Source organism: Theropithecus gelada, chromosome 11 (assembly GCF_003255815.1).
Source record: "Theropithecus gelada isolate Dixy chromosome 11, Tgel_1.0, whole genome shotgun sequence".
In the NCBI taxonomy this organism is placed as follows: domain Eukaryota; kingdom Metazoa; phylum Chordata; class Mammalia; order Primates; family Cercopithecidae; genus Theropithecus; species Theropithecus gelada.
Genome location: NC_037679.1, coordinates 15949605 through 16020536, shown reverse-complemented (window position 1 = coordinate 16020536; position 70932 = coordinate 15949605). Strand labels below are relative to the sequence as shown.

The following is a 70932-nucleotide window of genomic DNA, read 5'->3' as shown; positions in this document are numbered from 1 at the left end:
TGATGCTGAGAGCCTGGGTTAGAGATCTGGAGACTTGCTGGAGCATGGTTGAGAAGGGAGCACGGGGCTGCAAGGGTGCACGGAGGCTGTAGCTGTGCTGGAGCCAGGCTTGTGTTCCCAGCACTTTACCTTGTTCTTGCTAGGGCCTATCAGCATCCGCCAAGAGCTACGACCATCTCCATCTTCAGAGGAGGGTATCAGCATAAAGACTGCTTAAGGAAGGCAGAACTAGTAAGGGGTTACTTTTTCTTTCTTTCTTCTTTTCACTACACTAATTCATCTGTCTTATTACAGAGGAAGAAAGAAACATGGATTTATTTTATGTAACAATAAATGCAGAACATGATTTTTGTAGAAAATACTGAAAAGAATAAAAATGAAAACAAAAGTTTCCCTGAAATTGTCATCCACATGGAATTCCTTTTTACAATTATATATATTTAGGATTTTATATTTTGTTCTTAGTTCTCTGGAGAAGATGAACATTTTCTGACCATAATGACCGTTTTTATAAAATTATATTTAATTATTTAGAGTACTGTATCCTTCCAATAGCCTTACCTATGTAATCCATACTGAGTGGTTGAATATGAAATTCCTTCCTGCTTTTCATCATCATAAATGTCATCTTGGTGGACTTTTATTGGCCAGCATCTCTGTAAGTGTGAGTATTGATTGGATTCTTAAAACTGAGATGTCTGGGTGGAGGAATCTGCATTTGCATCAGGGCAGGGCCTGTTATTGAGCAGGGGATGGATTCATATGCCTAGGCCAACCCTTCCAGATCAACAACTGTCACCCCTGCCCAGACTCAAGGGACCCTGTGCTCATGCCCCCTGGTTCTGGGGGTTGAAAACTCTATTGACTTGAAGTCTTGGGGATTGTGTATTTGCGTCTTCCAGAGAGATTTTCCCAGAGCTGAGTGAACTTGGGACTGATGGAAGGATGAAGAGTGGGCTTCTGATGCAGTAGGCGGAGAGGGTGACATTTTCTGGGGCAGAGGGTGGAGTCTGTGTACTGAGTGGGGTGATGCAACCTCGCCCTCTTCCCAAAGCCTGTGCATTGGAATTCCCCAGTGCTTTCTATAAAAATGTTACTGGATATTGATGCAGGATGTTTCAAGACCAGAGATCAAACACAGGATGTTCTCCAAGTTCCCCCAAGCCTAGGATTTCAGGTCTGTCTTTTTCTGTCTTTCTTCTCTCCCTCACTCTCCCCCTCTCATGTCTCTTATTCCATGAACAGATGGTTGCGGAACACTCACTATATAAGGTGTTAGCATACCTGAAAATGCAGGTGAATGTCTGTAACATCGACAGCATTCATGTTTAACTAACCAAACATTGGTCTTCATGTTTCCAGACATGGACAATAGTTCTTTAACATGATTTCATACAATCCTTACATAGGGGTAATAGCTTATTGTCTTTCAGGCAGTGGACTGGGCCCTGAAGAGTAAATGAAGAAAGAACTGGGTTCTGTGGCTCACCAGCTGCTGAATGTCCAGCCCCCACCCCTGCAGATACTGTGGTGCTTGTTTTACCCTCCTTCCCATCCCACACCTGTCATTCTGCCTTCACTTTATTGGGATGTGAGCTGCATCCTAACTCTGTCCACCTGCACAGGCATAACACAGTGATGCTCTCTCATCTTCCCACTGTCCCAGGACTCTGGGGCCTGGTGAATAATGCTGGCATCTCCTTGCCCATGGCCCCCAATGAGTTGCTGACCAAGCAGGACTTTGTGACCATATTGGACGTGAACTTGTTGGGGGTGATAGACGTGACTCTGAGCCTGCTGCCCTTAGTGAGGAAGGCCAGGGGCCGTGTGGTCAACGTCTCCAGCATCACGGGCCAGGTGTCACTTTTTGGTGGAGGCTATTGCATCTCCAAGTACGGCATGGAAGCCTTCTCCGACTCCCTCAGGTATGGGTCTGGGACGGGGCCCGCCCTAGTCTTCCTGCTCCTGTGTTTGTGGGGAAGTCTTTTCCAGGGAGTTCCTTGAATCCCAGCCTGTAATGCCCTTTCATGAGATCCCTCTCTGTCTTCATGTGCGGCACCCTCATCTTCCGCTTTCTGGATTGGGCTGGCCATTCACTGGGAAGCACCTTCCTGAGTGCTGGGTGGCAGGAGGGGCCTCAGGTCAGAGAGTTTCTTGAATGATACCTCTTCCCTGGATGGATCTCCTGGTCAGAAACTGCCAGAGGCAGAATTGGACCTGGACCTTTGGCTTCTGATCCTGCCAAGAGGAACACAGTACTGAGGTGCCCAAGCCCAGGATGGGGAATACTGTGTATCAATGACTAATCCCAGGGAAGGACCCTAAACACTTCTTCCCATTGCACCTTGGTATTGGAGCCACAAAGGCAGGCCAGGCAGTCAGCACTGGATGGAAGAATGCTTTGCACCCTAGAGAAGGAGCAGAGAAAGATCAGTACAACAGTGTGTGTTGGTCCCCTGGCCAGGGAGGCTTTCCCGGCAGCTGACAATGGGCATGTGGCTTGCTCACACGCCTCTCTTGCTGTAGTAGATGGACCCCGACCCCTCCTACCTGGAATCTGAAATACTTGTAAAGCTGGGGCATGCCTTAGTGCCACAGAGACACACATGCTCATGCAGATGCAGGAGCACTCACTGAGTCAGAAACAGGGAAAGATATTTCCACACCAGGAGATGGGTGCCTGGCTTTGGGGCTCTTCCTCTCTAGGGAGAGAAATGCTTCAAGCACTGAGGCCATTCCTTCGTGGCTCTCTGGAGCCCAAAGACAGCATGCAGAAGATGGTCTTTCCCAGCAGAATTCATGTCCAGAGCCCCTTTGACAATGGGTAGAGCATCTGAGTCCACACAACAGACGCTTTAAGCCCTCGTCTAAGTGGACAAAAATTCGTCCTTAATCAACAACAAGGTTTTGTCTGTGACCTGAAACTTGATACCTGAGAGAGGGACAAGAGATATAGAATCAACTGCCAACGCTTATAAGGTTGGTTACCAAGTCAACCTTGCTGGCCATGGTACCCACCTGAGTTGGGGAGAGTCGTGGAGATTCTGTCTGAGCTGGGGATTGAGAACTCCACCTGGCAGCCTGGTAAGGAAGGCTGTGAAGGGATCCTGGATGAAGGAATGCCATCAGCCCAGGCCCAGGGTGAGCATTAGTGACCTGCATGTACTGCAGAGTCCTCTTGTGGTGAAGGTCAAGGCCAGGCCTGGTGGGGGATGCTGGGCAGGTGGGCATAGGTGGGCTCCTTGATGGCCTGTGGGTCCTGAACAGGAGCTGTGCTTTATGCTGTTGGGAGTGGAACCTCCCAAAAAAGGGATTTGCTCCTTGGTCTAATCAGCTTCTAGACACCCACTGACTGCAGGAAGTCCAGTGGCTGAAAGTGGGGAGCCAGACTGAAGACAGATGTTTCTTAGAGGACAGCTGCCATCACCCAGCTCAGAGGCCAGAGAGATTCCTGGGGCAGGAAGAGGAGGGAGGGGACTGAGGACTGGAGAGGAGGCAAAATGTGGGAATTCTGGTGATCCATTGTATGTGAAGGACATAGGAGGAGACAGCACTAAGGTGCTGCCTTGCTTTGGAATTGGTAGGATTTAGAGCTAGTAAGCTCAGGTATGTGAAATATCGAACCCCCATACAAAGGCAGCACCACCATCATCATTATGACCCCTTGATTGCTGGAAATTAAATATTCCAAGCTTTCTATCTCACCCGTTGTCCTCATATGTTGTGCTGTCATAGTTTTACTTTTATTGTTTGTGTTTTACCTTCCATAACCCCTGAAGTCTTTCCCCTCTGCTTCTCTTTCTTGCAGGAGGGAACTCTCCTACTTTGGGGTGAAGGTGGCTATGATTGAGCCTGGCTATTTCAAGACTGCTTTGACCAGTAAGGAGAGATTCTTAAAGAGCTTCCTGGAGATTTGGGACCAGTCCAGTCCAGAAGTCAAGGAGGTCTGCAGCGAGAAGATTCTTGCAGTCTGTGAGTAAACTGTGGACAGTAGGGAGAGAAGCAAACCCTCGTGTGGAATCCCTGGTCTACCGTTGGTGTCTGAAGGGCATTAGAGTTTGATCTCCAGGCTCTCCCTTCCCCACAAAGTGGAGACCTTTAGCCCCATTTCCATGATGGGTGCTGTGTGGTCAACTGGTCATAAAAGCAAGTGTCCAGGCTTCTCAGAACTTGGGACCAGTGTCTATCTGAACCCATCATTATTGAGGAGCAAAGTGAAGCCAGAAAGGGAAGACATTGGTGACTGATAACAAGCTGGCATGAGAGACAGCTCGTTTTTATGTGTTGAGACTTCTACTGTGGGTGGAGACCATCATTTATGCAGTTCAGATATTCCCGAAGAGAGACAAACATGACTTAGTGTGGAACACTTGTTACTTTCCCATGGATGGGCTCCAACTCAGGGAATTTGGATAAAAGAGACTTGGGGCATTGCTTGACTGGGGGTTGTGGGGTGGCATGAGTTTTTAGACCCTTTCCACTCTAAGTTGAATCCAAAGCAGGAGCGGTTACAGGTGGAAATATAAATGGATCATTTCTCATGTTTAACAGATAAGAAATTTGCTGAACAATTGGAACAGAAGTGCACACAGGATCTCTCCTTGGTGACCAACTGCATGGAGCATGCGCTGATTGCCTGCCACCCCCGCACTCACTACTCAGCCGGCTGGGATGCTAAGCTTCTCTACCTCCCCATGAGCTACATGCCCACCTTCCTGGTGGATGCCATTATCTACTGGGATTCTGCAAGCCCAGCCAAGGCTCTATGAAGCCAAGCCTCGGGTGCATGGTTGCATGGATTTGGGGTGTGCTATGAGGGGTGGTGTATCCTTGGGAGAGAAATAAAGTGGAGGGAGGGAGATGTCAGGTCAGTAGGGCACCGATCTCACCTCCTTCATTACCTCCTGGCCATGATTCTTCTAGGAGATAATTCTGCTCTCTAGAGATGTTGGTAGGAAAGTTCAAGTTATGCAGCTGAGAAGCAGGGACCAAGTAAGGCTCCTGGGTGCATTGTCACCTTGGGTGTCCACTCCAATGTACAAGTCTCTTGTGCCATCCTTAGGCAACAACTGGGGTGGGTGTGAGCAGGTGGAAGGAGCCTCAGCCTATGCCATTACCTCCTGCTTCCTTATCAGGCTGTGTGTTAATTCTGGGCCAGTCTGGGCCACGGGGTGGAAATGGCCTGGGGGACATGAGAGCACCCCTTCGTTGAAGATCCCTGTACATGGGGTGTTGGAACCTGGAGCGCAACCATTATGCAGCCCTTTAGGCCTCAGTAGTCATCCCAGCAGCAGTGGCTGAGAGGTGGTGGTCTCAGTAGGGATCTGTACAGAGGGCAAATAAACAAGTTTTCTATTTATCTGGAAAGCATGGACTTCCTTTGACTCTTTTGATGTTGAAAAGTTGATAGTTTCACCCATGTGCAGTGATTTGAATGTTCTTATGAAGCTCCTCTTGGATACCAGACACACGAGATTGCAATCCCTCTCTGAGCCTGCGTTCCCTCCTTTGCTCAGTACCTAGAATCACTCCATCCAGAAAACCAGGTCACTGTCAGCATCTCTAGGACTATAAGTCAAAGGCAGAAAAGAGCGAGCAGGATTAGATCTCCTCCTAATATTGGAATTCTCTGCTAGAAGGAGAACAAGATCCCAACGGGGAAGTCTGATCTTAGAGGCAAGGAAAGGGGACAGAGGGAAATGGGGATGGGAACCCCCAAGCTGCTGGGAGGGAGGAATGGAGTGACTTACACAAGTGGATATCAGAGTTTTTACACTTTCACTCCTGAAGATGCCCGTTCCCTAGATTTGTATGACCTTGGGGAGCAGTGGCAGGAAGAGGCAGGTGCGTTCCTGAACATCAGGGGATGAGAGGCTGACCTGAGAATGAATTTGAAGAGAGAAGTTGGACTATCCCTGCCCTCTCCCGTCCCTTCTTGCCACCAAGGTGAGGGGCAATTGTTTTCTTTCCAGGAGTTCTGTAGTAGCCTGGGGTCACAGAAACAGACCCAAGGACAAGCCAGCAAGGTGACCTCAACAGCTGTATTGACAGGCAGGCCCCAGATCCCCTCCCTGGGGCAACTGAAGCTTCCTCCCCTCACTTGTGCACTCTCTGTGGCCCTTGGTGCCTGACCCTCACTTTAAAGTCATTGCACTTTCCCTGTGCCATCCCTCAGGCCCCCCACCATGTCCCATCACACCCACTACTCCAGTGACAGGGAGTGAGAGTCACTGCTGGACTCATCTTTCATATTTTCACTACCTTTTTTGAGCCCTGCTGTGTGCCGGACAGAAATTCCCTTGAATGAGCTGGTCCTCATCCTCAGTGTCTTCAGTTTTCTGATGATGTCACAAGTGTGGACTCAACACAGAAAGCATTAGGGGAAGGGGGAACAGATTTTTGAACTCAGCACAAATTGTAGTTGGGAGGTAACTCCCCAGGTTTCTCGTTTTTCTTTCCTCAGGATAAAAATCTAGGATATGGAGCCTTTAAGAAGCCCCATGTTGTTTAACAAACCAGTGTTTATTGTAGAAGCAGAGACTGAGGTCAGATGTTGCTGGGCCACTGAATTCAAAACACGCAATGAGGCCTGGCATGTTGGCTGATGCCTGTAATCCTAGCACTTTTGCAGGCTGAGGTGGATGGATCACCTGAGCTCAGGAGTTAGGGACCAGCCTGGGCAACATGGTGAAACCTGGTCTCTATTAAAAATAAAAAAAAATTAGCTGAGTGTGTTGGTGTATGCCTGTGGTACAGATACCTGAGAGGCTGAGGTAGGTGGATGGCTTGAGCCTGGGAGATGAAGGTTGCAGTGAGCTGAGATGTGCCACTGCACTCCAACCTGGGTGATAGAGTGAGACCCCATCTCAAAAAAACAAAACAAAGCAAAATGAACAAACAAATGAAACACACACAGTGAGAAGTGTGTGGAGATAAATGTTGGAATAGAAGGTTTCACGGATCGTTCTCTCTTCCCCATCTCACACCAGGACACCAAGTTAACAACTATCTCCACATCAAAAAACACCTTCAGAAGAACCAACAGTCAGGTGATAACTCTTTAACCTGGTTTCAACCTCATATTGCTGAAAGAGGTACTGTAAAGGTAGAAAAAAGAGTCGTGAATCAGACACTACGGATCCCCAAACCCTGGCAGTGGAGGCATGGTGCTGAAAGCCTCTCTGGGTGCTGCGGGAGGGAGAACACAGCAATTTTGAGGCACTGAACTCAGTGCTATCCTGTTAGAGCAGAAAGAAAACCCAGACCAAACTCAGCTGATGCCCGTCCATAGAGGGAGCATTTAAACCAGCCCTAGCCACAGGGGAATCACCGATCCTAGCAGTCGTGATTTGAGTGCCTACGAACCTCGATACCAAGGGCTACAATGCTCCATATCCCCCAAGTAAACTTAAATGGCAGTCTAGGCCATAAGAACTGCAACTCATAGGCGAGGTCTAGTGCCACAGGGGAATCTCTGATCACAGCAGACCTGACTTGAGTGCCCGCAAAGCTTGCCACCAAGGACTACAATGCTCTGTGTCTCCAAGTAAACTTGAAAGGCAGTCTAAGCCACAAGGACTGCCCCTCATAGTCTAGGGGTATTGCAGAACTAGGCCCAGAGGCACTGGATTACGGGGTCAGGTGACCTACTGAGACACAAGCTGGGGCGGCCAAGGGGAATGTTGGCATTACCCCTCCCCTAATCCCAGGCTGTACAGCTTGAGATTCCCAAGGAGACCCCATTCTTCCACTTGAGGAGAGGAGAGGGAAGAAGAGTGGGGAGGATTTCATCATGCATCTTGAATACCAGCTCAGCCACAGCAAGATAGGGCAATGATCAGAGTCAGGAGGCCTCCATTTCAATCCCTAGCTCCCATACGGCATTTCTGGATGGACCCTGGGCCAGAAGGCAACCCAGTGCTTTCAAAGAAAGGACCCAGTGCTGGCAGCATTCAACACCTGCCATCTGAAGAGACCTTGGGCCCCAAATAACCAGCATTGATAGCCAGGTACTACATCGAGAGCCTTGGGTGAGCCTCTGAGACTTGCTGGCTTCAGATGAGACTTGGGACATTCCCAGCTGTGGTGGCTATGGAGAGAGACACCTCCTGTTTGAGATAAGTGGAAGGAAAAGTAAAGGAGACTTTGCCTTGCACGTTAGGTGCCAGCACAACCACAGTGGAGTGGAGCACCAAGTGGACTATTGTGGTTTGTGATTCTGGGACTTGACTCTTGGGTGGTATGTTCTGGACCCGCCCTGGGCCAATTGAGAGCCCATAACATGAATGGTGTGTCCCAGGCCAGGCAGCATTCACCACAAGATGACTTAAGAGACTTTAGGCTTTAAGGGAATATAGATGGGAGTCTAGCAGTACTCCATGTGGCCTGGGGTGGTGGTGGCTATGAGGTCAGGCTCCTCTGCCTTTGGACAAGGAAGAGAAGAGTGGGAAGGATTTGTTGGGTGGTGTGAGTGCCAGCTCAGCTGCAATCCAGTAGAATACCAGGTACATTTCTAAGGTTTTTGACTGTAGCCCTTGATTCCTGCACAGCACTTCTGGAACCACACGGAGACTGGGGGACCAGAAGTCCCACTGTGGGACCTCACTGCTCTAACAGAAGGACACAGGCGTAACTATCTTTGCTACCTGCTGATTGTAAATCCCTTGGGCCTTCAGCAAACATAGGCAGTAGCCAGGGACTGGTTACAACAGGCCTTGGGTGAGACCCAGCACTGTGGTGGCTTCAAGTCTGACCCAATGCAGTCATGGTGGTGACACATGGGTGCTTGTGTCACTCCACCCTGAGCTTTCAATATCTCAGAACAAACACACACAGAGTTACTCTGTACATATGGGAGAAAGTAAGGGAAGAGAACAAGGGTCTCTGTGTGATAATCCAGAGAATTCTCTCAGATCTTGTCCCAAACATCAGGGTGGTACCTCTGTGAGGTTCTGCAAGAACCATAATATTACTGGGTGTGGGGTGCCCCCTAGAGCAGATGCAGCTTAGATCACAACACTCATGTCTTTCCAAATATTTGGTAAGCCTTACAAGAAGGATGGCTAACAAATAAGCCCAGAGAGTGAAGACTACAATAAATACATAACTCTTCAATGCCCAGATACCAAAGAACATCTACTAGCATCAACACCATACAGGAAAACACAACCTCTCCAAATGAACTAAATAAGTGACCAGGGACCAATCCTGGAGAAACAGATATGTGACCTCACAGACAGAAAATTTTAAATAGCTGTGTTGAGGAAACTCAAGGAAATTCAAGGTAATGTAGAGAAGAAACCTAGAATTCTATCAGAAAATTCTAACAAAGAGATTGAAATAATTAAAAAGAATCCCCCGGAAATTCTGGAGCTGAAAAATGCAACTAGCATACTCAAGAATGCACCAGAGTCTCTTAACAGCAGAAGTGATAAAGCAGAAGAAAGAATTAGTCAACTTGAAGACAGGCTAGTTGAAAACACATCGAGGAGATAAAAGAAAAAATAATAAAAAACAATGAGGCATGCCTTCGGGATCTAGAAAATAGACTTAAACGGGCAATTCTAAGAGTTATTGGCCTTAATGAGGAGGTAGAGAAAGAGAATAGGGGTAGAAAGTTTATTCAAAGGGATAATAACAGAGGACTTCCCAAACCTAGACAAAGATATCAATATGCAAGTACAGGAAGGTAATAGAACACCAAGCAGATTTAACCCAAAGAAGATAATAATCAAACTCCCAAAGGCCAAGGGTAGAGAAAGGACCCTAAAACAGCAAGAGGAAAGAAATGACTAACATACAATGGAGCCCCAATACATCTGGCAGCAGATTTTCACTGGAAACCTTACAGGCCAGGAGACAGTGGCATAACAATTTAAAGTGCTAAAGAAAAAAGCTTTTACCCTATAATGCTATAATAGTATATGTGGTGAAAATATCGTTCAAGCATAAAGGAGAAAGAAAGACATTCCTGGACAAACAAAAATTGAGGGAGTTCATCAATACCAGACCTGCTGTACAAGAAATGCTAAAGGGAGTACTTTAGTAAGAAAGAAAAGGACATGAATGACCAATACATAGTACCTGAAGGTACAAACCTTACTGGTAATAGCAAGTACACAGAAAAACACAGAATATTATAACATTGTAACTGTGGTGTGTAAACTACTCTTATGCTAAGTAGAAAGAGTAAATGATGAATGAATCACAAAAAGTAACTAAAACAACTTTTCAAGACATAGTCAGTACAATAAGCTATAAACAGGAACAATAAAAAGTTAAAAAGTTGGGGAACAAAGTTAAAGTGTAGAGTTTTTATTAATTTTCTTTGTGCTTGTTTGTTTGCTTATGCAAATAGTGTTAAGTTGTTATCAGGTTAAAATAATGGGTTATAAGATAGTATTTGCAAGCCTCATGGTAACCTCAAGCCAAAGAACACAATGGATACACAAAAAATAAAAAGCAAGAAACTAAGTCATATCTCCAGAGCAGAGTATCTTCACTAGAAAAAGACAAGAAGGAAAGAAAGAAGGGAAAGAAGTTCATAAAACAACCAGAAAACAAATAACAAAATGACAGAAGTCCTTACCCATCAATAACAACATGCAATGTAAATATCCTAAACTGACCAATCGAAAGACATAGACTGGCTGAATGGATGAAAAATCAAGATCCATTGATCTGTTGCCTACAGAAGAAACACTTCACCTATGAAGACAAACATAGACTGAAAATAAAGGGATAGAAAAAGATATTTCTTGCCAATGGAAACCAAAAAGAGCAGGAGTTTTATCTCAGATAAAATAGATTTCAAAGAAGGTCACTATATAATGGTAAAGGGCTCAATTCAGCAAGAGGATAGAAGAATAATTTTAAATATGTAACATATGCACCCAACACAGAAGCACCCAGATATATAAAGGGAATATTATTAGAGCTAAAGAGAGAGATAGGTCCCAATACAATAATAGTTGGAGACTCCAACACTCCACTTTCAGCATTGGACAGAACTTCCAGACAGAAGAATCAACAGGGAAACATCAGAATTAATCTGCACTGTAGGCCAAATGAATCCAATAGATATTTACAGAACATCTCTTCCAATGGCTGCAGAACACACATTCTTTTCCTCAGCACATGGATCATTCTCAAAGATAGACCCCATGTTAGATCACAAAACAAGTCTTAAATCACTGAAAAAATTGAAATAATATCAAGCATCTTCTCTGATCACAATAGAATGAAACTGGAAATAAGAAGAAGAATTTTGGAAACTACACAAATATGTAGAAATTTTAAAATATGCTCCTGAGAGACCAGTGGGTCAATGAAGAAATTAAGAAGAAAATGGAAAAATGTCTAAAAACAAATGATAATAGAAACCCCATATATGAAAACCTATGTGATATAACAAAAGCAGAACTAAGAGGGAAATTTATAGCTATGAGTGCCTACATCAAAAAAAAAAAAAAAAAGAAGAAAAAAAAAGAAAAAAGAAAGGAAAACTTCAAACGAATAACCTAACAATGTATCTTAAAGAACTAGAAAAGCAAGAGCAAACCGAACTCAAAATTAGTAGAAGAAAAGAAATAAAGATCAGAGCAGAAACAAATGAAATTGAAATTTTAAAAACTATAAAAAGGATCAATGAAACAAAAACTTGCTATTTTAAAGTTAAACAAAATTGACAAATCTTTTGTCAGACTAAGCAAAAGTAAAAAAAAAAAAGAAGAATATTCAAATAAATAAAGTCAGAAATGAAAAAGGAGACATTACAACTGGTACTGCAGAAATTCAAAGGATCATTAGTGGCTACTAGGAGCAATTATATGTGAATGAATTGGAAAATCTAGAAGAGACACAAAATTTTGTAGGACACAAAATCAACATACAAAAATCAGTAGTATTTCTATATACCAACAATGAACAACATGAAAAAGAAATTTAAAAAGTAATCCCATTTACAATAGCCACAAATAAAATTGAATACATATGAATTAACTTAATCAAAGAAGTGAAAGATCTCTATAACGAAAACTATAAAACACTGAGGCAAAACATTGAACAGGACACCAAAAAATGGAAAAATAGCCTACATTCATGAATGGGAAGAATCAATACAATATTATTAAAATGGCCATACTACCCAAAGCAATGTACAGATTCAATGAAATCATCATCAAAATACCAACGACATTTTTCACAAACATAGAAAAGCAATCTAGGCTGGTGTTGAGCATCTGTGGCTTTTCCAGGTGCACACTGCAAGCTCTCAGTGGATCTACCATTCTGGGTCTGGAGGATGATGGCCCTCTTCTCACAGCTCTGCTAGGCAGTGCCCCAGCACCCCACATGTCCCTTCCACACTGTCTTAGCAGAAATTCTCCATGAGAGACATGCCTCTGCAGCAAACTTCTGCCTGGACATCCAGGTGTTTGCATACATGCTTTGAAATCTAGCCAGTGGTTCCCAAACCCCAATTCTTGACTTCTGTGCACTGGCAGTCTCAACACCATGGTGAAGCTGCCAAGGCTTGAGGCTTGCACCCTCTGAAACCATGGACAAAGCTCTACATTGGCCCCTTTCAGCCATGGCTGGAGCAACTGGGATGCAGGGCACCAAGTCCCTAGGCTGCATACAGCACAGGGACCCTGGACTTGGCCCATGAGATCACTTTTTCCTCCTAGGCCTCTGGCCTATGATGGGAGGGACTTCCATGAAGACCTCTGACATGCCCTGGAGACATTTTCCCCATTATCTTGGAGATTAATATTTGGCTTCTTTTTCCTTGTGCAAATTTCTGTAGCCAGCTTGGATTTTTCCTCAGAAAATGAGATTTTCTCTTCTATTGCATTGTCAGCCTGCACATTTTCTGAACTTTTATGATCTTTTTGGCTTTTAAAACTGAATGCTGGGGATCCAAGATGGCCAAATAGGAACAGCTCCAGTCCACAGCTCCCAGCATGAGTGAAGCAGAAGAGGTGATTTCCTCATTTCCCACTGAGGTACCGGGTTCATCTCACTGGGGCATGTCAGACAGTGGGTCCAGGACTGTGGGTGCAGCCCACCGAGTGAGAACCAAAGCAGGGCAAGGCATCACCTCACCCGGGAATTGCAAGGGGCCAGGGAATTCCCTTTCCTAGCCAAGGGAAGCCGTGACAGACAGCACTTGGAAAATTGGGTCACTCCCACCCTAATACTGCACTTTTCCAAGGGTTTTAGCAAACGGCACACCAGGAGATTATATCCTTTGCCTGGTTCAGAGGGTTCCACACCCACGGAGCCTCACTCAATGTGGCAGCGAGGTTAGGAGAGGGGCGCCCGCCATTGCTGAGGCTTGAGTAGGTAAACAAAGCAGCCAGCAAGCTCGAACTGGGTGGAGCCCACCACACCTCAAGGAGGGCTGCCTGCCTCTGTAGACTCCACCTCTGGGGGCAGGGCATAGCTGAACAGAAGGATGCAGAAACCTCTGCCGATTTAAATGTCCCTGTCTGACAGCTTTGAAGAGAGTAGTGGTTCTCCCAGTACAGAGTGTGAGATCTGAGAACAGACAGACTGCCTCCTAAAGTGGGTCCCTGACCCCTGAGTAGGGTAACTGGGAGGCACCCCCCAGTAGGGACAGACTGACACCTCACATGGCCGGTTACCCCTTTGAGATGAAGCTTCCAGAGGAACGATCTGTCAGCAACATTTGCTGTTCAGCAATATTTGCTGTTCTGCAGCCTCTGCTGCTGATACCCAGACAAACAGGGTCTGCAGTGGACCTCCAGCAAACTCCAACAGACCTGCAGCTGAGGTTCCTGACTGTTACAAGGAAAACTAACAAACAGAAAGGACATCCATACCAAAACCCCATCTGTACATCACCATCATCAAAGACCAAAGGTAGACAAAACCACAAAGATGGGGGAAAAAACAGAGCAGAAAAGCTGAAAATTCTATAAATCAGAGCATCTCTCCCCCTCCAAAGGAACGCAGCTCCTCACCAGCAATGGAACAAAGCTGGGCGGAGAATGACTTTGATGAGTTGAGAGAAGGCGGCTTCAGATGATCAAACTTCTCCGAGCTAAAGGAGGAAGTTAGAACCCATCGCAAAGAAGTTAAAACCTTGAAAAGAGACTAGACAAATGGTTAACTAGAATAACCAGTGTAGAGAAGTCCTTAAATGACCTGATGGAGCTGAAAACCATGGCACATCAACTATGTGATGAATGCACAAGCTTCAGTAACCAATTCGATCAACTGGAAGAAAGGGTATCAGTGATTGAAGATGAAATGAATGAAATGAAGCAAGAAGAGAAGTGTAGAGAAAAAAGAGTAAAAAGAAACGAACAAAGCCTCCAAGAAATATGGGAGTATGTGAAAAGGCCAAATCTACACCTCATTGGTGTACCTGAAAGTGACGGGCAGAATGGAACCAAATTGGAAAACACTGCAGGATATTGTCCAGGAGAACTTCCCCAACCTAGCAAGGCAGGCCAACATTCAAATTCAGGAAATACAGATAACGCCACAAAGATATCTCTCTAGAAGAGCAACTCCAAGACACATAATTGTCAGATTCACCAAAGTTGAAATGAAGGAAAAAAAGGGCAGCCAGAGAGAAAGGTCAGGTTACACACAAAGGGAAGCCCATCAGACTAACAGCAGATCTCTTGGCAGAAATTCTACAAGCCAGAAGAGAGTGTGGGCCAATATTCAACATTCTTAAAGAAAAGAATTTTCAATCCAGAATTTCATATCCAGCCAAATTAAGCTTCATAAATGAAGGAGAAATAAAATCCTGTACAGACACGTAATGCTGAGAGATTTTGTCACCACCAGGCCTTACAAGAGCTCCTGAAGGAAGCACTAAACATGGAAAGGAACAACCAGTACAAGCCACTGCAAAAACATGCCAAAATGCAAAGACCATCGAAGCTAGGAAGAAACTGCATCAACTAATGAGCAAAATAACCAGCTAACATCATAATGACAGGATCAAATTCACACACAACAATATTAACCTTAAATGTAAATGGGCTAAATCCTCCAATTAAAAGACACAGACTGGCAAACTGGACAAAGAGTCAAGACCCATCAGTGTGCTGCATTCAGGAGATCCAGCTCACATGCAGAGACACACAAAGGCTCAAAATAAAGGGATGGAGGAAGATCTACCAAGCAAATGGAGAACAAAAAAAAGGCAGGGGTTGCAATCCTAGTCTCTGATAAAACAGACTTTAAACCACCAAAGATCAAAGGAGACAAAGAAGGCCATTACGTAATGGTAAAGGGATGAATTCAACAAGAAGAGCTAACTATCCTAAGTATATATGCACCCAATACAGGAGCACCCAGATTCATAAAGCAAGTCCTTAGAGACTTACAAAGAGACTTAGACTCCCACACAATAATAATGGGAGACATTAACACCCCACTGTCAACACTAGACAGATCAATGAGACAGCAAGTTAACAAGGATATCCAGGAAGTGAACACAGTTCTGCACCAAGTGGACCTAATAGACATCTACAGAACTCTCCATCCCAAATCAACAGACTATACATTCTTCTTAGCACCATATCACACTTATTCCAAAATTGACCACATAGTTGGAAGTAAAGCACTCCTCAGCAAATGTAAAAGAACAGAAATTATAACAAACTGTGTCTCAGACCACAGTACAATCAAACTAGAACTCAGGACTAAGAAACTCACTCAAAACCACTCAACTACATGGAAACTGAACAACCTGCTCCTGAAGAACTCCTGGGTACATAACGAAATGAAGGCAGAAATAAAGATGTTCCTTGAAACCAGTGAGAACAAAGATACAACATAGTAGAATTGCTGTGACACATTTAAAGCAGTGTGTAGAGGGAAATTTATAGCACTAAATGCCCCCACAAAAGAAAGCAGGAAAGATCTAAAATCAACACCCTAACATCACAATTAAAAGAACTAGGGAAGCAAGAGCAAACACATTCAAAAGTTAGCAGAAAGCAAGAAATAACTAAGATCAGAACAGAACTGAAGGAGATAGAGACACAAAAACCCTTCAAAAAATCAATGAATCCAGGAGCTGAGTTTGTGAAAAATCAACAAAATTGATAGACCACTAGCAAGACTAATAAAGAAGAAAACAGAGAAGAATCCAATAGACACAATAAAAAATGATGAAGGGGGCCGGGTGTGGTGGCTCATGCCTGTAATCCCAGCACTTTGGGAGACCAAGGCGGGCAGATCACAAGGTCAGGAGATCAAGACTATCCTGGCTAACATGGTGAAACCCCATCTCTACTAAAAATACAAAAAATTAGCCAAACATGGTGACGGGCATCTGTAGTCCCAGCTACTCGGGAGGCTGAGGCAGGAGAATGGAGTGAACCCGGGAGGCAGAGCTTGCAGTGAGCTGATATCGCGCCACTGCACTCCAGCCTGGGCAACAAAGCAAGACTCCATCTCAAAAAAAAAAAGATAAAGAGGATATCAACACCGATCCCACAGAAATACAAACTACCATCAGAGAATACTGTAAACCCCTCTATACATATAAACTAGAAAATCTAGAAGAAATGGATAAATTCCTGGACACATACACCCTTCCAAGACTAAACCAGGAAGAAGTTGAATCCCTGAATAGATCAATAACAGGCTCTGAAATTGAGGCAATAATCAATAGCCTATCAACAAAAAAGGGTCCAGGACCAGACAGATTCATAGCCGAATTCTACCAGAGGTACAAGGAGTAGCTGGTACCATTCCTTCTAAAACTATTCCAATCAATAGAAAAAGAGGGAATCCTCCCTAATTCATTTTATGAGGCCAGCATCATCCTGATACCAAAGCCTGGCAGACACATAATAAAAAAAGAGAGAATTTTAGACCAATATTCCTGATGAACATCCATGCAAAAATCCTCAATAAAATACTGACAAACCAAATCCAGCAGCACATCAAAAAGCTCATCCACCATGATCAAGTGGGCTTCAACCCTAGGATGCAAGGCTGGTTCAACATACGCAAATCAATAAACATAATCTATCATATAAACAGAACCAAATACAAAAACCACATGACTATCTCAACAGATGCAGAAAAGGCCTTTGACAAAATTCAACAGCCCTTCATGCTAAAAACTCTCAATAAATTCAGTATTGATGGGATGTATCTCAAAATAATTACAGGTATTTATGACAAACCCACAGTCAATATCATACTGAATGGGCAAAAACTGGAAGCATTCCCGTTGAAAACTAGCACAAGACAGGGATGCCCTCTCTCACCACTCCTTTTCGACATAGTGTTGGAAGTTCTGGCCAGGGCAATCAGGCAAGAGAAAGAAATAAAGTGTATTCGATTAGGGAAAGAGGAAGTCAAATTGTCCCTGTTTGCAGATGACACGATTGTATACTTAGAAAACCCCATGGTCTCAGCCCCAAACCTCCTTAAGCTGATAAGCAACTTCAGCAAAGTCTTAGGAGACAAAATCAATGTGCAAAAATCACAAGCATTCCTATACACCAATAATAGACAGACAGCCAAATCATGAGTGAACTTCCATTCACAATTGCTTCAAAGAGAATAAAATACCTAGGAATCCAACTTACAAGGGATGTGAAGGACCTCTTCAAGGAGAGCTACAAACCACTGCTCAATGAAATAAAAGAGGACACAAACAATGGAAGAACATTCCATGCTCATGGATAGGAAGATTCAATATCGTGAAAATGGCCATACTGCCTAAGGTAATTAATACATTCAATGCCATCCCCGTCAAGCTACCAATGACTTTCCTCACAGAATTGGAAAAAACTGCTTTAAAGTTCATATGGAACCAAAAAAGAGCCTGCATTGTCATGACAATCCTAAGCCAAAAGAACAAAGCTGGAGGCATCATGCTACCTGACTTCAAACTCTACTACAAAGCTACAGTATCAAAAACAGCATGTGGTACTCATACCAAAACAGGTATGTATACCAATGGAACAGAACAGAGGCCTCAGAAATAACACCACACATCTACAACCGTCTGATCTTTGACAAACCTGAAAAAAAACAAGAAATGGGGAAAGGTTCCCTATTTAATAAATGGTACTGGGAAAACTGGCTAGCTATATGTGGAAAGCTGAAACTGGATCTCTTCCTTATACCTTATACAAAAATTAATTCAAGATGTATTAAAGACTTAAATGTTAAACCTGAAACCATGAAAACCCTACAAGAAAATCTAGGCAATACCATTCAGGACATAGGCATGGGCAAGGACTTCATGACTAAAACACCAAAAGCAATGGCAATGAAAGCCAAAATTGACAAATGGGATCAAATTAAATTGAAGAGCTTCTGCACAACAAAAGAGTCTACCATCAGAGTGAACAGCAACTTACAGAATGGGAGAAAATTTTTACAATCTACCCATCTGACAAAGGGCTAATATCCAGAATCTACAAAGAATTCCAATAAAATTACAAGAAAAAAACAAACAACCCCATCAAAAAGTGGGCAAAGGATATGAACAGACACTTCTCAAAAGAAGACATTTATGCAGCCAACAGACACATGAAAAAATGCTCATCATCACTGGCCATCAGAGAAATGCAAATCAAAACCACAATGAGATACCATCTCACACCAATTAGAATGGCAATCATTAAAAAGTCAGGAAACAACAGGTGGTGGAGAGGATGTGGAGAAACAGGAACACTTTTACACTGTTGGTGGGAGTGAAAATTAATTAAACCATTGTGGAAGACAGTGTGGCAATTCCTCAAGGATCTAGAACTAGAAATACCATTTGACCCAGTGATCCCATTACTGGGTACATACCCAAAGGATTATAAATCAGTCTACTATAAAGACACACGCACATGCATGTTTATTGCGGCACTACTCACAATAGCAAAGACTTGGAAGCAACCCAAATGTCCATCAATAACAGACTGAATTAAGAAAATGTGGCACATATACACCATGGAATACTATGTAGCCATAAAAAGGATGAGTTTATGTCCTTTGTAGGGACATGGATGAAGCTGGAAACCATCATTCTGAGCAAACTATCACAAGGACAGAAAACGAAACACCGCATGTTCTCACTCATAGGTGGGAATTGAACAATGAGAGCACTTGCACACAGGGAGGGGAACATCACACACCAGGGCCTGTCATGGCGTGGGACACTGGGGGAGGGATAGCATTAGGAGAAATACCCAATGTAAATGATGACTTAGTGGGTGCAGAAAACCAACATGGCACATGTATACCTATGTAACAAACCTGCACATTGTGCATATGTACCCAAGAATCTAAAGTATAATAATAAAAATAATAAATAAATAAATGAATAAGCGGAGAGAAGGGAATGGAGACTTGGAACCCACAGGAAGGAAACACCCAGGGCTGCTGGGAAGGTGAATGGAAGGACTTCCACATGGAAGAGTCCCACGGCTCACCCGCTCACCTCTGGATATGCCCTGTGCCCAGCCCTGGGTGTTGGCTGCACTGCCCTCTGCCCTCTCCTGCCAAGGCCCACATCCAGAATCTTCTCAGTGACCAGGGTTTCCTTCAACTGTATGTTGTCAAGGGCCATGCACAGAGATATTTCCCAACCTTCACACCCACTGCTCCACTCTTACTCCTCCTGAGAGTAACAGGACCCTTGCCTGGGGTGACAGCTGCTCCCCAGACACTCTAGTTGGGAGCAATCCCTGGAAGTCCCAGAGGGGGCATTCAGAGGGAAGAGGCGTCTGGGAGACACCCCCTCACCCCGAATATGAAATCCCTCAGATTTGCCTCTGGCTTGCAGATTTCTTCCCCGCTACCTAAGTCCTTCGACAACCAAAATGAGTGACTGAGGCTTAAGTCTGAATCATCCAGGGTTACTAGAGCAGCATCAGGGTGTCTTGGAACTGCACCGAGGTTCTCTCGCCCTGCACAGCAAAGCCAAACACTGACATCGGGATAGCGGCAAGGGAAAGTGAGCTATTTATTGCAGGGCACCAAACAAGGAGAACTGGGCAGCTCAAACATAAGACCCTATGTCCCCTATGGTGCACAGGTAAGGGCCAAGATCAGGGGCCAGAAGGGAAGACTCTTGATGTTGGGACTCAAAGACCCCATGCTCCTGAGAGAGGACCAGGACAGCAAAGAGAAGGAGTGAGGCAACTTCTGTGGCTCCCCTGGCCTCTGTGGGATTGGGCCCCAGTCCCTGCACAGGTCCCTCAGACTGGACCTGGCTCCCTGTCTGAGGAAAGAGGCCTGGAAGGAGGAGAAAAGGAGAGACCCTTATTTTGCTAAGGGTCAGAAATAGGGGCCTTGGACTGGTTTTCACTAGACTTTTCATGGCCATTATTGCTCTGTGGTGTCAATGCTCCACCTATGGCTCACAGGAGATGATGTGGGCCGTGGGTCCAGTTTCGGTGCAGCTTCACCTTCAGGGGAGCCCAGGCCAAGGTTTGTGCCCTCACCATGATCTGCCTCTCGGGAGAGGACTCCTGGGGTGAGTCACACCTCCTGCACACCTACCCAGTGAGTGATGAATTAAATCAGCAATCATTTATTCATTTTTGTTTTGTGTGTGTGGTTGGCTTTGTGTATGTGTGTCTGTGCACAGGCAAGTGTATGTCAAGAGGGTAAAATAATCAAAGCTTCCACACTATGGAGGCTTCAGATTAAATATCAAGCTTTTGCTTTGCTTTGGGGGAGACAACATAGCTTGACCTTAATTGATCTGGCACAAGAGCATTGAGGGACTTGGAGCCTCCTGAGGACCCTCCCTGGTCATATTTGTATTGTTGTCAGAAAAGACGGTGTTGATCCAGACCCCAGGAGCAGGTTCTTGGATCTCACATAGGAATGAATTCAAGGCGAGTCACAGAGCACAGTGACATAAGCAAGTTTATTGGAAACTACTCTGTTAGAGAGTAGGGCATCCTCAGAAAGCAGGAGGAGGAGGTGCTGGCCTTTGTTAGTGCCTTCCTTAAGACTGGGCACTAGCAACCAGCAGGAACTATATATATTCTGTATAGCCATACATATTCTGTAATTATAATTGGTGGTCAGTTTGACATGTGCCTATTTTCAGACTGTAAGTATTAACCTTAGAGGTGCCTTGTGAGTGCCTATCTATTCGCCTCAAGATGGAGTCACGCTATCATGTTTTATTAAGCCAGAGACCTGGTAAGCAGGTGTTCCTCTGACAGTATCTTCAACATTCACATGCCTGACACCAATGTTCATTACATGTTCTAAATTGAATGGCCCTGCAACATCTGACCTCACTGTCGGTTTTACAATGAACACCAATTTGTTCAACAACATAGGGTTCCCTAAAGGCTCCATATGCTGGATTTTCATCCTGAAGAAAGAAAACTGATATGCCTGGGAAGGTACCTACAAAATAAAATTTATACTGAGACCAGGAATCTGTACCCCTCTCTCCTAATGCTTCCTGTGTTGAGTCCACACTTGCAAGATCATCAGAACACTGAAGACATTGACAGCTGGGGTCCCTGGAAACAATGGCAATTCAAGGAAATTTCTGTCCAGCACACAGCAGGGACTCAACAAAGGGTAGCATAAAGTAAAAGGTGAGCCCAGAAGTGACTTTCATTCCCTGCCACTGGAGGAGTTGGTGTGTTGGAATATGGTGGAGGACCTGAGAGATGGCACAGGGAAAGTGACTTTTACGTGAGGGCCAGTCACTGAGGGCCACAGAAGGCACAGGTGAGGGGCAGAGGCCTCAGTTACCCCAGAGAAGGGACATGGGGCCTGTCAGTGCCTACTGACATCTCCTTGCTGGCTCATCCTTAGGTCTATTTCTGTGACCTGAGGATATTCCAACATCCACAGAAAGAAAACAATTGCTCCTTATCTCGGTGGCAAGAATGGCTGGGAGAGGGCAGGGTAACTTTCCTCTTCAAATCCACTCTCAGGTCATGCCTCTCATCCCCGGCCTCCAGGAAGGCGCCTGCCTCTTCCTGCCACTGTTCTCTAAGGCCACCCAAAATGTGGAAGCTACTTTGGAACTAGGAAACAGGCAGAGGTTGGAACAGTTCTGAGGGCTCAGAAGAAGACAGGAAAATGTGGGAAAGTCTGGTACTTTCTAAAGACTTGTTGAATGCCTTTGACCAAAATGCTGATAATGACATGGACAATGAAATCCAGGCTGAGGTTCTCTCAGATGGAGATGAGGAACTTGTTGGAAACTGGAGCAAAGATGATTCACTACGTTTTAGCAAAGAGACTGGCGGCATTTTGTCCCTGCCCTAGAGATCTGTGGAACTCTGAACTTGAGAGGGATGATTTAGAGTATCTGGCAGAAGAAATTTCTAAGCAGCAAAGCATTCAAGAGGTGATTTGGGTGTGTTAAAGGCATTCAGATTTAAAAGCAAAAAAGATGGTAAACCTTCAGAAAATGTGCAGCCTGACAATGCAACAGAAAAGAAAATCTCATTTTCTGAGGAGAAATCCAAGCTGGCTACAGAAATTTGCATAAGGAACAGAAGCCAAATGTTAATCCCCAAGGCAATGGGGAAAATGTCTCCAGGGCATGTCAGAGGTCTTCTGAATGGTATTGCCTAGGTTTTCTTGTGGGGTTTTTATGGTTTTAGTTCTAACATTTAAGTCTTTAATCCATCTTGAATTAATTTTTGTATAAGGTGTAAGGAAGGGATCCAGTTTCAGCTTTCTACATATGACTGGCCAGTTTTCCCAGCACCATTTATTAAATAGGGAATCCTTTCCCCATTTCTTGTTTTTCTCAGGTTTGTCAAATATCAGATGGTTGTAGATGTGTAGTATTATTATCTGAGGGCTCTGTTATGTTCCATTGGTCTATATATCTGTTTTGGTGCCAGTACCATGGTGTTTTGGTTACTGTAGGCTTGTAGCATAGTTTGAAGTCAGGTAGCGTGATGCCTCCACCTTTGTTCTTTTGGCTTAGGATTGTCTTGGCAAGGCGGGTTTTTGTTTGGTTCCATATGAACTTTAAAGTAATTTTTTCCAATTCTGTGAAGAAAGTCATTGGTAGCTTGATGGGGATGGCATTGAATCTACAAATTACTTTGGGCAGTAAGGCCATTTTCACGATATTGATTCCTCCTATCCATGAGAATGTTCTTCCATTGTTTGTGTCCTCTTTTATTTCATTGAGCAGTGGTTTGTAGTTCTCCTTGAAGAGGTCCTTCACATCCCTTGTAAGTTGGATTCCTAGGTATTTTATTCTCTTTGAAGCAACTGTGAATGGGAGTTCTCTCATGATTTGGCTCTCTGTTTGTCTGTTATTGGTGTATAAGAATGCTTGTGATTTTTGCACATCAATTTTGTATCCTGAGACTTTGCTGAAGTTGCTTATCAGTTTAAGGAGATTTTGGACTGAGACAATGGGGTAACTAAGATCAGAGCAGAAATGAAGGAGATAGAGACACAAATAATCCTTCAAAATATCAATGAATCCAGGAGCTGGTTTTTTGAAAAGATTAACAAAATTGATAGACTGCTAGCAAGACTAATAAAGAAGAAAAGAGAGAAGAATCAAATAGATGCAATAAAAAATGATAAAGGGGATATCACAACTGATCCCACAGAAATGGAAATACAAGCTACCATCAGAAAATACTATAAACACCTCTACCCAAATGAACTACAAAATCTAGAAGAAATGGATAAATTCCTGGACACATACACCCTTCCAAGACTAAATCATGGAAAAGTGGAATCTCTGAATAGACCAATTGAACAGGCTCTGAAATTGAGGCAGTAATTAATAGCCTATCAACCAAAAAAGTCCAGGACTAGACGGATTCACAGCCAAATTCTACCAGAGGTACAAAGAGGAGCTGGTACCATTCCTTCTGAAACTATTCCAATCAATAGAAAAAGAGGGAATCCTCCCTAATTCATTTTATGAGGCCAGCATCATCCTGATACCAAAGCCTGGCAGAGACATAATAAAAAAAGAGAGAATTTTAGACCAATATCCCTGATGAATATCCATGCAAAAATCCTCAGTAAAATACTGACAAACCGAATCCAGCAGCACATCAAAAAGCTCATCCACCATGATCAAGTGGGCTTCATCCCTGGGATGCAAAGCTGGTTCAACATACACACATCAATAAATATAATCCATCATATAAACAGAACCAAAGACAAAAACCACATGATTATCTCAATAGATGCAGAAAAGGCCTTTGACAAAATTCAACAGCTCTTCATGCTAAAAACTCTCAATAAACTAGGTATTGATGGGACGTATCTCAAAATAATTACAGGTATTTATGACAAACCCACAGCCAATATCATACTGAATGGCTAACACTGGAAGCATTCCCTTTGAAAACTGGCACAAGACAGCGATGCCCTCTCTCACCACTCCTATTTAACATAGTGTTGGAAGTTCTGGCCAGGGCAATTGGGCAATAGAAGGAAACAAAGTGTATTCAATCAGGAAAAGAGGAAGTCAAATTGTCCCTGTTTGCAGATGACATGATTGTATATTTAGAAGATCCCATTGTCTCAGCCCAAAATCTCCTTAAACTGATAAGCAACTTCAGCAAAGTCTCAGGATACAAAATTGATGTGCAAAAATCACAAGAATTCCTATACACCAATAACAGACAAACAGAAAGCCAAATCATGAGTGAACTCCCATTCACAATTGCTTCAAAGAGAATAAAATACCTAGGAATCCAACTTACAAGGGATGTGAAAGACCTCTTCAAGGAGAACTACAAACCACTGCTCTATGAAATAAAAGAGGACACAAACAAATGGAAGAAAATTCTGTGCTCACAGATAAGAACAATCAATATTGTGATAATGGTCATACTGCCCAAAGTAATTTATAGATTCAATGCCATTCCCATCAAGCTACCAATGACTTTCTTCACAGAATTGGAAAAAATTACTTTAATGTTCATATGGAACCAAAAAAAGCCCGTATTGCCAAGACAATCCTAAGCCAAAAGAACAATGTCGGAGGCATCACGCTACCTGACTTCAAACTATACTACAAGGCTACAGTAACCAAAACACCATGGTACTGGTACCAAAGCAGAGATGTAGACCAATGGAACAGAATAGAGCCTTCATAAATAATATGACACATCTACAACCATCTGATCTTTGACAAGCCTGACAAAAACAAGAAATGGGGAAAGGATTCTCTATTTAATAAATGGTGCTGGGAAAACTGGCTAGCCACATTTAAAAAGCTGAAACTGGATCCCTTCCTACACCTTATACAAAAATTAATTCAAGATGGATTAAAGAGTTAAATGTTAGACCTAAAACCATAAAAACCCCACAAGAAAACCTAGGCAATACCATTCAGGACATAGGCAGCGACAAGGACTTCATGACTAAAACACCAAAAGCAATGGCAACAAAAGCCAAAATTGACAAATGGGATCTAATTAAACTAAAGAGCTTTTGCACAACAAAAGAAACTACTATCACAGTGAATAGGCAACCTACAGAATGGGAGAAAATTTTTACAATCCACCCATCTGACAATGGGCTAATATCCAGAATCTACAAAGAATTCCAACACATTTACAAGAAAAAAAAAAAAAATAAACAACCCCATCCAAAAGTGGGTAAAGGATATGAACAGACACTTCTCAAAAGAAGACACTTATGCAGCCAACAGACATACGAAAAAATGCTCATCATAACTGGCCATCAGAGAAATGCAAATCAAAACCACAATGAGATACCATCTCACACCAGTTAGAATGGCAATCATTAAAAAGCCAGGAAACAACAGTGCTGGTGAGGATGTGGAGAAACAGGAACACTTTTACACTGTTGGTGGGACTGTAAACTAGTTCAACCATTATGGAAGACAGTGTAGCGATTCCTCAAGGATCTAGAACTAGAAATACCATTTGACCCAGCCATCCCATTATTGGGCATATATCCAAAGGATTATAAATCATGCTGCTATAAAGACACATGCAGATGTATGTTTATTGCGGTAGTATTCACCATAGCAAAGACTTGGAACCAACCAAAATGTCCATCAATGATAGACTGGATTAAGAAAATGTGGCACGTATACACCATGGAATACTATGCAGCCATAAAAAAGAATGAGTTCATGTCCTTTGTAGGGACATGGATGAAGCTAGAAACCATCATTTGAGCAAACTATTGCAAGGACAGAAAACCAAGCACTGCGTGTTCTCACTCATAGGTGGGAAATGAACAATGAGAACACTTGGACACAGGGTGGGGAACATCACACTGGGGCCTGTCATGGGGTGGGAGACTGGGGGAGGGATAGCATTAGAAGATATACCTAATGTAAATGACAAATTAACTGGTGTAGCACACCAACATGGCATATGTATATATATGTAACAAACCTGCATGTTATACACATGTACCCTAGCTCTTAAAGTATAATTTTAAAAAATGATGTTGTAGAAGACAATGTAGTAGTAGTTACAGTGGCTTTAGCTAGCCCCATGAAGCCCACACTACTTGCCAGCATTGTTCTAAGTATTTGGCAAATGTTGACTCACTTAAATATTGACAACACTTTGTGAAGTAGGAACCATTATTATCTGTTGCGGGAAGTTAGGGACCCCGAACAGAGGGACTGGCTGAAGCCGTGGCAGAAGAACCTAAATTGTGAAGATTTCATGGGCATTTATTACTTCCCCAAATTAATACTTTTATAATTTCTTATGCCTGTATTTACTGCAATCTCTGAACATAAATTGTGAAGATTTCATGGACACTTATCAGTTCCCCAATCAATACCCTTGTGATTTCCTATGCCTGTCTTTACTTTAATATCTTAATCCCATCATCTTCTTCATAAACTGAGGAGGATGAATGTTGCCTCAGGACCCTCCGATGATTGTGTCAACTGCACAAATTGTTTGTAGAGCATGTGCATTTGAACAATATGAAATCTGGGCATCTTGAAAGAAGAACAGGATAACAGCAATGTTCAGGGAACATCAGAGATAAGACTTCTGGCCACCAGTGAGCCAGATAGAACAGAGCCATATTTCTCCTCTTTCAAAAGCAAATAGGAGAAATATTGCTGAATTCTTTTTCTCAGTAAGGAACATCCCTGAGAAAGAGAATGTGCCCTGAGGGTAGGCCTATGAATGGCCCCCTCAAGGCAAGCTGTCTTTTATGGTCGAAGTCAAAGGGATGAAATAAGCCCCGGTCTCCTGTAGCGCTCCCAGGCTTATTAGGATGAGGAAAATTCCTGCCTAATAAATTTTGGTCAGACAGGTTGTCTGCTCTCAAACCCTGTTTCCTGATAAGATGTTATCAATGACAATGTGTACCTGAAACTTCATTAGCAATTTTAATTTCACCTCATCCAGTGGTCCTGTGATCTCACCCTGTCTCCATTTGCCTTGTGATATTTTATTACCTTGTGAAGTATGTGATCTCTGTGACCCACACCCTATTCGTGCACTCCCTCCCCTTTTGAAAATCACTGATAAAAACTTGCTGGTTTTACGGCTGGGGAACATCACGGATCCTGCCGACATGTGATGTCTCCCCCGGAAACCCAGCTTTAAATTTCTCTCTCTTGTGTTCTTTCCCTTTATTTCTCAAACCAGCTGAGACACCTAGGAAATAGAAAAGAACCCATGATAAATATCGGGGGTGGGGTTCCCCCCGATATCTGGCATGCCAACGTGGTCTTTGTTTTTTCCTAAGTGCATGTGGGAACCTGATTCCCTTTGGCAGATGCAGTGAAACAACATCAGCTTGGTTCACAGAAATATGTGTTCGACTCCCTGACGACTGATGAGTAGTCTGTATATGGTCTGGGTTAACTATGGGCCATGCAGAGTCCAAACATCATGCTTATCTCTGCTATATTAAACTCCTGTTAAAACAGGGTGGTGTTCGAGTGCCCATGGAAAATATGGTCACTCTATTCAGGACAGTGGAACAATACTGTCCTTGGTTTCCTGAAAAAGGAACCTTAGATGTAGAAGTATGGGATTGTGTTGCTGCAACATTCAGGGAACCGGTCTCCACAGGGAATTATGTTCCTGTCACCATTTGGGGTGATTGGGCCTTGGTACGAGCCATCTTGATGACATATCAATCCAGTGACCCCCTATAGTTACCACAGTTTTCTGAACTGACAACCCTCCACCTCCTCCTCAACCTTCTTCTCCCACACAGCCTTCGTAATCTGATCAGCCTCTCCTTTCAGCTACTCCTCCCCCACCTGAAAATGGTGAAAATTCAATGTCTAACACTGGGGACTTCAGATTATGGTCACCTGCTGATGATCTTATTTCTTTTCTCCAAGAGCCAGTACTTGCAGCAGCTGTGGCCCCAACTCACACAGCCCAGGACGATATATACGCTAATTCTTCTCTTTTCAAACCTCTGGAGTCACCTAATGGCTCCGGGACCAAGCTACCATTTACCTATAATTCTTCAGGCCCTCCCCCTTCCACTTCAGCCCCTTACCCTCCTGTCATTTCAGGTCCTCAGCTGGTCACATTGCCATCCACTCAGACTGCTGCTTCATATCCTTCTTCACACATGAATGCCAGTTATCACCAGTATACTTGTGCTCCTCCTGCTCCCCCAATCCCCCTTTCTCACTCTCATTCCAGTCCAACCCTCTCAGCCTCAGTTTCCCTTATCTATGCATGCTTTTCCTGTCACTTCTATGCCAACTCCATCTCAGATGCCTACTCTTGAAACTTCAATGCAACACTTACTATGCCAAAACAAAGAAACAAGTGGATTAGATGCGTGGACTTGTCTGGTTGCACTAGACCCACATAACTTCCAAGGGGTACAAATGCGTCATTGTGTACCTCTTAATCTTACCTTTTTAAAAGAATTTAAGGATGCTTGTACTCAGTATGGCCCTACTTCTCCTTATGTTAAAATGGTATTACAAGCTCTTTGTACAGTGGTCACTTTACTTCCTTTAGACTGGGACCTTTTGGCAAAAGCTGTTCTGACCCCATCTCAGCATTTACAATTTCGTACTTGGTGGTCAGAAGAGGCTGGTTTGCAGGCTCAACTAAATTGGACTAATGGCATTCTAGTTACACAAGCTCAGTTCACAGGCTCTGATAGTTCCTCTGATACTTATGCCCAATTGAACTTTTATACTTTTACCACGAAACAAGTAACAAAGCTGTGTATGAGAGCTTGGGATAAATTACGCAAATCAAAACTTGCTGGTTTTACAGATTGGGGAACATCACAGATCCTGCCAACATGTGATGTCTCCCCCGGACATCCAGCTTTAAATATCTCTCTCTTGTGCTCTTTCCCTTTATTTCTCAAACCAGCCGAGACACCTAGGAAATAGAAAAGAACCATTATTATCCCTATGTTAAAGATGAGGAATTTGCAGAAACTATTTCAGTTAAAGGACATGCCCAAGGGTCACACAGTAAGTGAGAGCCAAGATTCAAATTCAGATAGGCTAGATCCAGAGTCCACTCTATGAACTGTTGCATAAAGACAAATGAAATGTTAATCATTTATAATTACAGGACAAAAGCAGGCTAAAAAACAGTTTGAAAAGTGTGATTCTAATTCTATATCAAACACTTAAAAAATCATATGATTATACACAAAGAAAAATTGTTGTGTTGCATGCCATGTGTTAATAGTATTACCTCTCAGAAGTTGCATTTAAGTGATTCCTATTTCCTTTTAAATAATTTTCTGTAATGTCTATATTTTCTATAATAAACCTTCATGATTTCTTCTTTTGAAAAAAATAAAAAGCATATAAAGATGGAGCAAAAATTCCAGTCTTGATTTGGTCAATGTGGGTGCTAGTAAAAGCAGCTCTTGAGCCATTTCAAACAGATGATGAGGCAGATTCAGATGAGGAAGAGGAGGACAAGTGTAAAGAATTAAATTCAGATTCTGAATGTGGGGAACAGAAAACGGAGGAAATTAAAGAAAAGAAAGGGAAACTGAAAAAAGTGTGTTTTACTAACCCATCAACACCACTTGCTGAATTAAGTGAAAGACCATCTCCTCTCTCTCCCCTTAATGGGCAAGAAGATGAATTAGCTACAAACCTTACTGCTCCTGTAGTTGCAACATTAAAACCTGGAGACATTGGTGGCACTATACAAAATTCTATTCAAAAGGCTAGAGCCAAGGGAGACCTTAAAGCATGGCAATTTCCCATAACTATAATCCAGCAGGGAGGACAGAATATAGCTAATTGGACTACCTTTCCTTTTAAGCTGTTAAAGGAATTCAAGCAAGCCATTAGTCAATATGGGCCAAACTCTCCTTTTTTGCAAACTTTATTTAAAAATCTTTCTCTTGATAATAGATTAATACCATATGATTGGGATACTTTAACAAAATCTGTTCTCACTCCATCTCAGTACTTTCAGTTTAAAGCCTGGTGGGTTGATGAAGCTCAAACTCAGGCAAGGGAAAATACATGAACACAACCACCTGTGACTGTTTTCTTTGAACAGTTAATGGGAGTCAGACCTGATTGGGGTTGACTAGAAAATCAAGCAGTAATGGAGGATATTGCTGTTGCTCAACTGTGCTCTGTATGCTTATGAGCATGGGAAAGGATAAATGTTTTAGGGTGAAAATATCCTTCCTTCAGTTCTGTCTGACAGGGACCTAAAGAATCATATATTGAGTCTACTGCTCGGCTCCAAGAGGCTGTGTATAAAGCCATAACTGAAAAAGCAGCTCAAGCAGCTCAAGCCTTATTGTATGCAAGAACAGGACACTCCTACACAAATACTGTGCTTTTCCAACTGTCCTAGCAAACAGCACAGCAGAAGATTGTATCCCATGCCTGGTTCAGCATGTCCCACACCCGTGGAGTCTTGCTCACTGCTAGTATGGCAGTCTGAGATTGATCTGTGAGGCAGCAGCCCAGCAGGAGGACGGTTGTCCACCGTTGCTGAGGCTTGCATACAATAAGGCTAATGCAGAGTGTAAAACTTCTATTAGACCCCTGAGACGGAAGGCTCAGTTAGCTGAATATATTAAGGCTTGCAATGGCATTGGAGGTAACTTAACATAAGGCTACTCTTTTAGCTCAAGCTATGGCTGGATTAAAAGTCAGAAAGAATATGCCCCATTTCTCAGGCTCTTGTTTCAATTGTGTGCAATTTGGACACACAAAAAAAGAATGTAGAAAAGGAAGCCAAAAGGTAAGAGCTACTACCATCAAACAACAGAAAAGCCCCAGTGTATGCCTCCATTGTGAAAAAGGCAATCACTGGGCAAGTCAGTGTCATTGTAAAATTAGCAAATATGGACAACCTGTCTTGGGATATGGGAAGAGTGGCCTGCCTTGGGCCCCTCAACAAACTGAGGCATATCCAGCACAGCCAGTGCCCTTACAAATGTACAACAATTGTCCCCTGCCACAGTAGGCAGTGCCGTCGTAGACCTCTGCAGTACAATTCCCATCTGCTTGCTTCCTGGAGAGTCACCAAAAAAGGTCCCTTTTGGGGTTAAACAGTTGGTTTATTACTTGGAAAGTCTAGTCTAAGTTTGAAAGTTGTCACTGTGCATATGGGAATAATTGATTCTGATTATACCGGAGAAATTCAATTAGTCATTAGTTCCTCAGCTCATCAGCTCACTTTATTTCATTCATTTGACCTCTCTCACTGTTACCCTTTCTTCCACTTGATCAAATCATCTACTGAAGCTTGTGCATGCATCCGTAGTTCTCATGCCATGGTTTACAGCTCCATCAGGTCATTTAAGGACTTCTCTACACTGTTTATTCTAGTTAGCCATTCATCTAATCTTTTTTCAAGGTTTTTAGCTTCTTTGTGATGGATTTGAACATCCTCCTTTAGCTTGGAAAAGTTTGTAATTACTGATCATCTGAAACCTTCTTCTCTCAACTTGTCAAAGTCATTCTCCATCCAGCTTTGTTCCATTGCTGGTGAGGAGCTGCATTCCTTTGGAGGAGAAGAGGTGCACTGATTTTTAGAATTTTCAACTTTTCTGCTCTGGTTTCTCCCCATCTTTGTGGTTTTATCTACCTTTGGTCTTTGATGATGGTGATGTACAGACGGGATTTTGGTGTGGATGTCCTTTCTGTTTGTTAGTTTTCCTTGTAACAGTTAGGACCCTCAGCTGCAGGTCTGTTGGAGTTTGCTGGAGGTACACTCCAGGCGCTGTTTTCCTGGGTATCACCAGCAGAGGCTGCAGAATAGCAAATATTGCAGAACGGCAGATGTTGCTGCCAGATCCTTCCTCTGGAAGCTTTGTCTCAGAGGGGCACCCAGCTGTATGAGTTGCCAGTCAGCCGCTACTGGGAAGTGTCTCCCAGTTAGGCTACTTGGGGGTCAGGGACCCATTTGAGGAGGCAGTCTGTCCATTCTCAGATCTCAAAATCCATGCTGGGAAAACCACTACACTCTTCCATGCTGTCAGATGGGGATGCTTAAGTCTGCAGAAGTTTCTGCTGCCTTTTGTTCAGCTATGCCCTGCCCCCAGAAGTGGAGTCTATAGAGGCAGGCAGGTCTCCTTGAGCTGTGGTGGGCTCCACCCAGTTCGAGATTCCTGGTCGCTTAGTTTACCTCAGCAATGGTGGACACCCCTCTCCCAGCCTTGCTGCTGTCTTGCAGTTCGATCTCAGACTGCAGTGCTAGCAGTGAGCAAGGCTCCGTAGGCATGGGACCCTCCAAGCCAGGCGTGGGATATAATCTCCTGGTGTGCCATTTGCTAAGGCAATTGGAAAATTGCAGTATTAGGGTGGGAGTGTCCCAATATTCCAAGTACCGTCTGTCACAGTTTCCCTTTGCTAGGAAAGGGAATTCCCTGACCCCTTGTGCTTCCCGGGTGAGGCGATGCACCACTCTGCTCCGTGTGCTGCACCTACTGTCTGACTGGTCCCAGAGAGATGAACCCTGTACCTCAGTTGGAAATGCAGAAATCACCTGTCCTCTGCATCACTCATACTGGGAGCTGCAGACTGGTGCTGTTCCTATTTGGCCATCTTGGAAGCAGGAGGAACTATTCTACCCTTTATATGCTTTTTAAAAATCTCTGCCAATTCTCTCACATTCGTCTAACTCCATAGTCCCTTGTTCCTGAACCATGGGCAAAACTGCTTTACTGCACTAAAGAGTGTTAACAAATTCTGAGTACTAACTTTCACTCCCCCTCTTCATAAAAAATGCTTTAAGAAATTTAAATAAGCAGAATGTCTGCTTTCACTTTGTCCCATTGTTACTCTGGTTCTTCTGAGTGCTAAGCTTTCCTGCCAAGCTTCTTTTAGACATCTTCGGGTGTCCTTTGATGATGCGTCCTTTGCTCTCACATGCCCTGGTGTTCCTTCACCAGGGTCTTTGTTGCCCCATGTTGGGTGCCACGAATGTTGGGGTTGCCAGACCCAACACCAGGTCATGGGGGTGACAAAGTCTGGCAGAGTCAAAGGATTGAGAAAAGACAGTTTGAAAGAGAGAAGTGGGACCTGGGGACCATCACAATCATGGAGGCTGTGAAGGCTGTCAGACACGGATGTTTAAGTCTGTAGACGTTTCTACTGCCTTTAGTTCAGCTATGCCCTGCCCCCAGAGGTGGAGTCTATAGAGGCAACAAGCCTTGTGGTGCTGTGGTGGGCTCCACCCAGTTCAAGCTTCCTGGCCACTTTGTTTCCCTACTCAAGCCTCAGCAACGGTGAACAACCATCCTCCTGCTGGGCTGCTGCTTCACAGATCAATCTCAGACTGCTGTACTAGCAGTGAGCAAGGCTCCATGGGCGTGGGACACGCTGAGCCAGGCATGGGATACAATCTTCTGGTGTGCCGTTTGCTAGGACAGTTGGAAAAGCACAGTATTTGTGCAGGAGTGTCCTGTTTTTCCAGGTACAGTCCGTCATGCCTTTCTTTGGCTAGGAAAGGGAAATCCCCCCAACCCCTTATGCTTCCAAGGTGAAGCAATGCCCTGCCCTGCTTAAGCTTGCCCTGCGTGGGCTGCACTCACTGTCCAACCAGTCCCAGTGAGATGAACCAGGTACCTCAGTTGGAAATGCAGAAATCTCCCATCTTCTGCATTGATCACGCTGGGAGCTGCAGACTGGAGCTGTTCCTATTTGCCCATCCTCTCTGTGCTTTCTTTACCTCTGAGGTTGGACACCCCCATAGGATCCTGCAATCTTTCTGCCCCAAAAACCTACTATAGCAGGAGGGAACCTGTTCCTGCCCACCCTTTGTCTACTCCTTCTCATCCTAGAGAGCCTGACCGTGTCCTAGTTTTCTGAGGAGTGATTGGTATTCTAAGGTGCTGAGCAGGATGAGGAAACTCAGGCTCAGAGAGGGATTTCCACCTAATCTGCCTGGAAACCGTGTGTAGCTACTCAATAAGGTCTTTCTATGTTCAGAAGGTCACGGACCAGGGGTGTTGGAGTAGGAGATTTGTAGAGACAGTTTTAACCCCTGTACTTACAGCAAAGGGATGTGTTTTCCATGGAGAGTGTGTGTGGGCAGCTGTGTGTGAGCCTGTGTGGGCTCTGTGTGTGTTCCTGTGTGAATATATGTGTGTGCTCCTTCATGGACACAGCACGCATGTAGTGGGCACAGCAAGGCAAGAGAAATCAGGAGACTAGGGACACATTGCCAAGTGATAATATCTTCCTACTGGGCAGGACCTGGGGTGTGCAAAGGTGTGCATGAGTACTGCAGAAGCAGTTCAAAGAGCAGAGAGGTGGGGCCAGAATAAATATGTTGCAGAAAGACAGTCATCAGGGAGGAAAGTGAGGATTCTGACCAAAATGCCTGAGGGTTTCCCTGCCTACCACAACCCTCTGTGTTCTTAAATCCTCCTGTGTCAACAGAGGCCAGACTCTGGGTTCCCCCACAGCCTGTCTGTGTCTGTCCTCTGCAAAGCCATGTGGCTCTACCTGGCAGTTTTCGTGGGCCTGTACCACCTTCTGCATTGGTACCGGGAGAGGCAGGTGCTGAGCCACCTGAGAGATAGGTATGTATTCATCACAGGCTGTGACTCTGGCTTCGGGAAACTGCTGGCCAGACAGCTGGACGCACGAGGCTTGCGGGTGCTGGCTGCGTGTCTGACAGAGAAAGGAGCTGAGCAGCTGAGGGGCCAGACTTCAGACAGGCTGGAGACGGTGACCCTGGATGTCACCAAGACAGAGAGTGTTGCTGCAGCCGCCCAGTGGGTGAAGGAACACGTGGGGGAAAGAGGTAACCACCCAGATTTCTCAAGTCTGTCTGTGTCTTCCCGCTGTTTGAAGGGACCACCTCCTGTCTGCTCCCTGGGAAGATTTCTACAGTGTCTTTCCAGGTTGAAGTGACAGTAGCTTTCTAGTACTTCTCACTAATCAGGCTGGCCTGAGCCCCATCTCTTTCCAATCCTTAACCTATCCCGACATTGGAGGTGTATAGTCTTGGGGAGAGTTTGCCCTGATGAGATTTTCTCTCCAGAATTCCTCTCTATCCTCTCCCTCCTGTCTAAGCAGAAGTCATGGATTGTTTGATGCTGAGAGCCTGGGTTAGAGATCTGGAGACTTGCTAGAGCATGGTTGAGAAGGGAGCACGGGGCTGCAAGGGTGCACGGAGGCTGTAGCTGTGCTGGAGCCAGGCTTGTGTTCCCAGCACTTTACCTTGTTCTTGCTAGGGCCTATCAGCATCCGCCAAGAGCTACGACCATCTCCATCTTCAGAGGAGGGTATCAGCATAAAGACTGCTTAAGGAAGGCAGAACTAGTAAGGGGTTACTTTTTCTTTCTTTCTTCTTTTCACTACACTAATTCATCTGTCTTATTACAGAGGAAGAAAGAAACATGGATTTATTTTATGTAACAATAAATGCAGAACATGATCTTTGTTGAAAATACTGAAAAGAATAAAGATGAAAACAAAAGTTTCCCTGAAATTGTCATCCATACATAAGTCCTTTTTACAATTATATATATTTAGGATTTTATACTTTGTTCTTAGTTTCAGTCAGCTTAGATTCTCTGGAGAAGATGAACATTTTTTACACCATAATGACCATTTTTATAAAATTGTATCTAATTATTTAGAATACTGTATCATTCCAATAGCCTTACCTATGTAAACCATACTGAGTGGTTGGATATGAAATTCCTTCCAGCTTTTTATCATCATAAATATCGTCTTGGTGGACTTTTATTGGCCAGCATCTCTATAAGTGTGAGATGTCTGGGTGGAGGAATCTACATTTGCATCAGGGCAGGGCCTGTTATTGAGCAGGGGATGGATTCTTATGCCTAGGCCAACCCTTCCAGATCAGCAACTGCCACCCCTGCCCAGACTCAAGGGACCCTGTGCTCCTGCCCCCTGGTTCTGTGGGTTGAAAACTCTATTGACTTGAAGTCTTGGGGATTGTGTATTTGCGTCTTCCAGAGAGATTTTCCCAGAGCTGAGTGAACTTGGGACTGATGGAAGGATGAAGAGTGGGCTTCTGATGCAGTAGGCGGAGAGGGTGACATTTTCTGGGGCAGAGGGTGGAGTCTGTGTACTGAGTGGGGTGATGCAACCTCGCCTTCTTCCCAAAGCCTGTGCATTGGAATTCCCCAGTGCTTTCTATAAAAATGTTACTGGATATTGATGCAGGATGTTTCAAGACCAGAGATCAAACACAGGATGTTCTCCAAGTTCCCCCAAGCCTAGGATTTCAGGTCTGTCTTTTTCTGTCTTTCCTCTCTCCCTCACTCTCCCCTTCTCATGTCTCTTATTCCATGAACAGATGGTTGCAGAACACTCACTATATAAGGTGTTAGCATACCTGAAAATGCAGGTGAATGTCTATAATGTCAGCAACATTCATGTTTAACTAACCAAACATTGGTCTTCATGTTTCCAGACATGGACAATAGTTCTTTAACATGATTTCATACAATCCTTACATAGGGGTAATAGCTTATTGTCTTTCAGGCAATGGGCTGGGCCCTGAAGAGTAAATGAAGAAAGAACTGGGTTCTGTGGCCCACCAGCTGCTGAATGTCCAGCCTCCACCCCTGCAGATACTGTGGTGCTTGTTTTACCCTCCTTCCCATCCCACACCTGTCATTCTGCCTTCACTTTATTGGGATGTGAGTTGCATCCTAACTGTCCACCTGCACAGGCACAACACAGTGATGCTCTCTCATCTTCCCACTGTCCCAGGACTCTGGGGCCTGGTGAATAATGCTGGCATCTCCTTGCCTGCGGCCCCCAATGAGATGCTGACCAAGCAGGACTTTGTGACCATATTGGACGTGAACTTGTTGGGGGTGATCGACGTGACTCTGAGCCTGCTGCCCTTAGTGAGGAAGGCCAGGGGCCGTGTGGTCAATGTCTCCAGTATCTGTGGCCGGGTGTCACTTTTTGGTGGAGGCTATTGCATCTCCAAGTATGGCGTGGAAGCCTTCTCCGACTCCCTCAGGTATGGGTCTGGGACGGGGCCCGCCCTAGTCTTCCTGATCCTGTCTTTGTGGGGAAGTCTTTTCCAGGGAGTTCCTTGAATCCCAGCCTGTAATGCCCTTTCATGAGATCCCTCTCTGTCTTCATGTGCGGCACCCTCATCTTCCGCTTTCTGGATTGGGCTGGCCATTCACTGGGAAGCACCTTCCTGAGTGCTGGGTGGCAGGAGAGGCCTCAGGTCAGAGAGTTTTTTGAATGATACCTCTTCCCTGGATGGATCTCCTGGTCAGAAACTACCAGAGGCAGAATTGGACCTGGACCTTTGGCTTCTGATCCTGCCAAGAGGAACACAGTACTGAGGTTCCCAAGCCAAGGACAGGAGAATACTGTGTATCAATGACTAATCCCAGGGAAGGACCCTAAACACTTCTTCCCATTGCACCTTGGTATTGGAACCACAAAGGCAGACCAGGCAGTCAGCACTGGATGGAAGAATGCTTTGCACCCTAGAGAAGGAGCAGAGAAAGATCAGTACAACAGTGTGTGTTGGTCCCCTGGCCAGGGAGGCTTTCCCGGCAGCTGACAATGGGCATGTGGCTTGCTCACACCCCTCTCTTGCTGTAGTAGATGGACCCCGACCCCTCCTACCTGGAATCTGAAATACTTGTAAAGCTGGGGTATGCCTTAGTGCCGCGGAGACACACATGCTCATGGAGATGCAGGAGCACTCACTGAGTCAGAAACAGGGAAAGATATTTCCACACCAGGAGATGGGTGCCTGGCTTTGGGGCTCTTCCTCTCTAGGGAGAGAAATGCTTCAAGCGCTGAGGCCATTCCTTCGTGGCTCTCTGGAGCCCAAAGACAGCATGCAGAAGATGGCCTTTCCCAGCAGAATTCATGTCCAGAGCCCCTTTGACAATGGGTAGAGCATCTGAGTCCACACAACAGATGCTTTAGGCCCTTGTCTAAGTGACAAAAAATCCATCCTTAATCAACAACAAGGTTTTGTCTTTGAGCTAAATCTTGATACCTGAGAGAGGGACAAGAGATCTAGAATCAGCTGCCAATGCTTATCAGGTTGGTGATCAAGTCAACCTTGCTGGCCATGGTACCCACCGGAGTTGGGGAGAGTCGTGGAGATTCTCTCTGAGCTGGGGATTGAGAACTCAAGCTGGGGATTGAGAACTCCACCTGGCAGCCTGGTAAGGAAGGCTGTGAAGGGATCCTGGATGAAGGAATGCCATCAGCCCAGGCCCAGGGTGAGCATTAGCCACCTACATGTACTGCAGAGTCCTCTTGTGGTGAAGGTCAAGGCCAGGCCTGGTGGGGGATGCTGGGCAGGTGGGCATAGGTGGGCTCCTTGATGGCCTGTGGGTCCTGAACAGGAGCTGTGCTTTATGCTGTTGGGAGTGGAACCCCCAAAAAAGGGATTTGCTCCTTGGTCTAATCAGCTTCTAGACACCCACTGACTGCAGGAAGCCCAGTGGCTGAAAGTGGGGAGCCAGACTGAAGACAGATGCTTCTTAGAGGACAGCTGCCATCACCGAGCTCAGAGGCCAGGGAGATTCCTGGGGCAGGAAAAGGAGGGAGGGGACTGAGGACTGGAGAGGAGGCAAAATGTGGGAATTCTGGTGATCCACTGGATGTGAAGGACATAAGAGGAGACAGCACTAAGGTGCTGCCTTGCTTTGGAATTGGTAGGATTTAGGGCTAATAAGCTCAAGTGTGTAAAATATGGAAACCCCATACAGAGGCAATGATTCCATCATAACTATGACCCCTTGATTTCTGGAAAATAAATATTCCAAGCTTTCTATCTCACCCGTTGTCTTCATATGTTGTGCTGTCATAGTTTTACTTTTATTGTTTGTGTTTTACCTTCCATGACCCCTGAAATCTTTCCCCTCTGCTTCTCTTTCTTGCAGGAGGGAACTCTCCTACTTTGGGGTGAAGGTGGCTATGATTGAGCCTGGCTATTTCAAGACTGCTGTGACCAGTAAAGAGAGATTCTTAAAGAGCTTCCTGGAGATTTGGGACCGGTCCAGCCCAGAGGTCAAGCAGATCTATGGCGAGAAGTTCGTTGCATCCTGTGAGTAAGCTGTGGAGAGTGGGGAGAGAAGCAAACCCTCGTGTGGAATCCCTGGTCTACCACTGGTGTCTGAAGACCATTAGAGTTTGATCTCCAGGCTCTTCTTTACCCACAAAGTGGAGACCTTTAGCCCCATTTCCATGATGGGTACTGTGTGGTCAACTGGTCATGAAAAGCAAGTATCCAGGCTTCTCAGAACTTGGGACCAGTGTCTATCTGAACCCAATATCGTTACTGAGGAGCAAAGTGAAGCCAGAAAGGGAGGCATTGGTAACTGATAACAAGCTGGCATTAGAGATAGCTGATTTACATGTGCTGAGACTTCTGTGGGAGGAGACCATCATTTATGCAGTCCAGATATTCCCGAAGAGAGACAAACATGACTTAGTGTGGAACACTTGTTACTTTCCCATGGATGGGCTCCAACTCAGGGAATTTGGATAAAAGATATTTGAGACAAGGGCGGGCGCGGTGGCTCAAGCCTGTAATCCCAGCACTTTGGGAGGCCGAGACGGGTGGATCACGAGGTCAGGAGATCGAGACCATCCTGGTTAACACGGTGAAACCCCGTCTCTACTAAAAAAATACAAAAAACTAGCCGGGCAAGGTGGCGGGCGCCTGTAGTCCCAGCTACTCGGGAGGCTGAGGCAGGAGAATGGCGTGAACCCGGGAGGCGGAGCTTGCAGTGAGCTGAGATCAGGCCACTGCACTCCAGCCTGGGCGACAGAGCGAGACTCTGTCTCAAAAAAAAAAAAAAAAAAAAAAAAAGATATTTGAGACAATGCTTGACTGGGGGTTGTGGGGTGGCATGAGTTCTTAGACCCTTTCCACTCTAAGTTGAATCCAAAGCAGGAGCGGTTACAGGTGGAAATACACATGGATCATTTCTCATTCTTAACAGATAAGAAATCAGCTGAACAATTGGAGCAGACTTGCACACAGGATTTGTCCTTGGTGACCAACTGCATGGAGCATGCGCTGATTGCCTGCCACCCCCGCACTCGCTACTCAGCTGGCTGGGATGCCAAGCTTCTCTACCTCCCCATGAGCTACATGCCCACCTTCCTGGTGGATGCCATTATCTACTGGGGTTCTCCAAGCCCGGCCAAGGCTCTATGAAGCCAAGGATCAGGTGCATGGTTGCATGGATTTGGGGTGTGCTATGAGGGGTGATGTATCCTTGGGAGAGAAATAAAGTGGAGCGAGGCTGTTGTCAGGTCAGTAGGGCACTGATCTCACTTCCTTCATTACCTCGTGTCCATGATTCTCCTGGGAGATAATTCTGCTCTCTGAAGATGTTGGTAGGAAAGTTTCAAGTTAAGCAGCTGAGAAACAGGAACCAAATAGTGCTCCTGGGTGCATTGTCATGTTAGGTGGCCACTCAAGGGTCCAAGCCTCTTGTGCTAACAACTGGGGTGGGTGTGAGCAGGTGGAAGGAGCCTCAGCCCATGCCATTACCTCCTGCTTCCTTATCAGGCTGTGTGTTAATTCTGGGCCAGTCTGGGCCATGGGGTGGAAATGGCTTGGGAGACGTGAGGGGACCCCTTCTCTGAAGATCCCTGTATACATGGTGTTGGGACCGGGAGCACAACCATTACATGGCCCCATAGGCCTCACGAGTCATCCCAGCAGCAGTGGCTGGAAGGTGGTGTCCTCAGTAGGGATCTGTGCAGAGGACAAATAAATCAGTTTTTTATTTGTCTTGAAAGCATGCACTTCCTTTGATTGTTTTGATGTTGAAAAAGTTGATAGTTTCACCCATGTGCAGTGATTTGAATGTTCTTGTGAAGTTACACTTGGATACCAGACACATGAGATTGCAATCCCTCTCTGAGTCTGGGTTCCCGCCTTTGCTCAGGACCCAGAATCACTCCATCCAGAAATCCAGGTCACTGTGAGCCTCTCTAGGACTACAAGTCGAAGGCAGAAAAGAGTGAGCAGGAATAGACCTCCTCCTAATATTGGAATTCTCTGCTAGAAGGAGAACAAGATCCCAACAGGGAAGTCTGATCTTAGAGGCAAAGAAGGGGGAAAGAGGGAATGGGGATGGGAACTCCTAAGCTGCTGGGAGGGAGAAATGGAGTGACTTACACAGTGGGTGTCAGAGTTTTTACCCTTTCACTCCTGAAGATGCCCGTTCCCTAGATTTGGGTGGCCTTGGGGAGCAGTGGGAGGAAGAGGTGTGTGCCTTCCTGAATATCAGGGGATGAGCGGCATGGCCTGAGAATGGATTTGAAGAGAGAAGTTGGACTATCCCTGCCCTCTCCCATCCCTTCTTGCCACCAAGGTGAGGGGCAATTGTTGTCTTTCCAAGGGTCCTGGAGTAGACTTGGGTAACAGAAATAGATCCAAGGACAAGCCAGCAAGGTGACCTCAACAGCCATATTGACAGACAGGCCCCAGATCCCCTCCCTGGGGCAACTGAAGCCTCCTCCCCTTACCTGTGGCCTCTCTGTGGCCCTTAGTGACTGACCTTCACTTCAAAGTCATTGCACTTTCCCTGTGCCATCACTCAGGTCCCCCACCATGTCCCATCACACCCACTACTCCAGTGACAGGGAGTGAGAGTCACTGCTGGACTCATCTTTCGTATTTTCCCTCCCTTTTTTGAGCCCCTGCTGTGTGCTGGACAGAAATTCCCTTGAATGACCTGGTCCTCATCCTCAGTGTCTAGTTTTCTGATGATGTCGCAAGTGTGGACTCAACATAGAAAGCATTAGGGGGAAGGGTGCAGATTCCTGGACTCAGCACAAATGGTAGATGAGGTAACTCCCCAGGTTTCTCATTTTTCTTTCTTCAGGGTAAAAGTCTAGGATACGGGGCCTCTAGGAAGCCCCATGTTGTTTAGCAAATCAGTGTTTATTGTAGAAACAGATTGAGGTCAGATGTTGCTGGGCCACTGAATTTAAAACACGCAATGAAACCTGGCACAGTGATTCATGCCCATAATCCTAGCACTTTGTAGGCTGAGGGGGGTGGATCACCTGAGCTCAGGAGTTAGGGACCAGCCTGGGCAACATGGTGAAACCTGATCTCTATTAAAAATACAAAAAATTAGCTGAGTGTGTTGGTGTATACTACTTGGGAGGCTGAGGTAGGTGGATCACTTGAGCCTGGAAGACAAAGCTCGCAGTGAGCTGAGATTGTGCCACTGTACTCCAACCTGGGTGATAGAGTGAGACCCCATCTCAAAAAAACAAAACAAAACAAAACAAAAAACAACGAACAAACACACAAACAAAACACACACAGTGAGGAGCGGTTGGAGATAAATGGTGGAGTAGAAGGCTTCACGGATCATTCTCTCTTCCCCACCTCACACCAGGACACCAAGTTAACAACTATCTCTGGCTGGGCAGTGGCTCACGACTGTAATCCCAGCACTTTGGGAGGCCAAAGCGGGTGGATCATCTGAGGTCAGGAGTTCGAGACCAGCCTGTCCGACATGGTGAAACCTCGTCTCTACTAAAAATACAAAAAAATCAGCCGGGTGTGGTGGTGGGCACCTGTAACCCCAGCTACTTGGGAGGCTGAGGCAGGAGAATCGCTTGAACCCGGGAGGCGGATGTTGCAGTGAGCCAAGATCGCACCATTGTACTCCAGCCTGGACAAGAGCAAAACTCCGTCTCAAAAAAAAACCACAAACAAACAAAAACAAACAAAACAACTATCTCTGCATCAAAAAACATGTTCATAAGAACCAACAATCAGGTGAAAACCCTTTAACCTGGTTTCAACCTCATATTGCTGAAAGAGGCACTGAAGAGATAGAAAAAAAATAGTTGTGAATCACAGACACTACTGCTCTCCAAACCCTGGCAGTGGAGGCATGGTGCTGAAAGCCTCTCTGGGTGCTGCGGGAGGGAGAACACAGCAATTGTGAGGCACTGAACTCAGTGCTATCCTGTTAGAGCAGAAAGAAAACCCAGACCAAACTCATTTGATGCCCATCCTTGGAGGGAGCATTTAAACCAGCCTAGCCACAGGAGAATCACCGATCCTAGCAATCCTGACTTGAGTGCTGGAAAACCTCAATACCAAGGGCTACAACACTCCATGTCTCCAAATAAACTTAAATGGCAGTCTAGGCCATAAGAGCTGCAACTCATAGGGAAGGCCTAGTGCCACAGGGGAATCTCTGATCACAGCAGAACTGACTTGAGTGCCCGCAAAGCTTGCCACCAAGGACTACCATGCTCTGTGTCTCCAAGTAAACTTGAAAAGGAAGTCTAGGCCATAAGGACTGCCCCTCATAGGCTATGGGAAGTGCAGTAATAGGCCCAGAGGCACTGGATTAGGGGACAGGTGACATACTGAGACACAAGCTGGGGCAGCAAAGGGGAATATTGACATCACCTCTCCCCTGACCCCAGGCTGCACAGCTTGAGGTTCCAAAGGAGACCCCTTTCTTCCACTTGAGGAGAGGAGAGGGAAGAAGAGTGGGAAGGATTTCATAATGCATCTTGGATACCAGCTCAGCCACAGCAAGATAGGGCAATGATCAGAGTCAGGAGGCCCCCATTTCAATCCCTAGCTCCCATACGGCATTTCTAGACAGACCCTGGGCAAGAATGCAACCCAGTGCTTTCAAAGAAAGGACCCAGTGCTGGCAGCATTCAACACCTGCCATCTGAAGAGACCTTGGGCCCCAAATAACCAGCATTGATAGCCAGGTACTACATCAAGGGCCTTGGGTGAGCCTCTGAGACTTGCTGGCTTCAGGTAAGATTTGGGACATTCCCAGCTCTGGTGGCTATGGAGAGAGACACCTCCTGTTTGAGATAAGTGGAAGGAAAAGTAATGGAGACTTTGTCTTGCACGTTAGGTGCCAGCACGGCCACAGTGCAGTGGAACACCAAGCAGACTATTGCGGTTTGTGATTCCAGGACTTGACTCTTGGATGGCATTTTCTGAACCCGCCCTGGTCCAATAGGGAGCCCACTAATATGAATGGTGTGTCCCAGGCCAGGCAGCATTCACCACAAGATGACTTAAGAGACCTTGGGCTTTAAGGGAATATAGATGGGAGTCTAGCAGTACTCCATGTGGCCTGGGGTGGTGGTGACTGTGAGGTCAGGCTCCTCTGTCTTTCGACAAGGAAGAGAAGAGTGGGAAGGATTTGTTGTGTGGTGTGAGTGCCAGCTCAGCTGTAATCCAGTAGAATACCAGGTACATTTCTAAGGTTTTTGACTCTAGCCCTTGATTCCTGCACAGCACTTCTGGAACCACACAGAGACTGGGGGAACTCACTGCTCTGACAGAAGGACACAGGCGTAACTATCTTTGCTACCTGCTGATTGTAGATCCCTTGGGCCTTGAGCAAACATAGGCAGTAGCCAGGGACTGGTTACAGCAGGCCTTGGTTGAGACCCAGCACTGTGGTGGCTTCAAGTCTGACCCAATGCAGTCATAGTGGTGGTGTCACATGGGTGCTTGTGTCACTCTGCCCCGAGCTTTAGATATCTCAGAACAAACACACAGAATTACTCTGTATATATGGAAGAAAGTAAGGGAAGAGAACAAGAGTCTCTGCATGATAATCCAGAGAATTCTCTCAGATCTTGTCCCAAACATCAGGGTGGTACCTCTACGAGGTTCTGCAAGAACCATAGCATTACTGGGTGTGGGTTGCCCCCTAGAGCAGATACAGCTTAGATCACAACACTCAAGTCTTTCCAAATATTTGGTAAGCCTTACAAGGATGGCTAACAAATAAGCCCAGAGAGTGAAGACTACAATAAATACATAACTCTTCAATGCCCAGACACCAAAGAACATCTACTAGCATCAACACCATACAGGAAAACACGACCTCACCAAATGAAGTAAATAAGGGACCAGGGACCAATCCTGGAGAAACAGATATGTGACCTTTCAAACAGAAAATTTTAAATAGTTGTGTTGAGGAAACGCAAGGAAATTCAAGGTAATATAGAGAAGAAATTTAGAATTCTATCAGAAAAAATTAACAGAGAGATTGAAATAATTAGAAAGAATCATGCAGAAATTCTGGAGCTGAAAAATCCAATTGGCATACTCCAAAATGCATCAGAATTCCCTTAACAGCAGAATTGATAAAGCAGAAGAAAGAATTAGTGAACTTGAAGACAGGCCAGTTGAAAAAACATAGAGGAGATAAAAGAAAAAAATAATAAAAGGCAATGAAGCATGCCTTCAGGATCTAGAAAATAGACTTAAAAGGGCAATTCTAAGAGTTATTGGCCTTAACGAGGAGGTAGAGAAAGAGAATAGGGGTAGAAAGTTTATTCAAAGGGATAATAACAGAGGACTTCCCAAACCTAGAGAAACATATCAATATGCAAGTACAGGAAGGTAATAGAACACCAAGCAGATTTAACCCAAAGAAGATAATAATCAGACTCCCAAAGGCCAAGGGTAGAGATGGGACCCTAAAAGCAGCATGGTGGCCCTCTTCTCATAGTTCTGCGAGGCAGTGCCCCAACACCCTATATTTCCCTTCCACACTATCCTAGCAGAGGTTCTCCATTAGAGACTCACCCGTGCAGCAAACTTCTGCCTGGACATCCAGGCATTTGCATACATGCTCTGAAATCTAGCCAGAGGTTCCCAAACCCCAATTTTTAAAAATTATACTTTATGTTCTAGGGTACATGTGCACAATGTACAGGTTTGTTACATTTGTATACATGTGCCATGTTAGTATCCTGTACCCATTAACTCATCATTTACATTGGGTTATCTCCTAATGCTATCCCTCTCCCTTCCCCCCACCCCAAAACTGGCCCTGGTGTGTGATATTCCCCTTCCTGTGTCCAAGTGATCTCATTGTTCAATTCCCACCTATGAGTGAGAACATGCAGTGTTTGGTTTTCTGTTCTTACGATAGTTTGCTGAGAAGGATGGTTTCCACCTGCATCCATGTCCCTATAAAGGATATGAACTCATCCTTTTTTATGGCTGCATAGTATTCCATGGTGTATATGTGCCACATTTTCTTAATCCAGTCTGTCATTGATGGACATTTGCCAAACCTGAATTCTTCACTTCTGTGCACTGGCAGGCTCAACACCATGTGGAAGCTGCCAAGGCTTGAGGTTTGCACCCTCTGAAGCCATGGCCCAAACTCTACATTGGCCGATTTCAGCCATGGCTGGAGCAACTGGAATGCAGGGCACCAAGTCCTCAAGCTGCATACAGCACGGGGACCCTGGGCCTGGCCCATGAGACCACTTTTTCCTCCTAGGCCTCCTGGCCTATGATGGGAGGGACTTCCGTGAAGACCTCTGACATGCCCTGAAGACAATTTGCCCCTTGTCTTGGGAATTAACTTTTGGCTTCTTGTTCCGTATGCAAATTTCTGTAGCCAGCTTGGATTTCTCCTCAGAAAATGAGATTTTCTTTTCTGTTGCATTGTCAGGCTGCACATTTTCTGAACTTTTATCATCTTTTTTGCTTTTAAAACTGAATGCCTTTAACAGCACCCAAATCACCTCTTGAATGCTTTGCTGCTTAGAAATTTCTTCTGCCAGATACCCTAAATCATCTCTCTCAAGTTCAGAGTTCCACAGATCTCTAGGGCAGGGGCAAAATGCCGCCAGTCTCTTTGCTAAAATGTAATGAATCACTTTCCTCCTGTTCCAAACAATCCAAACAAGTTCCTCATCTCCATCGGAGAGAACCTCAGCCTGGATTTCATTGTCCATGTCCTTATCAGCATTTTGATCAAAGCCATTCAACAAGTCTCTAGAAAGTACCAAACTTTCCCACATTTTCTTGTCTTCTTCTGAGCCCTCCAAACTGTTACAACCTCTTCCTGTTTCCCAGTTCCAAAGTGGCTTCCACATTTTGGGTGGCCTTAGAGAATAGTGGCAGGAAAAAGCAGGCACCTTCCTGGAGACCGGGGATGAGACGCATGACCTGAGAGTGGATTTGAAGAGGAAAGTTACCCTGCCCTCTCCCAGCCATTCTTGCCACCGAGATAAGGAGCAATTGTTTTCTTTCTATGGATGTTGGAATATCCTCAGGTCACAGAAATAGACCTAAGGATGAGCCAGCAAGGAGATGTCAGTAGGCACTGACAGGCCCCATGTCCCTTCTCTGGGGTAACTGAGGCCTCTGCCCCTCACCTGTGCCTTCTGTGGCCCTCAGTGACTGGCCCTCACTTAAAAGTCATTGCACTTTCCCTGTGCCATCTCTCAGGTCCTCCACCATATCCCAACACACCAGCTCCTCCAGTGGCAGGGAATGAGAGTCACTTCTGGGCTCATCTTTTACTTTATGCTACCCTTTGTTGAGTCCCTGCTGTGTGCTGGACAGAAATTTCCTTGAATTGCCATTGTTTCCAGGGACCCCAGCTGTCAATGTCTTCAGTGTTCTGATGATCTTGCAAGTGTGCACTCAACACAGGAAGCATTAGGAGAGAGGGGTACAGATTCCTGGTCTAAGTATAAATTTTATTTTGTAGGTACCTTCCCAGGCATATCAGTTTTCTTTCTTCAGGATGAAAATCCAGCATATGGAGCCTTTAGGGAACCCTATGTTGTTGAACAAATTGGTGTTCATTGTAAAACTGAGAGTGAGGTCAGATGTTGCAGGGCCATTTGATATAGAACATGTAATGAACGTTGGTGTCAGGCATGTGAATGTTGAAAATACTGTTAGAGGAACACCTGCTTACCAGGTCTCTGGCTTAATAAAACATGATAGCATGACTCCATCTTGAAGCGAATAGCTAGGCACTCACAAGGCACCTCTAAGGTTAATACTTATAGTCTGAAAACAGGCATATTACAAGTTGACCACCAGTTATAATTACAGAATATGTATGGCTATACAGAACATATTTCCCCTGGCCTGTGGAATATCCAGGTGTCCTAAGAGTGCTGCTCACTTTGCTTAAAGATAACATTAATGAGAACAGTTTCCTTAAAGGACTAATGGTCATTGATAACATCAATAGCCCCTATCGTTAGTTAGCACCTCTGCGCAATTCTAAGTTTAATCATAGCTCCTGCTGGTTTGCTAGTGCCCAGTCTTAAGGAAGGCACTAACAAAGGCCAGCACCTCCTCCTCCTGCTTTCTGAGGATGCCCTACTCTCTAACAGAGTAGTTTCCAATAAACTTGCTTATGTTACTGTGCTCTGTGACTCGCCTTGAATTCATTCCTATGTGAGATCCAAGAACCTGCTCCTGGGGTCTGGATCAGCACCGTCTTTTCTGACAACAATACAAATATGACCAGGGAGGGTCCTCAGGAGGCTCCAAGTCCCTCAATGCTCTTGTGCCAGATCAATCAAGGTCAAGCTATGTTGTCTCCCCCAAAGCAAAGCAAAAGCTTGATATTTAATCTGAAGCCTCCATAGTGTGGAAGCTTTGATTATTTTACCCTCTTGACATACACTTGCCTGTGCACAGACACACATACACAAAGCCAACCACACACACAAAACAAAGATGAATAAATGATTGCTGATTTAACTCATCACTCACTGGGTAGGTGTGCAGGAGGTGTAACTCACCCCAGGAGTCCTCTCCCGAGAGGCAGATCATGGTGAGGGCACAAACCTTGGCCTGGGCTCCCCTGAAGGTGAAGCTGCACCGAAACTGGACCCATGGCCCACATCATCTCCTGTGAGCCATAGGTGGAGCATTGACACCACAGAGCAATAATGGCCATGAAAAGTCTGGTGAAAACCAGTCCAAGGCCCCTATTTTTGACCCTTAGCAAAATAAGAGTTTCTCCTTTTCTCCTCCTTCCAGGCCTCTTTCCTCAGACAGGGAGCCAGGTCCAGTCTGAGGGACCTGTGCAGGGACTGGGGCCCAATCCCACAGAGGCCAGGGGAGCCACAGAAGCTGCCTCACTCCTTCTCTTTGCTGTCCTGGTCCTCTCTCAGGAGCATGGGGTCTTTGAGTCCCAACATCAAGAGTCTTCCCTTCTGGCCCCTGATCTTGGCCCTTACCTGTGCACCATAGGGGACATAGGGTCTTATGTTTGAGCTGCCCAGTTCTCCTTGTTTGGTGCCCTGCAATAAATAGCTCACTTTCCCTTGCCGCTATCCCGATGTCAGTGTTTGGCTTTGCTGTGCAGGGCGAGAGAACCTCGGTGCAGTTCCAAGACACCCTGATGCTGCTCTAGTAACCCTGGATGATTCAGACTTAAGCCTCAGTCACTCATTTTGGTTGTCGAAGGACTTAGGTAGCGGGGAAGAAATCTGCAAGCCAGAGGCAAATCTGAGGGATTTCATATTCGGGGTGAGGGGGTGTCTCCCAGACGCCTCTTCCCTCTGAATGCCCCCTCTGGGACTTCCAGGGATTGCTCCCAACTAGAGTGTCTGGGGAGCAGCTGTCACCCCAGGCAAGGGTCCTGTTACTCTCAGGAGGAGTAAGAGTGGAGCAGTGGGTGTGAAGGTTGGGAAATGTCCCTGTGCATGGCCCTTGACAACATACAGTTGAAGGAAACCCTGGTCACTGAGAAGATTCTGGATGTGGGCACTGGCAGGGGAGGGCAGAGGGCAGTGCAGCCAGCACCCAGGGCTGGGCACCGGGCATATCTGGAGGTGAGTGGGTGAGCCCTGGGACTCTTGCGTGTGGAAGTCCTTCCATTTCCCCTCCCAGTATCCCTGGATGTTTCCTTCCTGTGGGTTCCAAGTCTCCATTCCCTTCTTTCCACTTTCTTTACCCTAGATGTCGGACTCCCCCCATGGGATCCTGCACTCCTCTGGCCCAGAAAACTATTATGGCAGGAGAAGATTTCTTCCTGTCCACTCTTTCGGCTTCTCCTTCTCATCCTAGAGAGCCTGACCATGACCCAGTTTTCTGAGGAGTGATTGAGTCTGGTTGCTGAGCAGGATGAGGAAACTCAGGCTCAGAGAGGGATTTCCACCTAACGTGCCTGGAAAGCATGTGTAGCTTCCCAATAAGGTCTTTCTGTGTTCAGGAGACCATGGACCAGGAGTGTCAGTATAGCAGCTTTGTAGAGACAGTTCAGACCCTTGTACTTAGAGCAGAGGGGTATGTTTGCCATGGAGAGTGTGTGCAGGTAGCTGTGTGTGAGCCTGTGTGAATACACATGTTTGTACCCACATAAACATCTGTGTGGTCACAGAAAGAAATTTGCAGACTAGGGAAGCATTGCTGAGTCATAATAGTTTCCTACTGGGCAGGACTTGGTGTTTGCAATTGCAGGCATGACTATTTGCAAAGGCAGTTCAAATAGTAGAGAGATGAAACCAGGTTTTAAAAAAATGTTGCAGAAAGACAGTTATAAGGGAGGAAAGTGAGGACTTTCTGCCAAAATGCCTGAGGGCTTCCCTGCCTACCGCAGCCCTCTGAGTACTTAAATCCTCCTGTCTCAACAGAGGCCAGACTCTCATTTCACCCCAGCCTACCTGTCGTCTGCAAAGCCATGTGGCTCTACCTGGCGGCCCTCCTGGGCCTGTACTACCTTCTGCACTGGTACAGGGAGAGGCAGGTGGTGAGCCAGCTGAGAGACAAGTACGTGTTCATCATGAGCTGTAACTCACGCTTCAGGAACCTGCTGGCCAGACAGCTGGATGCACAAGGCTTGTGGGAGCTGCGTGTAGGACAGAGAAGGGGGCCAAGCAGCTAAGGGCCAGGCTTCAGACAGGCTGGAGATGGTGACCATGGACATCACCACGACAGAGAGCATTGCTGCAGCTGCCCAGTGGGCGAAGGAGCGTGTGGGGGACAGAGGTACCACCTCAATCCCTCCTCATGCCTGTTTGTTTCTTCTCTCTGTGTGTCACTAGGGGAGACCTAGTGTCTGCTAACTGGGAACATTCCCAGGACTTTTATTTTCAGGGGCTTGAGCTTTTCATTTTCCAGAGCAGAAGTCCTAGAGTGGCCGTGGCTGGGCCCAGGGTTAGAGGAGTCCAGCCTGTGGTTAGAGCCCAGTCTCTGGAGAATGTGGGGTCCTGACAGTTGGCATGAGACCATCGGGGATGGGGCCGGGGAGGATCCAGGCTTCTGATCTCAGCATTCTCTTACTGGTTCCTTCACACTTGTCCCTGTTGAGGGCTTTAAGATGATCCCCACTTGACTCACCAGGACACTGGGGCTTGGAGAGCTGAAGGGACTTCACATCAAACACCGAGTGATGAATCCTGTTCCTTTTGGGGAAAGGGAGATCATTGATTGCTTTGTTCTGATTGTAAATGGAAAACATGGAGAAATTATAGAAGAGGATAAGATTGGATAGATAGGACAGTAAGAGAGGATTTCTCATTGGAGAAATGATAGAAGAGGATGGGAGTGAAATGACATTCACCCTAATCCCAGCCTCCAGGGTTAATCTCCCTCTACTTTACACATTCTGGGGTCAGCATTTTCATCATCAAATTTCTTCCACAACATAACAATCAAGGTCTCCATATTCCAGCATGTGGAGAGACCATAATTTGTTAAAGGGATTCTATATCGTTGAATGCCGAAGTTTGTTACCCACTTTTCCTGGCATAAGTAACATCTGAGTAATGATTCTCTACCAAGGTTTGTTGACAGGCGTAGTAGTGCTATTCAAGAAAAGTAAAACTATTGAATCAAAGAATCCTCGTTCTTTCAAGTCCAGGAAAGGTTTCTGAGTGGGGGAAGGGCTACCATTGCAGGCCTTATTGTTTTTCCAATATTCCTAGGGTCAAGCCCTGTCTCCCGTATCCCCCAGCTGCCATCCACTCACACCCCTGCCCCTGCTGGCCTGGAATCCATAGCTCTGTAGCTCTGACTACTCCAGATCTTTCATACTATTAGTTTGCTCCCCTGTGTCTTCTGTAGAGTCTTCCCCAAAGCTAAATGGGCTGGGCACTATGGGGATAGGGCAGAGGTGGCCTTATGAGATGGTGGGAGGAAAGAGTGGTACTTCCTGGGGCAGAGAGTATAGTCTGGACACCTGTGTGGCATAAGACCCCCTTCCCTCCTCCCCTCCTGCTCTCGCCATTCAGTCCACAGTGAGCTGTGGGATACCCAGGTACACAGGGTGACCTTTTCTTCCAGGACAGATATTGCCTTGGCATTGATGCAGGTTGTAGCATAGCTTGTCCCCTGATGCCCAGTGCAGGCCTGTTCTCTAACTTCCCCCAGTCTTAGGATTTAGGCGTATCTCTCCTAACCAGGATGCAGAAAGTAATTACTCATGTGTTTTTCTTATTCCTTCCTTCCATTTTCCTTTCTCTCCTGTCCTTTCCCCTTGGTTTCTCTCTCTTACCCCATTACTGTCTTCCTGTTTTCCTGTCTCTGTCTCTCTCCCCTGGAGAGATATTTGTTGGGCCCTGGAGGCATGGGGAGAGCATCTGAGTCCATGCAACATACTGTTTGGGCCCTTGGATGAGTGCCCAATAAACTCAGCTTAGGACAACAACAAGGTTTTAGCTCTGACCTAAAAGCTCTAACACCTGACAGAGGGGCAAGAGAGCCAGAATCACTGTTGCCAGTTCTCACAGGGGTTGTGACCCAGTCAGTTCTGCTGGCCATGGCAGCCTCCTAAGCTAGGGAGGGTCCTGGCAGTGGGGTCTGAGCTGAAGATTGAGGATCCCCACCTGGCAGCCTTGAACAGAAATGGGGGAATGACTTTTGTCTTCAGCCCAGGTCCAGGGCAAGCCTCAGCCATCTGCCTGTGCTGTGGTGGCCTTATGGGGTGAAGCACAGGGCCAGGCCTTGGGGGAGGCTGGGCAGGTGGGTGCATGTGGGCTCGTGGAGGCCCTGGGCAGGAGCTGTGCCTCATGCTGTTGTTAGTGGAACCCCAAAAAAACGGGATTTGCACAGGAGAGCTCCTTGGTCTAATCGGCTTCTAGACACCCACTGACTGCAGGGAGCCCAGTGGCTGTGAGTGTGGGGAACCAGACTGAAGGCAGGGGGATGCTCCACAGAGGACAGCTGCCATTGCCCAGCTCAGAGGCCAGGGAGATTCCTGGGGCAGGAGAAGAAGGGAGGGGACTGAGGACTGCAGAGGAGGTGGAATATGGGAATTCTGGTAATCCACTGGATGTGAGGGGCATAGGAAGTGATAGCACTGAGGTGCTGCCTTGCTCTTGAATTGGTAGGATTTAGGGCTAGTAAGCTTTGGTATGTAAAATGTGGAAACCCCAGAGAGAGGCAAGGCCACCATCATAACTTTCATCTGCTATCTGCTGCCCTTCCCAACTCTCCAAGCTTTCTTGCATCTCCCACTGCTGTTGCATGCTGGGTTTGTATTAGGTTTCTTTGTTTTTTGTGTTTTGCCTCCCAAGACCTCTTAAGTCCTTGCCCTTCTGTGTGTCCGCCATGCAGGTGGGAGCTCTCCCACTTTGAAGTGAAGGTGGCTGTGATTGAACCTGGTCACTTCAAGACCAATATGAGAAGCTTTGAGAGGCATTTACAGGACCTCAAGGAGCTGTCGGACCAGGTCAGCCCTGAGGTCAAGGAAACCTATGGGGAGAAGTTTCTGACATCCCATGAGTGAGTTCTGGACAATGGGGCAAGAAACAAATCCTTGTCTGGAAGTCTAGGTCCATCATTAGTGCCTCCAACAGTATGAGAGTCTGTCCTCCAGACTCTGCCTCCCCAACAAAGTGAGGACATTTAGCCCCATTCCCAGGGTGCCATGTGGTCAACTGTTCACATAAAGGAAGCATCCAAGTTTCCTATAATTGGGACCACTGCCTCATCTGAACCCCTCATTATTTTGCAGAGGAAAGTGAAGTCAGAGACAGTGGGCTCATGGGCAGCTGGGTTTAGAGATAGTTGATTTTCATATTCTTAGGCTGTTAGTAGAGACCTTCAATTTATGAGTCCAGATATCTTAAAAAGAGAGGCTGAGGGAGCTTAGAGTGGCACAGATGTTTCTCGGGTGAAGGTTGGGGCACTCTCTGGGGAATATGGATAGATTACACTTGAGGCATATCATTTGGGGGGCCTGGAATTCTTAGACACTATCCTTCTAATTCAGAGCTCTAAACGGGAGGGAAGGGATGTGCTAGTACATTAAGGATCTTTCCTGATCCTTAACAGGCATCAGAAAAGCATCTAGAAGCCTTTGGGCAAAATGCAGTATGAATATATCCTTGTTGACCCACTGCATGGAGCACTCACTACTCAGCTGGCTGAGATGCCAATCTTCTCTACCTCCCCATGAGTGTCATGCCTACCTTCCTATGGACGTCATGCCCCATTGGGGCTCTCCAAGGCCGGCTAAGCCCCTATGAATCCAAGACTGGGGTGCATGGTTGGGTGGAGCTGGGTGACCTGGGTGAGATGATGTGTCCTGGGGAGAGTAATGGCATGGTGGGAGGGAGCTCTCTTGTCATCTGGATGCCTATTCCACCTTCTTCTTCATGCCCTCAACAGAGTTCCACTGAGATATCACTCAGGACTGGCAACATTAGGTGGAAAGAACCAAGGTGTTCTGCTAAAGAATGGGACCCAGTGGCACTCATAGGTGTCCTGTTGCCTTTGAGTCTTTTGGCCAATTCTGAGGAGTCTACACAATGGGAGGGTGTGAGGAGGGGAAGGATCCACAGCCCACAGCTTCTCTGCCTCCTGCTCCTTCCTCAGGTGTGCATCAACCTGGCCAGTCTATTACACTCTCCCCATGATGGAAATGGCCTGGAGGAAGTGGGTGAGGGTTCCTCTGAATACACCTGTGGACATGGTGTGGGGTGACAGGGCAGCCAGCCTGACCCCTAGACCTCAGGTGCCAGCTCTGGGGGCACTGGCTGGCAGTGGTGTCCTCAATAGGGATTGTGACAGAAGACACAGGAACCAATGTTTGACTCTCTTGAAACCATGGGCTTCTCTGGTTACTTTTGTTCTAGAGCAAAGGCTGAAAAGTGCAGCCATGTGCAGCAAGTTGCCTTCTAGTCTGAGGGGAACATGGGCTGTGAGCTACAGGGAGGAGGAGGCAGATGCCTTCATGGGGATCTGGGGATGAGAGGGACGAACTCAGGAGGAAATTGAAGAGAGAAGTTGGATTATCCCTGCCCTGTCTCAGCCCTTTCTGCCACCAAGGTGAGGGGCAATTGTTTTCTTTCCAGGAATGAATCAAGTAGCCTAGGATCACAGGAGCACACAGAGGGACAAGGAAGCAATGGCATGTCACTAAGGCACTGGCAGGCCCCAGATCCCTTCCCTGGGGCACCTGAGTCCTCTTCTTCTCTCAAGCAACCTCTTTGTAGCACTCAGTGACCGGCCCTCACTTTAACGTCATTGCATTTGGGAGGGGTACTGTTTCATGGGGTGAGAAATAAAGTGGTGGGAGGGAGCTCTCAAGTCCAGGGTCTTATACCTCACTTCCCTCACCTGTGTTCTAGGTTTCTCCTGGGATGTTATTCAGGACTCCGGTGATATTAGGAGGAAAGAACCACATTTTGCTGCTTAGGAAGGGAGACCCAATCACAGATAATGGCATCCCACTTCCTTGGGCCCTGAGCCTCATGGCCCACTTGTCACCCTGAAGAATCCACATTTGTGGAAGGTCTTGAGCAACTGGGGGTAGGTGAGCCCACACTGGCTCTTCCTCCTGTCTACCTCATCAGGGTGTGTCTTGGCCCTCAGAATCTATGCTCTCCCACTGGAGGGAAATGGCCTGACAGAGGAGAGAGCTCCTCTCCTCTGAGATACCTGTGTGCATGGGGTGGGGATGGGGAGTGCAGCTACCAACCTGACCTACCAGACCTTAGGGGCCAGCTCAGCAAGGAGTCCTGTCATCTGAGAGAGGAAGGCATTTCTAGCCCTGGGAGGAAGAGCCTTCTATGTGGTCCTACAGCCCTCACACCCCACACCCTCATGGACTGTGTGTTTAGTTTGAGACCAGGGGAACACTGCCAGCACAGAGGCCCAGGAGGTGCTGAGTCAGGCCCAGGCCGGCGCTGGAGCAGTTCTGAGGTATCCTTATTCTAGGTTTGGAGCCAACTCCTGGACCTCACCTGTGTCCTCAAGAACTGGGATACCCACTGCCCCAGGTCTGCTCAGTCCTTGAGTGACATGGTCTGACCTCTCCCAGCCAAGACTTCTCTGTTCATTCACCCAGGAGGCAGACAGACACTGGGAGATGGTTCCCAGATCCCACATAGGAGGTGCTCTGCCTCGAGGTGGTTATGAAGTAGGTGCGGTTTGCTTTCTACCATTTTCCACTTCCATCCCCTATAAGTTTTGGGTCTGCTCTTCAAGGGTGGGTTCATAATCTGCCTCCCCGCCACTACTTTGTTAAGGAATGGCCAAACCCTGCAGGGCTTTCCCAAGGTGACACCTGCTTTATGTGATTCTACGCTCATCAGACTTGGCAAATGGTGGATCACAGAGATACATCCTTTGTTCCTTCACACTAGAGAACTTTGTGGTCCCATTTCTGTATCAGACTCTCTAAGCCATGAAGGTGTGAGCTGGGACCAGGCTCATCCCAAGGGATGGTGACCCTAGATGTTGATCCAAAGAATCACAGGAGGCTCCAGCATCATTCCCCTGCATCTTATGAAATTCTGGGTGTGGCCCCTCACTACTCACACCTCTGGTTTCCTTATTTCCTTTCCTTTACCACCTTCCCTCTTAGCTTTCTGTAAATTATTTGCTAAATTGCCTAGAATCTCTTCTTCTCCTCCAAGTCCCGACCCAGAGAATTTTCTATGTCTCTGGCCCCAGTTCTCTGCTCCTCCTATATCTCATCCCCTCTTACAGTCAAGGCCTCTGCCCAGACAATTCCCTCAGCTGCCCAGCGAACTCATGATCCCACCTCATCATCTTGCCCAGGGCCAGTCACTGATGGCCTGAGTATCATCCCCAGGGGGTGTCAGGCCTGAGTCCTCCAGGTCTTTCTGCTTTCTGGTGGCTAAGTTTCACATCACCAGCCTCCCCTATAGGAGGGCCCTGCTGCCTCTAGCCTCAGGACAGTGGAGGTACATCCACCTTAGGAGAAATCCATTGCTTTTCATCCTCTCTCCTGGTGGAGACTTACCTAAGAATTCCAGAGAGCTGACGACCTGCAACTTGTTTCTCTTGAGGTTTGGAAGGTACAGAACTAATGTTGTTTGTTTTACATTAATAAATTTGTCTTGAATATTTTCCCTGAAAATAAAACTTAAACTTATTTACATACCTGCACTCATTACAAAAGATTTTGATCTCTGGAGACCAAAATCCCTAGGCTGGGTTGGGGGTAGGGTGGCGACAGGATTTCTAGGGGAGCTGTCTGCGTTGAGTCCTCCTTTTTCATTTGCCTCCCTTACACCACCTGGGTGAACCACCACTCATCACCAACATTGCCAGTGGATTCTTTCCCATTCTTGGCAGCTTTACCCATCAGGGCAGGGGGAGAGAAGGAGGCAGCCACCAGGGCTGTCAGAGGTGACAAGGCTTCAGGTTGGACTTGAATTTCTTGCATCTGAGCTAATTGCTGTGATGATGCATCCACCTATAAAAATTACAGCGTGGCTCACCCAGGGACCTAGATTTGTTGCAAGCTGTGGGAGGGAGGAGAGTTCTTCTTCCAGGTGGTTTCCTGTAGACTGCCTGCTAGGGCTCAGAGGACCAGCTTCTTCCCTGCTGTCTCCTGAGCCCACTCCCTCTTGGCCATCACATTCTCCTGCCCTATGGCGGCCCTCACAGACCTCTCATTTATGTACCGCTGGTTCAAGAACTGCAATCTGGTTGGCAACCTCTCGGAGAAGTACGTCTTTATCACAGGCTGTGACTCCGGCTTCGGGAACCTGCTGGCCAAACAGCTAGTTGATCGGGGCATGAGGGTGCTGGCTGCTTGCTTCACTGAGGAGGGAGCCCAGAAACTTCAGCAGGATACCTCCTATCGGCTGCAGACCACCCTACTGGATGTCACCAAGAGTGAAAGCATCAAGGCGGCGGCCCAGTGGTTGAGGGACCAAGTGGGCGAGCAAGGTGGGGCGAATTACATTCTTTGACTTTCTTGGTTTCTCCTTCTTCCTCTTCCTCTCTCCCGAAGCATCTGACAGTATCAGAGACCCTGATGTCCAGATGGGGTAGGAGGGGTGACATAGGAAAGGCTCCTGCTTCAATCTGGTTGGAAGCCACTGCATGGTTTGGCCTGTTCACATGAAGGGGTGATTTCCCAAGGAAGTTTTCTGTCCTGGAAACTCAGAGAGACAGGAAAGAGGTCTCAATAGGAAGTGAGGGGGGAAGATGTGTTCTGTGTGTCCAAACCTCTAAAAATGGACATGCCTGGCTGGACATGTTGGCTCATGCCTATAAATCCAGCACTTTGGAAGGCCGAGGCGGGAAGATCATGAGGTCAAGAGATGGAGACCATCCCGGCCAACATGGTGAAACCCATTTCTACTAAAAAATACAAAAATTACCTGGATGTGGTGGCATATGCCTGTGGTCCCAGCTACTCGGGAGGCCGAGGCAGGAGCGTCACTTGAACCCTGGAGGCGGAGGTTGCAGTAAGCCAAGATTGCGCCACTGTACTCCAGCCTGGTGACAGTGAGACTCCATCTCAAAAAAAAAAAAAAAAAAAAAATAGGATGTGCCTCTCTGAGGTTTCAGCAGTCCTAACCATCAGCTCCTGGGGAAATATAAGCACATTTCTTGTTGGGATCAGGATAAGGGGAAGGGGGAATGAGACAGGAGGTTAGATCCCATGAGGGGGTGCAGTTTCTCTCCTTGACTATGTCAGGCAAGGGAGAAAGAGATCTGGTCTCTTCTTGACATCATGGTGGGTGTTGGTTTGACTTCAGGGCAAGTATGTAAGTCAGAGTGGCTGTTCCTATCGGGAAAGGAAGCTGTGGACTGGGGCTGGCCCAGGACTGCGTGGGGACCTGCCTCATGCACTCGCAGCACACAGGGTGTGGGCCCAGGAACAGGAGGAACAGGATGGCTGGGTTGCAGAAGCAGCAGACTAGAGGAAGTCCTCCCTCCTAAAGGAACTAGTCTGGAGCCCATGCACAGGTCAGGGCAACAGAGCCCTGGAGCCAGGGGGATCCAGACAGTAATTCCCTGCTTGATTCTTCTCCTTAGCACTTATCACTAGTCAATGTACAATAGATTTTACTTATTTATTGTCTGTTTCCTCCTAGAATAAAGCTTCCTGGGGACAAGGATTTTTGTCCCTTTTATTTACTGTGCATCCTTAGTACCTAGAATAATGTCTGGCACCTAGTAAGGTACTCAATAAATAGTTTTCGAGTGAGCTAATTAATTAGTAATTCAGCAAGAGTGAGCCTCTGTCTTCAGCAGGCTGTCTCAACCAGTTCCCTACATTCAGCCTTGAGCCACTTGCCTTAATACCTCACTTAGCATGTTAGTTTCCTGTTGCTGTTGTAACAACACAACTGTACAGTCTGAAGACAATATAAACATATTATCTTGTAGTTCCGGAGGAGTAATGTCCAAAATGGGCCTCACTGATCTAAAATCAGTCAGCAGAACTGTGTTCCTTCTGGAGGCTGTAGAGGAGAATCCGTCTCTGCCTTTTCCAGCTTCCAGAGGCAGCTGACATCCCCTGGCTCCTGGCCTGCTACCTCCATCTTCAAGGCCTGCAATGTTGAGCCCAGTCTTTTTCACACTTTTCTCAATCTCTCTGATTCTCTGGTTTCTGCCTCCTTCCACTTAGAAGGACTTGTGATTATATTGGGCTCACCAGTTTAATCCAGGATAATTTCCCTGTGTTAACTTCCTCCCTAACTTTAAGGACAATTGATTAGCAACCTCCATTCCACCTGCAACCTTAATTCCCCTTTCCCATGTAATCCAGCAGATCCACAGGTTCCAGAGATAATGAGGCTGGCGACATCTTTGGGGGACCATTATTTTGCCTAAGCCACTGGGCAATATCCTTGCCTAAGAAGCACCGGGAACTGGGCTGGGTAGGGGGATGGGAGAGGAAGTTCTTGTGTGCTTTCTCATTGCTCCTGAATGCACAAAGGCAGGGAGATTGGGTAGGGGCATGGCTTCGGTGGGGACCCCGGCCCTAGAGGGAGGGGTAGACTAGGATTTATGTTTGTGTTGAGACCTGCCCTCAGGAGACAGTGGGATGCGCCTGCAGAGTATCCTGGGGCTGCTGAGGCTGGCGCTGTCAGGGGAATCACCAGGGCAGTAGGGCTTGGGGAATCCTTGCATGAAGGAGCTGGAAGGGGTCCTTGAGCAGCGTTTAGAGGGGTCTCCAGTGTGTCTTTAGCATTACCCTCCCTCTGGTGGAATTTTTTTGGAACTCCAATATGTAAAACAAATGAAAGGAGAGCTTCTCCTGCATTTTCCTCCTGCTAGAAGGCTTGCAAAATACAGTCTGGAAGCAACTGTTTTAGTCCAATCTGATGAAGAGTCTGAGGCCCAGAGAAGGAAGTGACTTGTTCAAGGCTGGAGGTAAAACCAGGACTGGACCTGACGCTCTTCAACCCTGGGCCCCTGCAAAGTTGAATGATCACACTTAGCATTATTTCTTTCCATTTGTACCAACCTAATTGAAATATCTCAAAGACAGTCCTCATCACATTTTCCATAATTATTTTATTTAAATAATTTATATATTTATTTATAAATATTATTATTTCCTTCTAGGCTTGTGAGTTCCTGGAGGGATAAAATGCTGTGTTGTTCATTTTATGTCTCCTTTGCCCTGTATTTTACTTTATTTTATTTCATATCATTTTATTTCATTTTATTTTCAGAGACAGGGTCTCACTCTGTCACCCAGGCTGGAGTGCAATGGCACCATTATAGCTCACTGTAACCTTGAACAAGGTAACCTGTAACCTGGGCTCAAGTGATTCTCCCACCTCAGCCTGCCAGTAGCTAGAACTACAGGTGCATACCACCACACCTGACTAATATTTTTTCTTTTTTGTAGAGACGGGAGTCTCACTCTGTTGCTCAGGCTGGTCTCAAACTCCTGGCCTCAAGTGATCCTCCCACCTCAGCCTCCCAAAGGGTTGTGATTACAGGTGTGGGTCACTGCACCTGGCCTCCTTCACCCTACAATTGTCACAGACTAGATACATGCATGAATAAATGTGTAAAGATGGATGAATGAATGAATGGATTGATTTTGGTAGTATGTGAAATGCAGTTGGTTATACTTAAGTGAATAGAGAGGGAGAAGCATGATGGGGAAGGGATCTAAACACTAATTCATTGGTATGAAAATGAAACTCTTATCCCAACGCTTATAGCTGAAATGCTGTTAGCTAACACCTTGATTGTAGCTGGCACAGAGCGCCAGCTAGTCGGCAGACTTTACTTGAATTGGGAAAAAGTGTCCCTTCAGGGAAAATGAATTAGTAAAAGATACACCTTTCTTTTATGTTATAGCCTGACTGGGTTGTGTCTTGTGCACCTGCTCAACCATCCTTGAAGGCACTGAGCCTGTGGGGAGCAAACCTTGGTTCTTTCCCAGGCCCCCTGATGATTTCTATGTGGTTCTCCATCTCACCCCCAGGCCTCTGGGCCCTGGTGAACAATGCTGGTGTGGGCCTGCCCAGTGGTCCCAACGAATGGCTGACCAAGGAGGACTTTGTGAAGGTGATTAATGTGAACCTGGTGGGACTGATCGAAGTGACCCTTCACATGCTGCCCATGGTCAAGAGAGCCCGGGGCAGGGTTATCAACATGTCCAGCTGTGGTGGTCTTGTGGCCGTCATTGGTGGTGGCTACTGCGTCTCCAAGTTTGGCGTTGAGGCCTTCTCTGACAGCATCAGGTAAGTGGGCCCTGGTACTAAACCACTCCAGGTGGAAATCCCGGGGGTTAGAGAGGGTTGGGAGTGACAGCTTGTGGGCAGGGGAATTCTGCAGACAGGAAGCTAACACAATAGCAGAAGGAAGGTTAGACCTCAAGGTGCTTTCTCCAAGGACCAAGAGAAGGTATGAGGAGAAGAGGTAGGGTGGAAATACGAGGCATCAGGTGGGCCTTCCCTTGAGCAGCACCAGGGTGAGTGAAACCCTGTTTGGGCCTGTGAGAGGAGGAGGGAGAGTCCCCCATAAGACAGACAGGCCTGGAGGCAGAGGTCCCTTCTGGAGGTCTTTAGAGGAGCATGCAGGTGTTGTGTAGACCCACACCCTTCACCATGTGGGTGTTGAGTGAGGAGTTGCTAAATGGGAGGGACCTGGTGGGAGGTAAGGCTTGGCCTAGATTCTCTATTGACTTCTTCCCGCCGGTTATGCCTAATGCAAATTGCCCAGAGACTGCTGGGCCAGTCTGGGAAAAGGCTGAGTACCTAAGGAAGGGCTTAGTTGCCTAAAGGCAATGCCAGGGCCATGCACAGGGGGTGAGGGAGGCATCTCTAAGTTCCTGAAAGACAAGCCCATCCAGAGGTGACTCTCCCTGATGATTGTCATCTTGAGACCCAGACTGAGCACAACTCTTCTTTCCCAGGCGTGAGCTCCACTACTTTGGGGTAAAGGTCTGCATCATTGAGCCAGGGAACTACCGGACAGCCATTCTGGGCAAGGAGAACCTGGAGTCACGCATGCGAAAGCTTTGGGAGAGGCTGCCTCAGGAGACCCGGGACAGCTATGGAGAGGAGTATTTCCGTAACTGTAAGTTCCTGAGGCAGGGGAGGGGTCTCTAAGGGGGGCGAGTGGGTCTTGGGGTCATTAGCTGGCTTTCCATTTACAGATGGTGAGACAAAATGCAGAGGAGTTCAGGACCCAAGGTCACACAGTGGCAGAGCTGGGGTTTGAGAATAGACAGCAAGCGGCAGAATCATCACTGCTGGAGCGGTGCAGCGAGTTAAGGGCAATTCGGCCCACTCCTGGCACCTGCCCACACAGCATCATGATGCAGGGGAATCAGGTGAAAATGCACTGAGATAAATATAGTGAAGAGATCAAGAGCATGGCTGCTGGAGCCAGACTGCCTGGGTTCAAATCCTGGCTCTACTACTTACCAGCTAGGAGACTTTGGGCCTATTACCTAGTTTTCCCATGCCTGAGTTTTCTCATTTACAAAATGGAGCTAAAGATAGATAGTGCCTCCTTCATGGGGTTGCTATGAGGGTTAGTATGTGTGAAGTGCTTTGCACATTCCGAGTGCTTGTTAATAAAGAAGAAAATGAGCACATGGGGATTTAAAAGAGAGGGTCTCTAGGCAGCTCTCTTTCTCTCCCTGAGCTGAGGGTCTCCTGTGAATCATTGGTGTTTTTGGAGGGTAGAGGTGGGACATGGCAGCTGTTTATCCTGCTGCCCCAAAACTTTGTGCTGCGAAAGTTGTCTGCTGGACATCATACGTCAACAGAGCACAAAGCCAAGACAGCCATTTTTTTCACTTAATACATACACACTTTATTGCATTTTTGTTTTTTATTTTTGTTTTGAATCAGTAATACAAAACATGCAAGGCTGCCATGTCCCAAGCATGTGTGGGGCTGGAGAGCTGGAGCGGACATAGCAGTGTGCCTGCCCCTCACTGCCTGTAGCTTATGGCCCAGTAGGGGAGACAAACATTAATAAAAACACATGTGTTTATGGTAGATGTGGATAAGTGCAACAGAGGAGAAACAGGGTTGTGAAAGAAGAATGAAGCAGGAAGTTGGGGTCCCAATTCAGGTTGTGGTGAAGGGGAGAGCTTCTCTGAGTTGACTTTGAGGAGGAGTAAGAGTTAGGTGTTGCTGGGAAGGGGAAAGAAGGGACTTTTTTTCTGCAGGAAGGCTCTGAGGCAGAAAACTCCATTTGAGGAACTTTAAAGAAACCAGCAGGTGGGAAGCAATGGGAGGTAGCTGGAGTATACAGAATAAATTAGAGCATCAAAGCACACTGAGGATTAAGGGGTGAGGGAGAGGAAGCCATCAGGGGTGAGTGCTAGCTTTACAGCTTGAAGAATATGGTGGATGGAGGTGTCATTCATTCATTGATTTAGGGAAGCCTCAGGGAAAAATGTTTGGGGTACCCCTTAGGTAAATTCATCTTTTAGTGCTAGACATGTTAGGATTCTGTGAGAAGAAAATGTCTAAGGATTTACATTAGTTGGGACTTACTCAGTGACAGAAGATCCAGTGCTAATTATTTAAGCAGAAAAGGAATTTCTTGCCTCACCTGACTAAAAAGTTGAGCAAGATAAGCTTCAGGTACAACCTGACCCAGACTGCAAATGATGTTGCTAGGACCTGGTTTCACCCATTTCTTGGCTCTGCTTCTTTTGCGTTGACTCCAATCTCTAAGCTCTCTCCCCTGTGGGAGCCGCATAACTGCAGCATCTCTTCACCTCCACCTAGGGTGAGGTCTGCTGGGAAAATAGGAGAGTTCTTTCCAGTACCTCTCCCAAAAGTCCTAATGTACACTCTGACTTGGAGGACCTATGGTGGCCACATCATAGGGGACTACGAGATGCACCCAACCCTAAACCAGTCACTGCGCCCAGGGGAATGTGAAGGTGTGATTGGCTCAGGCTGGGCCTTGTGCTCTGCCCAGACCAATGGACACGGTGTTGGGGAGGCATAGGTCCCCAAAGGGAAATGTGCTGTCGTTGGGAGCAAGGAGAGTAGATGTTAGTGTCTGTGGGGAAGAATATTTATCCTCTGTGTGATCATTCTTAGCAAAGAGTAGTTCAAATTATTTGTGGAGCTGCTCTGAGGCTGGGGCAAAGTGAATTCAGCCAGTGTCTGGAAACCTCACAAAGTCATTTTCTAAGTAAGCACTCAGGGTGAAGAGTGATTGTAGCATCTTTAGTGTGGTTCATGGAAGAATATGTATAAAGGCAAACTCCTCTGAAAACCTTGTCCAGAAACTGGTATTGTTATACTAAAGAATAGTAAGGATTGGGCTTATGAAATATGTTAGGCCAATTCACCTGTAGTCCACACCATAATTTCAGAGGAAAATTTTCAGGCAGTGCTCAACTACACTTAGATAAACGTTTTCCCAAGTGGTTATACCAGAATTTTCGCTTCAGTTGCCCAGTGTTTATTGGGATACAGAGATGAGACAGTCTCCGGGAAACTAGCAGGGAAGATGTGAAAGTAAATACACCACCACATGAAGAATCTTGCAATAATGGACATGCGTACAAAACAAGCAGCAGTGCAGACTTCACTCCGCTGTCACAGAAGCCTTACAGAGGTGACAGTTAATGCCTTAGTGAGTTTTGAAGGATGAATAGGAGTATACCAACAGGGAAAGAGATGGTGGATGTTTTACACAAGAGGAAGGGTGTGAGCAACATTTTGGTGACCTGACGTAGCATTGTATGCTTTTAGAGGTAGTGCAGATTCAGGCTTGTATTCCAGCAGTCCCCCTAATCATGTTGTACAGCTCTCCAAACTTGTTTATCCATTTATAAAGTACAACTCTTCTCTCATGGATTGTTAGGAGATTTAAACAGAAATGCAAAATACTCAGCTCTGCCACAGTAAGAGCTGAACAAACCTTTGCCATTGCCATTATAGTCTGGCAGGAGTGCTGTGGGTGGTGATTGAGGAGGGGAGAGATTAGGAGTCAGATCATAAAATGCTTTGATTGCTATACTAAGGAGCATGGCTCTTATCCTAAAGGCATTAGAGAGCCTTGTAAATGGCTCTGAAACAGCGGATCAGATTTGTGTCACTGTGGGAAGGATAAAAAGGCCACCTGGGAGACTACTGCAGAAACCCGGCGAAGGAATGATAAAGACATGAAGTTCTAAGTCATGGTGGTTCTGGTGGTGGGGGGTGGCTGTGTGACAGACAGGAGAGATATTTAGGAGTAGTCCTGGAGCATCACTGGGTACGAACTCAGCAAGTTGCTGTGGCTGACCAAACAGGCCCCTGGCTTGTAACCCCTAGGAGCAGGCCTGATACTTTATAGACTTTATCTTGCTTAATTCTCCCAATAACAAAAACGTTTTCCCAAGTGCCCAACTCCAAAGCCTATGTCCTTCCTCACTGTGAAGGAGAGTGACAAGGCCGGATGGGTCCTTCAGTCTCCCTTCCCACTCCATGCCTAGCAGGGTGCTCAGCACTGAATGGCAGCTAATATCTATTTGAGAAAACAATGAAAGTAGGTGCCTTATACCCTTTCCCATGTGTGGGGTACCTTCTTCCACCCCACTGCCTATGTAAGCCCTCCCCACCTCTCAGAACCCAGTCCCCAGCCCATCTCACCATGTCAGCTTGCTCCACCTCCTCAGCCCACAAAGGTTTCCCTGGCTCCGAGGTGGCAGAGACAGCCCCTTGGGCATCCTGAACGATTCCTTCGGCCCTCAGTCCTGCTGCTGGTGGCCTCTGTGCCAGCTCTATGGTCAGAGGTCAGGGTGTGGTTTCCCAAGACATTGCTGCCTTATGGACAGTCTGGCTTTAAGTTAGTGTGGCTCTTGTTGAGATCCCAAAATGTAGTTTGGCTTTTTCCCTGCATCAGTTTTCTTTCCAGGAAACAGAAAATGGAGTTTCTCAGAGTCTGGGGTAAAGGGGACTGAAGTGACACTGCCCCATTCTCACCAACCACCCACAAGGATCCTGGCCCCGAGTGGGTGAATTCCTTGCCTGCCTGGACCATTCTCAAAGTCAGGGCAGCTTTGGCTTCCTCTCCATTTTCAAGTTTTCATCCCTCATCAGGGCAGTCTGACTTTGAAACACCATTTTCTCTGGAGTCCTCAGGGCTCTCAGTGAAGCATGAATCCCTCTGTCCTGGGGTGAGGATGCACATGAGGGCCTGGTGGGTGTGTGGTGTGGCCCTTCTCCTATTTATGTCATGAGCTTTGGCAGACTTGTACTACCTGGGGTCTTGTCCCCATCTCCACTCCTGGGTGCCAATGCAAACAGAACAGCCCCTCACATTTGTGAGGGCCCCACGAGGTGCTTGTCTATTCCTTAAATTGTTTGAGTCCACAATGGCCAATGATCTTATGACCGAGGTAGGGGCAGTATTACTATTTTTAAATAATATTTTCTCCTGCATGTTTTTGTTTAAATGTGGGAACCCTAGGAAGTACATAGAAGGAAAAAAAAAAAGGCTGTCTTCCCATCATGTTTGCTATTCTGTACTCTCCCAGTGTCTACCCTGCTATTAATCATCTTTTGGTATTCTCCAGGACAGACTTTTTTTTTTTTTTTTCTGAGATGGAGTCTCACTCTTGCCCAGGCTGGAATGCAGTGGTGCGATCTTGGGTCACTGCAACCTCCTCCTCCTGAGTTCAAGTGATTCTCATGCCTCAGCCTCCCTAGTAGCTGCGATTACAGGCACGTGTCACCATGCCCGGCTAATTTTTGTATTTTTAGTAGAGAGGAGATGTCACCACATTGGCCAGGCTGGTCTCAAACTCCTGCCCTCAGGTGATCGACCTGGCTTGGCCTCCCAAAGTACTGAGATTACAGGCTCGAGCCACTATGCCCAACCTTCAGGAAAGATAGTATTATCCCCATTTTACAGATAATAAAAGTTTAAGCTCAAGGTAATATAACTAATAAGTGGCACAGTTTTAAGAATGCTCACAGTTCTTCTCATCACCAGTCTAATGCAATAGTAGGAAAAATGCACAATTGTTGAATTCAGGAAGATAAATAAGATTGATGCTTTATTTATTTATTTATTTTGAGACAGCGTATCATTCTGTTGCCCAGGCTTGAGTGCAATGGTGTGATCTCGGCTCACTAAAACCTCTGCCTCCTGGGTTCAAGTGATTCAGTATCTCAGCCTCCTGAGTAGCTGGGATTACAGGCAAGTGCCACCATGCCCGGCTAATTTTCATATTTTTAGTAGAGATGGGGTTTCACTATGTTGGCCAGGCTAAGATTATTTATAATAGTCTTATAAATGTGTGTTTGTATAAGGGACCACCTGGAGGGTGTGGCAGACCTGTCTGAAATGTTAGATCAGGGATCTCGTGGAAAGCGTAGTTGGACAGAATTCAGAAGAAATCATCTTTTATGAAGAATAACAGAGCCTTTTTCCACTGTCTGCCCTCAAACAGATACTGACAAGTTAAAAAACATAATGCAGGTGGCAGAGCCCAGAGTCAGAGATGTCATCAACAGCATGGAGCATGCTATTGTTTCCCGGAGCCCTCGCATCCGCTACAACCCTGGCCTGGATGCCAAACTCCTCTACATCCCCCTGGCTAAGTTGCCCACCCCTGTGACAGATTTCATCCTGAGCCGGTACCTTCCAAAGCCAGCGGACAGTGTCTAAACTGGGGAGGCTCAATGGGTCAGTGGAGCCTAGAAGTGGGGGTGGAAGGAAGGACTGTGGGGTCACAAAAGGTAGTATCAGATATCCTGGGGACACTGGCTGCAAAGGACGCTTGGCTCAGCTGACACCCACTGCTGTCGAATTTACCAGTAACTTCTAACAGAAGATGAATGCCTCTTCCCACCCTCTGGGACCACACAGAAACCTGAGGTGGTGTTTGCAAGTTCAGAGATCTGCAGCAATGGCTCCAAGGACATCTGTCACCCAGTCAGGATATGGCTTTTTCTGGTCTTGGAAAAGTCATGGAGAAGAAAACCAGCTCCTGAGGAATCATGAGCCCCTTTCAGTTATCACTGCCACTGAGAAATACTGTGGGACAATCTTGCCTCCAGGAGAATCTAACCACCTTCCTACTGGGTCCCTCAATATGCATGACTTCATTCACATAACCCATCACTGAAGTACCTAGTAGGGCAGATAGGGAGTGCAAGATTACATCAGACAAAAGTTTAAAATATTTTCTTTTTAGATTCTTCTATCTATAGGTGATTGGGATCCACATGAAATAACATTCATTTATTTAATCACCATTGAGTCATTTTTCAAATATTTATTGAGCACCTACTACCTACCAGGCACTTTGTAGGTGCTGGGGGAATATAAAGATGATTAAACCATGGTCTTGGTTATTTATTGTTTATTTTGTGTTTTGCTTTGCTTTGTTTTAGCACAATATCTAGTAGCTTAGTTAGGACAAACAATGATAGAAGGAATCGAAATCAGAATACAAATTTTTAGAGCTATGAAGGACCCTAGAAGTGTTCATCCAATACTTCAAAAAATTGGCTGTACCTTGTAATCACCCAGTTAATTAAAAAATACAGACTCCTGCACCAATATTAGAAAATCTGATTCAGTAGGACTGAGACAAGACCCAGAAGCATGTATTTGTAACAAGGACCTAGAAGATTCTGATGCACCTGAGCAATTGGGAGCCACTTATTCCATAGAATAAGTAACTTAACACTCAGAGGGGGAAGTGACCTACCTAAGCCCCCAGCTTAGTAACTAAGACAAGGATAGAAATGAGGCGTTCAGACTCCCAGACCAGGATTCTTTTTCAGTTATAGGAAAATCCATTTCTGAAGTTAGTAACACTGTCAAATAAGTCATTGAACTAATTTTTAAAAAAAAGACTTAAACTCCTGGGTCATATGAAGTTCTATTGAAAAGACTTTTTTTGATCTTGATAAATGGTCATGTAATAAAGGTCAAATGTTATTTTTTTAACTAAAATATCTTTAATTTGGGTCTCTTCAACATCTGAAAATAATCAAATATAATCCAGGTATATCTGCAAAGACTCTTTCCAAATAAGGTAACACTCACAGGTTCCAGGGGTTAGCTTATAGATATATCTCTGGGGAGCTACCGTGCAACTCACTACAGTTTTAGCACTTCTATTCCTGGCACCAAATTCTAAATCAGATAGAATGCACTCAACAACAAGTAACAGAAAAGCCAACTCACAAGTAACAGAAAAACCAACTGGCTTAGACAATGAAGAGTGAGGGCAGGGCTCAGTGGCTGAATGATGGCATTGAGGCTGTAGGCTCTTTCTACTTCTTTGCTCTGCTACCCACAGTTTTAGCTTTACCCTTTGTTATTGTGGTGTGACTGCCAGGCAAAGGGAACTCTACATTTCCCCATTCACAACTTAAAGAAGAAGAAAGAGCCTGCCTTTCCACAGCATTCAAGATTGAAGAAGTTTCTTTCCTAGAGCCCTCATCACGCGTCTCCTTGAATCTCATTGGCCCAAATTGGTTTAAGCTTGTCCACCCCTGACAAAGAGGTAAATTGCCATGAATTGCTTAGATTAATCACGGGACAGATGGGATGTTGGGAAATCAGTCACAATGCCTACCACCTTGGAAAATGCAAAACTCAGACATTGTGCTCTTGAGAGGGTTGAACAAAGGTCAAAAATAAATTTTCTGAAGACACAAAAATTTACTAAGGGGAAATTGGCTAGGTAATATTTTGAGATGATAATTTACACTTTTTCATTCCTCCCTGTTTTTCTATGTCCCCTTCTTCCATTCAAATGGATAGCCAATTTGGTACTTCTTTACCTAGGGTGAGATGTTTGATGGGATAAAACATACAAATTTCCTGCACTTTCTCCAGCTTTAGTCTCCCCCAACCCTATATATTTAGAAAAAGTATAGAGTTTGGGGAAAGAAGTAAAACAGAATGTGACTTATGGGTGTATCAAATGACTCAGAGAAACACAGACTTTCCCCTATGACAAAGAGATTCACTCTGATTAGAGAAGAAGGTGATGTTTGGGGTTCCCAGAAAAGGAGGGACCAGGGCTCACTTTCTGGAAGCACCGTGGGGTCACTCCATGGCGAGGTGACAAGACTCAAGAGTCACAGCTACATTGTACGTTTAGGCAGCTGAGGCTCCA

The 70932-nt window shown here is 46.0% G+C and overlaps 3 protein-coding genes and 1 pseudogene across 3 annotated transcripts in view; all 4 read left to right on the top strand.

Moving 5' to 3' along the window:
- LOC112635489 (retinol dehydrogenase 16-like) overlaps nucleotides 1–4956 on the top strand; it is a 5697-nt gene extending 741 nt beyond the window's left edge. Inside the window, exons 2-4 of the mRNA XM_025403659.1 lie at nucleotides 1667–1925; nucleotides 3809–3972; nucleotides 4552–4956. Coding sequence (XP_025259444.1) covers nucleotides 1667–1925; nucleotides 3809–3972; nucleotides 4552–4769 — 641 coding nt within the window. The 3' untranslated portion in view covers nucleotides 4770–4956. The remainder of the gene's footprint in view (nucleotides 1–1666; nucleotides 1926–3808; nucleotides 3973–4551) is intronic.
- Nucleotides 4957–31882: 26926 nt separating this feature from the next.
- On the top strand, nucleotides 31883–41145 carry RDH16 (retinol dehydrogenase 16). Its single transcript, XM_025403660.1, has 5 exons — nucleotides 31883–32459; nucleotides 33543–35165; nucleotides 37112–37370; nucleotides 39274–39437; nucleotides 40339–41145. The coding sequence occupies exons 2-5, from the start codon at nucleotides 34853–34855 to the stop codon at nucleotides 40554–40556; spliced, it is 954 nt and encodes a 317-aa protein (XP_025259445.1). The 5' UTR covers nucleotides 31883–32459; nucleotides 33543–34852; the 3' UTR covers nucleotides 40557–41145.
- Nucleotides 41146–50823: 9678 nt separating this feature from the next.
- On the top strand, nucleotides 50824–53871 carry LOC112634241 (annotated as a pseudogene).
- A 3977-nt stretch (nucleotides 53872–57848) lies between these two features.
- On the top strand, nucleotides 57849–69141 carry SDR9C7 (short chain dehydrogenase/reductase family 9C member 7). Its single transcript, XM_025403410.1, has 4 exons — nucleotides 57849–58292; nucleotides 61807–62065; nucleotides 62740–62903; nucleotides 68245–69141. Exons 1-4 carry the CDS (start codon nucleotides 57992–57994, stop codon nucleotides 68460–68462), a joined length of 942 nt encoding a protein of 313 aa, XP_025259195.1. The 5' UTR covers nucleotides 57849–57991; the 3' UTR covers nucleotides 68463–69141.
- The last annotated feature ends 1791 nt before the right edge of the window (nucleotides 69142–70932 follow it).

Coding starts and splice junctions, on each gene's coding strand:
- RDH16 (XM_025403660.1), top strand. CDS start 34,853: ATGTGGCTCTACCTGGCAGTTTTCGTGGGCCTGTACCACCTTCTGCAT. Junction 35,166..37,111: donor GGAACACGTGGGGGAAAGAG/GTAACCACCCAG, acceptor CCACTGTCCCAG/GACTCTGGGGCCTGGTGAAT. Junction 37,371..39,273: donor GCCTTCTCCGACTCCCTCAG/GTATGGGTCTGG, acceptor TCTTTCTTGCAG/GAGGGAACTCTCCTACTTTG.
- SDR9C7 (XM_025403410.1), top strand. CDS start 57,992: ATGGCGGCCCTCACAGACCTCTCATTTATGTACCGCTGGTTCAAGAAC. Junction 58,293..61,806: donor GGACCAAGTGGGCGAGCAAG/GTGGGGCGAATT, acceptor TCTCACCCCCAG/GCCTCTGGGCCCTGGTGAAC. Junction 62,066..62,739: donor GCCTTCTCTGACAGCATCAG/GTAAGTGGGCCC, acceptor CTTCTTTCCCAG/GCGTGAGCTCCACTACTTTG.